Consider the following 60,948-nt stretch of genomic DNA (forward strand, 5'->3'; position numbering starts at 1 on the left):
TGTAAAGATAAAAGCTGTTTCACCCAGGACTGTATCTCAGAGAGGGCATGAGATACTACGTAGGGCCACTCACTACTCAGGGATCTTCAGGGGAATGAAGGAAACCTTCTCGTTCCCTTTGTTTTTGTGGCCAGCTACAGCTCGGCTGAACCCTCAGCTCCGGTTGCCTTGCTCTCCTCCCCAGGTACCTGGCCATCTGCTACCCGCTGCGCTCCCGGGAGCTGCGGACCCCCTGCAATGCCGTGGCTGCCATGTCCGTGATCTGGGGCCTCTCTGTGGTCTTTGCAGGCCCCTACCTAAGCTACTATGACCTGATCGAGTGGGAGGCCAGCTACATCTGCATGCCTGGCTGGGAGGAGTGGAGACGCAAGGTCATGGACACCAGCACGTTTGCCTTTGGCTATGTCATCCCAGTGCTGGTCATCAGCCTCTCCTACACCAGGACCATCAAGTACCTGTGGACAGCAGTGGAACCCTTGGAGGACATGTCAGAGTCCAAGAAGGCCAAACGGAAAGTAACCAAGATGATCATCATTGTAACCATCCTTTTCTGCCTGTGCTGGCTGCCCTACCACGTAGTCATCCTCCGATACCTCTATGGAGACTTCCCCTTCAACCAGGCCACCTATGCCTTCCGCCTGCTTTCCCACTGCATGGCCTATGCCAACTCCTGCCTCAACCCCATCGTCTACGCCTTGGTCTCCAAGCACTTCCGTAAGGGCTTCAAAAAAGTCTTCAGCTGCCTCCTGAGGAAAAAGCACCACAACAAGGTGCACGTGCTGCACGCTGCTCACGCTGTGCCTCACTTCGAGGCAGTATCGATGGAAGTGTCCCAGATGCATGGGGACAATAACCGCTGTGAGCTGAACCCAGGCTCCCCAGCAGCCCCCTCCCGTCCCCCCAAGCACTTTCACATTTGTTAGTGGCCAAGCTTTGCACCATCTGGACCACTAGCTGTGTCGCCAGCCTCAGGCCACCCTCTCCCACCTGATGAATGAGGATGCTGGGAAAGGCAAGCCAGAAACCCCGATGTATCCTGCTTCTGGCTTTGCCATTCCTTTTCTTTCTGTGTGTCAACTGTTCTCCTAAGCAACGTACTACATGCAAGGGAAGGAATGGACCCAGATTTGCTCCAGATCCTCAGCCCACCTGAAGTTCAAGGACTAAATCTCCAGCTCCTCTGTTGGCTCTCATCCTTCCAAGTTGTCTACTCAGTGCTCCCACTACTCTGGACACATCGGCTTGTTGTCACACAGTCTCTTCTGCCTCCCACAGGCCCATCTGGCCAGAGTGGTCCCCATGGAGTGACCGGGGAGACAAGCAGTGTGAGCAGGGCCAGGTGAGCAAAGGTAGTAGGGAAAGCAACTGCCATAGCCCATGGATGGTTGCAATGATGGCTTTTGCACTGGATGTTCTGCTCTCCCAGTGACCAGGACCTTCCCTGGGGCACGGGGTGGGCCACAGGCTCTCTGTGTGGGGGGGATGTTGCTGCTGTACATACTAGGGAGACGTCTTTCTAACCCAAAGCAAATAAATGCACTTTCTTAATCCAGGCAATAGCAGGAGCTGTGATGGTCACCTGGGGTGGGGATGGGCTACCCATACCTTAGTGGGGCCTTTCTCCTAACTGGTGTAAGTCAGTGTACCACGAACATCATCACTGAGCAATGTCTGCAGCCCCAAACCCTGCCTGGCATAGACTCATAGACCAGCTTGGGTTGGAAGGGACCTTAAAGACCATCCAGTTCCAACCCCCTGCCATGGCCAGGGATGCCACCCACTAGATCAGGTTGCCCAGGACCACTTCCAACCTGGTTTTGAACTCCTCCATGGATGGGGCATCCACAGCTTCTCTGGGCAGCCTGTGCCAGTGCCTCACCATCCTCTGAGTGAAGAATTTTCTCCTAACATCTAATCTAAATCTCCCCTCTTTCAGTTTAAAACCATCTCCCCTTGTCCTGTCGTAATCTGCCTGAGCAAAAAGTTGCTCTCCATCTTTTTAATAAGCTCCCTTTAAGTCTTGAAAAGTTGCAATAGGGTCTCCCCAGACCTTTCTCTTCTCCAGGCTGAACAGCCCCAGCTCTCCCAGCCTTTCTCCAGCCCCCTGGAGACAAGCTACCTACAACACAGGCACACAGTCCATTCAGGAGGAGTAGTTGGGAGAGACAGGGCCAGACACGAGCACAAGCACAGTACAGCTCAGCCCAGGTCTGACTGCCCAGATAAATACAGCCCCTGGCACGAGGCAGAGGTGGGGAGAGGCCTCAGATGGAATTGCCCAGGATAGTCATAGCCTGTTCACACCCAGCACCCCGCAGCTGGTCCTGAGAGCCCCCTCCAGGCCTCAGGAACGAGGACATGTTCCAACACCCAGCTCAGGTGTGTCGAGCTCTCTCGGGGTAGCACAGGGTCTGGCCAGCCTATTTTCTACAGGCATCAGGAAACTGATGGAAAAATGGAAATAAGATTCATTAATTACCATGTCACACTACGGGAGAACAGAGGTTTTACAGATGTCTTTCTTCTTACATAAAATATCCAGTTCTATTGAAAAAAATCAAGTGACTTTGATAAGAACTATTTTCTATAACCCACTTTGATTGGCACTGTCTACCAGACCATCCCTGAATGCTCGATTAACATACGAGAACAATACAAAACCAGAATAATGCACACTAAGTGGGTTAAAACCCCATTAAGATGACTGTGCCACAAATCACTGCTAGAAAGGGAGAATCAGTGCTGAGTGATTATTGCTAGTGACGTGGGATCCTTCATCAGAGCCAGCTCACTTGGCAGGCTGGGAGAAGGCAGGCATTTGGCATTTCAGTCCAGCTGGATACTGCCTGCTTGTGCCAGGAAGAAGCGAGAAGCCTGATTTGTAGGCTAGGATCTCAGACCTGGCCGGAAACAGGACTTGTACATGCTCAGAATGGAGTCAAGGTGTGCGTTTCTTTTACGAGGCAAGGTGACAGTCATTAAGAATTGGTAGCAAGACCTCCACCCTGCCAATGGAAGTGGCTCATGTCAAAGGCTTTCTCAAATGAAAGCTCAAGGACAGCCCCAGAGATGGAGCCTGCAGAAGCTTGTGTAGTCCTAGTTTTGCAGGGGAGCAGGGCCCACTGTCTGAGCACCCAGGTTCTCTGGAGTGAGATGAGGTCTAGAAATACTGTCTGGTGGGCAGCTAACCTGAGCAGAAAGTCATTGAGTAGCTCCTTGGCCCCTTTCACGTATTGGTAAGAGTGTTTGCATTGTCTTCCCATCTCCTTCACATGTGGCCTGACTCCCTATGCAGGATTTGACCCCCAAATCTCTGTCACTATTGGGGGCTGACCGTACTGATAACCCGAGCAACATTGCCCATACCACTATAAAGTATACAGAACCCAGGGATCTAATTAAAAAAAAGATAAATTGCTCTCGCATCTCTCTTGCACTTCTTAACACTCGACAATCACAGCTGCTGAAAGCACTCCATACTCTCCTGGGGATGCCCAGCAAGAGGGAGTCCCAGTCCCAACATGTTATGGGGAAGAGGGAAAGTCTGGGACAGTGAGAAAAGTTGGACCAGCAGCAGGAATGCAAGAAGGAGAGAGCAGAATGAGGAGATCCGGCAAGATGCCGAGTGGTTTTGGAGCTAAAGTGGCAAGCATCTCCTATGCTGGCTCCAGCATTTTGGAGTCGGCTTCCTCTTGGACCACAAGTCATTTTTGCCCCCGGGGGTATGTAAGACACAACACCTCCACTTTCACCAGCTGCTTAACCAAGTTCTTGCTCATATCTGTTTGTACCTACCTAGGCCATCAGCAAATAAATGCATTCTTCTGTCTCTTGCCCATTTAAGCTTTCAACCTCCACAACTAACTTTCTGTCTGTAATCCATTCCGTCCTCTGACAAGCCACATGGACAAATTTATCTGTCTCCTCTACTGCCACTGCCCCTATCCCAGCTTTCACAATCAGCAGCCCAACAATGAAAAGTCCCTAGGGCCCAACCTGCACCCTCCCCTGTATCCCGAAGCTCATTACAGAGCCCTGCCACAACGCCTCCCCCCCACTGCCTGCACTACAAGAAGCAGGCAGGGATGGTCTTCTGGAAATGAAGAACAAACCAAGGTTTTGGAACAAACCAAGGAGGTTCTGAAGGGCAAAGGAGTCCAGGAAGGCTGGGCACTCTTCAAGAAGGAAATCTTAATGGCTCAGGAGCGGTCTGTCCCCACGTGCCCAAAGACGAGCCGACACGGAACTAGACCGGCCTGGCTGAGCAGTGAGTTGTGGCTCGAGCTTAGGAGAAAAAGGAGGGTTTATAATCTTTGGAAAAGAGGGCGGGCTACTCAGGAGGACTATAAGGATGTTGCGAGGCTGTGCAGGGACAAAATTAGAAAGGCCAAAGCTCATCTGGAGCTCAGTCTGGCTACTGCTGTTAAAGATAACAAAAAACGTTTTTACAAATACATCAACACAAAAAGGAGGACTAAGGAGAATCTCCATCCTTTACTGGATGCGGGGGGAAACTTAGTTACAAAAGATGAGGAAAAGGCTGAGGTGCTCAGTGCTTTCTTTGCCTCAGTCTTTAGCGGCAACCAGTTGTTCTCTGGATACCTGGTACCCTGAGCCGGTGGAAGGGGATGGGGAGCAGGATGTGGCCCTCACTATCCATGATGAAATGGTTGGTGACCTGCTACAGCACTTGGATGTACGCAAGTCGTTGGGGCCGGATGGGATCCACCCGAGGGTGCTGAGAGAACTGGCGGAGGAGCTGGCCAAGCCGCTTTCCATCATTTATTGGCAGTCCTGGCTATCAGGGGAGGTCCCAGTCGACTGGCGGCTAGCAAACGTGATGTTCATCTACAAGAAGGGCCGGAGGGTAGACCCAGGGAACTACAGGCCCGTTAGTTTGACCTCAGTGCCAGGGAAGCTCATGGAGCAGATTATCTTGAGGGTCATCACGCGGCACTTGCAGGGCAACCAGGCAATCAGGCCCAGTCAGCATGGGTTTATGAAAGGCAGGTCCTGCTTGACGAACCTGATCTTCTATGACCAAGTGACGAGCTTGGTGGATGAGGGGAAGGCTGTGGATGTGGTCTACCTTGACTTCAGTAAGGCTTTTGACACCGTTTCCCACAGCATTCTCCTCAAGAAACTGGCTGCTCGTGGCTTGGACTGGCGTACGCTTCGCTGGGTTAAAAGCTGGCTGGATAGCCAGGCCCAAAGAGTAGTGGTGAATGGAGCCAAATCCAGTTGGAGGCCGGTCACTAGTGGTGTCCCCCAGGGCTCAGTGCTGGGGCCAGTCCTCTTTAATATCTTTATCGATGATCTGGGTGAGGGGATCGAGTGCACCCTCAGTAAGTTTGCAGATGACACCAAGTTAGGTGCGTGTGTCGATCTGCTCGAGGGAAGGAAGGCTCTGCAGGAGGATCTGGATAGGCTGGAGCGATGGGCTGAGGCCAACTGTATGAGGTTCAACAAGGCCAAGTGCCGGGTCCTGCATCTGGGGTGTAACAACCCCAAGCAGCACTACAGGCTGGGAGATGAGTGGCTGGAAAGCTGCCTGGCAGAGAAGGACCTGGGAGTATTGGTTGATAGTCGGCTGAATATGAGCCAGCAGTGTGCCCAGGTGGCCAAGAAGGCCAACAGCATCCTGGCTTGTATAAGAAGCAGTGTGGCCAGCAGGGCTAGGGAAGTGATTGTCCCCCTGTACTCGGCTCTGGTGAGGCCGCACCTCGAGTACTGTGTTCAGTTTTGGGCCCCTCGCTACAAGAAAGACATGGAGGTGCTCGAGCGAGTCCAGAGAAGGGCAACGAAGCTGGTGAGGGGTCTGGAGAACAAGTCTTACGAGGAGCGGCTGAGGGAGCTGGGGTTGTTCAGCCTGGAGAAGAGGAGGCTCAGGGGCGACCTTATCGCTCTCTATAGGTACCTTAAAGGAGGCTGTAGCGAGGTGGGGGTTGGTCTGTTCTCCCACGTGCCTGGTGACAGGATGAGGGGGAATGGGCTAAAGTTGCGCCAGGGGAGGTTTAGGTTGGATGTTAGGAAGAACTTCTTTACTGAAAGGGTTGTTAGGCATTGGAATGGACTGCCCAGGGAGGTGGTTGAGTCGCCATCCCTGGAGGTCCTTAAAAGACGTTTAGATGTAGCCCTTAGTGATATGGTTTAGTGGAGGACTTGTTAGTGTTAGGACAGAGGTTGGACTAGATGATCTTGGAGGTCTCTTCCAACCTGGACGATTCTGTGATTCTGTTTCCGTCCCCCACGCCCCAGCCCAGGAAAGAGAGAGGCTATGAAAACAGGGGACACTAGGAGGTACAGCAGTTCTGCTAGAGCAAACACCCTGAAGACTGGGCATTGGCTCTGCCAATGCAAGTCAGCTTCAGAAGCAGGAGTCTCGCCATGACCCAGCATCAGCCTCTGCATCACCTCCTCTGCTGAACAACATCAAGGAGATGGGACCAGACAAGCATGAAACATCACTTGTCTGTGACTCCACGGAGCAAAAACCTGACTGCCAGATCAGCTTGCCAGCTGTCATTTCAGATAACACAAGTGCTGTCAAGCCTGGGGCACACATCAGCAAAATCCCTGTCTCAGCAATTAGAGAACAGGGCTTTTCACGGGGAGGCACGAAGCCTGTCCCAGGTGACACTGCAGACAGTGGCCAGGCAGCATGGCTTTGTGACGTGCGGGCAGAGCTGCTGGGTGCCTCTCCCCTTCAGCACCAGACCCGTGCACACTGCTGGGAAGCATCATGCTGCTCGTATTTCCACAACGCTGTGCGCAGAACTGTTCTAAACACAGCTTCTGAACCGAGGCTCGGCCTGTGGCCCCACACCGCCTTCCTGAGTACAAGTGCACCATGCATCACCGGCTCTCTGGGCCATGCCTCTGAAGAATCAAGCCAAAACTGTTTTCAACACCATTAACTAAGGCTGTGACAGTTACCACCAGCTAAACATCTAGCCCTTATAAAGTGGAGTCAAATCTTGATCTAAATTCACACAACTGCAAGACCACTCATCTTGGTCAGCGTGGCTGCAACCTGCATCTTTGCCTCATGCTAATTGTCCGGCCATGCCCTTGCACCACCAGGATGGTTTGTTCTAGCAAATTAATTTTGTGATTTTTTTTTGGACGCAAAAACGAAAAGCACCTCTCAATATTAGATTTTCTGTATGAGCAGCATTCATAGAATGGCTTGGGTTGGAAGAGACCTGGAAGATCACCTAGTTCCAACCCCCCCCACCATGGGCAGGGATGCCACCCACTAGATCAGGTTGCCCAAAGTCCCATCCAACCTGGCCTTGAACGCTGCCAGGGATGTGGCATCCACAACTTCTCTGGGCAAACTGTACCTCACCACCCTCATAGCAAGGAATTTCTTCCTAGTATCTGATCTCAATCTCCCCTTTTAGTTTAAAACCATTACCCCTTGTCCCATCACTACACTTCCTGATGAAGAATCCCTCCCTGTCTTTCCTACAGGCCCCCTTTAGGTACTTCAAGGCTGCTCTAAGTTCTCCCTGGAGCCTTCTCTTCTCCAGGCTGAACATCCCAGCTCTCTCAGCCCATCTTCATAGGAGAGGTGCTCCAGCCCTCCTATGATCAACTCCGTGGCCCTCCTACAAACATGCTCCAACAGGTCCATGTCCTTCTTGTGCTGGGAGCCCCAGCCCTGGATGCAGCACTCCATGTGGGACCTCACAAGGGCAGAGCAGGGGGGACAATCACCTCCTTCTACCTGTTGGCCATTCCTCTGTTGATGCAGCTCAGGACGCAGTTGACCTTCCCTGCACTGGTACAGCGTTGGAATGGCAGAGCATTCCCTCAGGACTACAGCACATCTCAGTAATATGTTCAAGGTTCTGCTAAGGAATTGATTTTTTTATGGCCTCGGTGAACTCAAGCACCGTGGTCTGAATTTCAAAACTAGTTTGGCACCTCTCAAAACTAAACAACATGGAGCAGAAGTAAAAGCAGAAAACATTGTCAAGAAAGGAGAAAATAAATTAAAGCAAGCCCTGTGGGTGCTGCTCTCTGACCCTGCAAGAGAATGGACATGGGGGTACAGGAGCCCACCAGCTGGATCGGGGCCTCCAGCCTAGCCCCGTACTTTATGCTACCGATAATCCAAACACGTACTAGAAAAAGTGCCTCCATGGAACCTGCATCAAAAACAGTTTCAAAGGCAGAGAGCCAAGGCCTGGAGAAGATATTTGCCAGGTACCGCAAACCCCCTACAACAGGGACCACAAAAATGGAAATCAGGTCAGCACCGTGGCAGGGGGGCATCACCACTGCACAGTGGGATGCGAACCTCACATTGTACATTGGGTGGAGGCAAGCAGGGAAAGCTGTAGAGAGGTGCCCTGGCGTCCATGAGCCTTCAGGATGGCTGGTCTGCTCCGATCGACCAAGGTGCCTCCAGCCAGACCCTGGCAACACCAGCCCACAGGGATTTCCCCGTGGGCTTTGTGAACCACTGGTACTGCCTGGCTGCTCCCCAGCAGCCTCCCCTGCCTGCTCCCAGCCGGGCAGTAGGACCAGGAGGTCTGGAGCCACTGAAAAAGGGCAGGAAAGCCCAGTGGGCTGATCTCTGAGCACAGACAAGCTCTGCAAACCCTGCTCCAGCAGAATGGGGCTGTGGCAGAAGAGTGAGTTAGCAGCAGGGTTTGCTGGGGATGGAATTTCTTCCTGACAAAGTAGGAAGAAGCAGCAGCACAAGTCTATGCAGGCAAATGCAGAGCTCTCCCCACACCCCCACCCCAGACCCAGACTCCTTTATTTCCTCTTACGATACAGTTAATTGCAATCCAGTCTCGTGTTGCTGGACACGAGTCCAATCCCTGCCACTCTGGGCTTTAGGGTTAGGTTGATGAAGCGTGGCCTCAACTGCTCTCACAGCACAGCTGCTGTGCATCAAAGCTGGAATCAGGACAGCCATTCCTCTTTGCCCACTCCTGCCCTTCAGATCTAAAGGAGACCATTTTCATCAGAAGAAAACAACGCGATGGGTTTCACATTACGTCCCTGGCAGCAGGAAGCTAAGCAGGAAAGGATGTGGCAACATTGATTGGACTTCATACACCAGGATGAATTAAAAGAGGGGCCTCCACCCACGTACAGGGAGGGTTAAAGAGAAGCTCAGACAGCTCCAGAGAGGTGATTAACTATAAAAATACTCTAATGCAAGAACCTGTTAATGGTGAGCAGTTCCCCACATGTATAAATCATTTTCTAAGCAAAAATAGTCTGGAACAGAGCAAGGACTGGTAACTGCATACCCAGGGTCATCACCACAGTTAGTTACAAGGATAATGGACTGGAGTCAGTAATGCACTTGCTATTAAATTAGCTGATCCAGGCCTCTCTACTTTACACCTTTAATTACTAACATACACATTCATTGGTCATAGCCTGATACTCATTTACAGGAACTGTGTCTGCAACCTGCAGCATTAACACATCAGACAAGCACAGTACCAGGTGTCAAGTCCTCAGACAAGGGAGGCAGCAGCAGTAACAAGGAAGCACCAACCCACTCAGATTCCCATGAACCTCAAAAAAGGAACAGAAAGGGAAGTCATAGACAAAGTAGGCCACACATGCCCGGAGCAAATATCTATAAAGGAAAAACAAAAAAGTGACATACCTATTACTAGTCTCCATCCTTGGAGCTATTCAAAAGACATCTGGACCTGGCTCTGGGCAAGTGGCTCTGCTTGAGCAGGAATGTTGGACCAGATTACTTCCAGAGGTCCCTTCCGACCACAGCCATTCTGTGATCTCTCTCTCTCTCCCTTCTGAGCAGGGCGCTCTGGATAGCGCTTGGAAAGCAACAGGATCCTGCATGCTGTCAGGACAGCCCCCAATGGCCCTGATTTCTTGTAGAGACCACCATGAGCCTGCAGTCTTCTCCTCAGTACAAACGTAGGCTCCTGGGTAAGGTCCTCCAGCAATGAAGGCCATCAGAAACACAGGCCGGATAGGTCAAACTGGATCCAGGCAGGAGACAGGCAATGCTTCCTCATCACTAGACAATCAGCTCCATGTGCCGATCCAGTCCAGCCACAGTAGCTACAGCCTCTGCCAGACATGACCATCAAGAGATTTTTGGAGAAATGCTTCAGGTAGTACTCAGGTGTCAGACAGCACTGGCCTAAGAGCTACAGGCTGAAGTTACACAAACCAACCCTGGCCTTTGAAGGGCTGCACAGCTCCACCCTGAGAGACCGCTACTGTCCTCCCTTCTCCAAGCAATAAAACAGCAAGCAAAACTAAAGCATTCACTTGTAAAATAGCACAGAATTTTTGGCAATCTTCATTCTCAGCACTGACACCCCACAGAAGTATGGCAGGAATGAGGTTCTTTATTTCACAATTATCAATAGCAAGAGGGATGATTTACATATTGTAGCATTCATAGGTAGGCAGCAAATCATTGTAACTTGGTACTCACTTGGAGTTTAATGACAGAATGTGAGACTGTTCAACTGTGCTGAAGGTACGAGGGCAGCTCCAAAGGCTGGCAATGAAAATTATACACTACATCAGGAAAAAAACAAAACCAAAAAAACAAAACCAAAAAACAAGTGGCTCAACTAAGGCTTAGGAAAAATAAATAACACAAATGATCACATTGATGCCAGGGGAAAAAAAAATAGTTCAGATAGTAGCACATAAGAATTTCCTCAAAGGGGAAACAATAACGTGGGCATGGCCAGAACACATTGGAGAGAAGAGCTCTGAGCTAGTCATAACGGCAACTGGATGAGGCCACAGCAACATACTTTACTACATGGAGCAACATGCCCAGCACTTTTTTGTGGTATGTTATATTAGTCTAACTTCATCCCTTCCCAACCAGCTCACAGTCCAGCAGTTAGTTACAGCACTGTGTGCAATACACTTATTGAGAGTGTTCCACAGCTCCCTGTCCCTTGTAAGGTATTGGTGTAAGTCAGAGGCTTGCAAAGTGTAAACCACAAAGAACACATGAGAAAGAAGATAGGTGGGAGCTCCCACCATCCACACAGCATTGCTTGGTGCCCTGATCATGTACTGGTCCCAGACAAAACCATTAGATGTGTGTTTCCAGATGCATCGACCCTACCCTACAAAGGGCCACAGGGTAAACAAACCACACAGCACTTCTCACGTTGACCTGGACTCAACAGGCACATGGAAAACAAACAGGGAGATGCTCGAAGTGCTTTAAGTGTTTGGACAATCCACAGAGAATTAATATGGCTTGTAGTTCCAGTAACTGGAGAAAACAGAGATCTGGAAAACAAGAAGATAATCAGTTAAGTTCCTTGATCCCCTCAGCCATAGAAGAAAGAACATGTAACGGGTGTGTAAAGATTAAGCTTTACAGCATTATCCAGCACTGCACTGCAAAAGGGCAGACTTGCTGTTGTCACTGAAGATGCTCAGAGCACATTGATACTTGCTCAAGGTGGCAGCCAGGTCAGCTGCAGAGCTGGAATTGAACTTTGTTCTCTGGAATCTAGTTCGCCGAACCTCTCCATGCCTCCTCTTCAGTACCCTGGCATTTCCTAACATCCAGCTCATGGCTGAGAACACAAAAGCTTCTACCTGCTCCTTTCAGCCTTGTTCAGCAAACATCTGCCATGCTGCATTTATCCCAGATGACTGCCTGCTGGGCACTGCCAGCCAGCTCCAAGGCTCCGGAGCACTGACTCATTGCTTGTTTACAGTTCATGTACCAGTCACACAAATTAACATCACATCAGATTTTTAAACCTGAGATCCTCTCAAAATCCAGATTTAAAAAACAAAGACCCTTCTCTAAGGATGTTACCTTGTCCTTCAGTTGCTGGCAAAGCTGCAGTGAAACTGTGAAGAAGACGAGGGCATCGTTTAACCATGGGACAACACATTCCACTTTATGGACATGGCTGACTTCATACCGCTGGTTGCCAAACTCACTGGAGAGGAAAAAAAGCAGTTTCACACAAAACAGCACAAAATATAGAACTCATGTGTCCTCCATTCTCACACAAGGGATCGGAACAACTTCTACGTTTAAAAACAGCATCTGGCAAAGTTACAGAATGCAAACTCTCAGTTTATCTCTGACTGGATTCAGAGTTAAAAAAAAAAAAAATGTAACAAGCTTCAAGTAGAAACATTGCCACTTTCCAGAGAGGCATAACACAGGAAATGCAGATGGCAATACCAACAGCCTGATGTTCATTTTGGCTGACAGCTCTAATCTCTTGCAAAACTCAAGGCACTCTATAAGCGACTGGAATCCTGAAAAGCCACCCCTCCGTGGTGGGATGGCTTGCATGACCGGAGTGCTGCAATGGATGGCTACAAATTCTTCAAAAGGGATAGGCCATGAAGAAGTGGCAGGGTAGCCTTTTATGTCAGGGAGTGTGTGGATTGTCTTGAGATCTCATTTGGATCTCATCCTCAGTATCCTCCTATCCCTTTTACACAGCCTTGTAGTAATTTTTTTTACACAGCCTTGTAAGCACAGCCTGTGCCCCTGTACTCGGCTCTGGTGAGGCCGCACCTCGAGTACTGTGTTCAGTTTTGGGCCCCTCGCTACAGGAAGGACATGGACGTGCTCGAGAGAGTCCAGAGAAGGGCAACCAAGCTGGTGAGGGGTCTGGAGAACAAGTCTTACGAGGAGCGGCTGAGGGAGCTGGGGTTGTTCAGCCTGGAGAAGAGGAGGCTCAGGGGCGACCTTATCGCTCTCTACAGTTACCTTAAAGGAGGCTGTAGCGAGGTGGGGGTTGGTCTGTTCTCCTACGTGCCTGGTGACAGGACGAGGGGGAATGGGCGAAAGTTGCGACAGGGCAGTTTTAGGTTGGATGTTAGGAAGTACTTCTTTACCGAAAGGGTTATTAAGCATTGGAATGGGCTGCCCAGGGAGGTGGTGGAGTCACCATCCCTGGAGGTCTTTAAAAGACGTTTAGATGTAGAGCTTAGTGATATGGTTTAGTGGAGTACTTAGTGTTAGGTCGGAGGTTGGACTTGATGATCTTGAGGTCTCTTCCAACCTAGAAATCTGTGATACTGTGATACTGTAATTGTACTTACAACATGGCTCCAGGGTTGTGTAGAATGGATCCTCCAGCAGGCTTGAAGTTCTACAGGAGAAGAAAAGGGTCATTAGGATTTTAAGTTAGTAAATTAATCATTTAGAAGACCTTTACTATTTGCACTCACAGTAGCCTGACAAGAAACACCTGATACATATGCCTGAATACTCCATTCATATTGAATACAAGCCAGTTGATCCCATCTTGCTCCTTCAGAAAAAGCACATTCTACACAGTAGCTGAGTGCAATTTAGATCCAGATTTTAGAACAAGAAAAGTAAGTTCCCACTGACCAGAAGAAAAATAGGAAATTGATTTTAGGAAAAATATCCATATGGAAGGACTGCATCTCATAAACCTTAAGGGTTTAATTCTGTTTTTAGGGGACATCAAGTTGACTCAAATGCAACATGCAAAGCAGAAAAGTAACCATCAAAACTCCATTCATAAAACCCCCGATGCTACTTCGATGTAAGCTGGATTACTACAATTACACCCTTCCAAAAGCATGTAAAGTTATCAAACTACATTGTAAGATAAAACATTACTTGGCAAAAAAAAGTTTCTGACTTTCTTCAGAGTACTGCTATTTTCTTCTTGGCTAAGTGGCCATGACCTGAACTACATTTAGAGCCAGTGCTCTGACTGGAGCAGATCTAAACACAGACACTTAGTGTCAGTCACAGTCACTTTTGCATTATCTTATGCTTATAACAGTGCACCAAACAACAGTGTGATCTCCTCATAGTGACAAGTAAGAAGGGGTAAATAAACAAGGCTGAAGAGATAGCAAGCATCACCTTAGTTGTGCTGGGCTGCAGCACATGGAGTTGGTAGATGGTCAGGCACAGCTTATTGAGGTTAATGTAGAAATTCACAAGGATGTCTGGAGGCAGAGCAGGAGCGAACATTCTCTGGTGAGAAAATAAGTTGTTTCTTTAACAGTGAACTGACCATTATTTCTAATGCTAGGCAATCACTAGCTTTTTATAAGCTATACTGCAATTATCCCATAGTGAGAGACACATTAAGAAAGAAACAGATTGAAAAGCACACATGCAATGGTTGTTCCTCTTGCTGCACTTCATCAGACTGTGTTGGTATGAGTGCTGGTGACAAAATAAGATGAAGCAGTATTCATACAGGGAAATCATCCCTGTACAACCTTCCTGGGAAGGGAACAGAACTTCTCTGAGAATCAGCGTCCTCATGCCCAAGTCATCTGCTCTCCCACAGGAAGATACAGGAACAGTCAAAAACATTGAGCTCAGGGCTTGCGCTTACTTCACCTCTCTCTCTGCTTTAGGAGGGGTTTCAGAAATCCACTTTCATCAAGATGCAGCACAACATCCTGACACAGAGTGTATGAATCCTAGACTACCACGCACTTACTGTGAGACCACTGGAGGCAATTTCTGGTAGAGTCAGAGTGGCTGGAGTGGTAAGACGATTCCGTGCTCTTGAGAGCTGTAACATCACAGCATCCATAAGCTGTAAGATAACGTACAGTACACTGCTGAGTGACGACCCCTGGATAGCTCTTGATAGCAAGGCTGTAGGATTTTGCAACAACCACTACCCCTTCCACTCAGGATCTGGGGACTTGGGAAGGGACTTGCTAGTACCACAAGGACTAGCAGACAAAAAAACATCAACAAGACACAGACAGGACCCTGGAAAAGGAGGTGTCAACCTGTTGCCATGAGTTATAAGAGACCATGACAATCATTTCTGCAAAAATACCAACCAGCAACAAATATGAAGCTTTGGCAGCAGATGAAATCAGAGAGCAAGACTCACACAGTGAAACAGCACCAGCTATGCCTGCCAGAAGTTGCAGAAGAAGATGGCAAGTGCTAGTAGTAACTCCCAACTGAGAGGCACTGAGACACTCATCTGCCAGCCTGTTACGCAGTCAAGGGAAGTCTGCTACTTGCCAGGAGCTAAGGTCCGGGATGCTGCAGAGATTGCCAAAATTGGTAGAAGGCACACACAACCTCCTACTTCTTTTCCACATGGGTACCAACCATATGGTACAGCACAGCCTGAGCAAGATCAAGCAAGACTTCAGGGTCCTGGGGTCACACGTGAAAGGGACAGAGGACCAGATGGTCTCCTCTATCTTGCCAGTCAGAGACAGGGGCATGGGCAGAAGTCAACGCATCATGCAGGTTAACATCCAACTACATGCTCATGAGCAACAGAGAGGAAAAGCACACCTCTCAGAGTAGCGAGGAACACCCCAACCCAACCCTCCAAAAAGGTTCGACAGTTTAAGACCCAAACGAAATGCTTCTACACAAACACACATGGTATGAATAACAAACAGGAAGAACTGACAGCCACTGCCCAGCTGGAAAACTACAACCTGACTGCTATCACAGAAACTTGGTGGGATGAACCACACGACTGGAGCGTTCCAATTGATGGCTATAAACTGTTCAGAAGAGACAGACAAGAAAGGAAAGGGGAAGAATTGTCCTGCATGCAAAAAAAAAGGATCGATTGCACAGAGCCATCTTTAAAGAACAACAAAACACAGGTCTTCTGGGTGAAAACTAGAGACAAAGGGAACTGTGGCTGACATCTATTACAGCCCACACAATCAACGAGAGGATGTTGATGAAAAGTTCTTTCTTCAGCTCCAGGAAGCAGCACACTTGCAAGGCCTTAATCCTGCTAGGTAACTTGAACCACACAGCCACCTGCTGGAAAAGCAGCAAAACAAACTGCAAGCCAACCAGGAAACTACTGGCACGCACTGAGGATAACTTCCTAATACAGGTGGTAGAGAGCCCAACTAGAGGACAGGCGTTGTTGGACCTCTTGCACTCAGGTCCAGTTAATTTCAAACATGAATACAGGCTTGGCAATGAGTAGACTGAGAGCAGCCCTCTGGAGAAGAACTTGGGACTATAGGTGGATGAAAAACTGAGTATGAGCTGGCAATGCACACTTGCAACCCAGAAAGCCAATTGTATTCTTGACTGCATCAAAAGAAGTAGAGCTAGCAGGACAAGGGAGGTGAATCCCTCTATTCCACTCTCATTCACCTGGAATACCACATCCAGATCTGCAGCTCCCAGCACAAGAAGGACATGGACCTGTTGGAGAAGGTCCATAGGAGGGCCACAAAGATGACCAGAGGGCTGGAGCACCTCTTCTATGAAGATGGGCTGAGAGAGCTGGGATGTTCAGCCTGGAGAAAAGAAGGCTCCAGGGAGAACTTAGAGCAGCCTTGAAGTACCTAAAGGGGGCCTGTAGGAAAGATAGGGAGGGATTCTTCATCAGGAAGTGTAGTGATAGGATGTGGGGTAATGGTTTTATGCAAAAGAGGAGAGATTTAGATCAGATATTAGGAAGAAATTCCTCACTATGAGCGTGGTGAGGCACTGGAACAGTTGGCCCAGAGAAGCTGTGGATGCCACATCCCTGGCAGTGTTCAAGGCCAGGCTGGATGGGGCTTTGGGCAACCTGATCTAGTGGGAGGTGTCCCTGCCTAGGGCAGAGGGGTTGGAACCAGATGGTCCTTAAGGTCTCTTCCAACCCAAAGCATCCTGTGATTCTACAATTCTATGACAAACGTAGTTTAGCTGTTACCAGGAACTGGAGAGAGAACATCTACTCATTACAAGAAAAAGCAGAGAAGATGAGATGAATTACTGATGCCACAAAAGCATTGACAAACTTATCGTAAGCGCTTCCAAATAGCAGGTATTCAAGGAAAACAACCTATGTCCTAGTTCTCCCCACTACCACATCATAGATACAACTACTGAATGCCCCCCTGCCCCATCCATAACCACATATGAACTAGGGCACTAAAGAACCAGCTCATCGTTGGTCCAATCCTGCCAGAGACACCACAGTTCAAATGCTCTATTCAGGAAGACTTCCTTTTCCAGACGTGGGAATCAACATATGTCTGTTATAAAGCTCATGACTGCTAAGATAAAGGCATTAGAAATGATGTCTAATTACCCCCCCTCCTTTCACCCAAAATTAAAAAGGAGATTGGTAGTAAAAATTTGGCAGCCCTTGTGCATACAGAGATTTAAAAGATGTGGCTTTTTCATGTTTGATATCGTGGCAGGTTCTGAGTAAATCCCAACTCTGGTCCAGAGAGCATGACCAAGCAGAGGGCTGGGCTTTATGCCACACAACAGCTGGCCTGTATCAGACAGCATCAACAAGTCATTTTCAAATCATCAGTAAATTGTAAGTACTAAATGTCATTTTTTCATGGCTGATGACTGCTTCATTTCTTCTCTCAAGAGCACTGACTGACAGGGAAGAGCATGATCTACATAACTGCACCATCCAGGAAAGATTAAGGGAGGTTCTCTCAAAACACCACCGCTGTACAACAGGGCACTCACTGCTCAGTTTACCATTACTGTGATTTGCAACGCTGTTACTGATGCTAGATTGGTAATAGATTCATGTCAAATGTGAAGTCGCATGGATACTCCTTGACACACGTATATACAGGTACAACTGAGGAATCCGTTTCCAGTCAAGACAGTAATGTGCATTAAGTGTCAAAAACCAAATGAAGGAAAGAAACATGTATGTTCCAACTCAACTAGAGAGTGCTTTCTCCTCACCTTGAGGACCTCTGAGCCTGTTTTGAAGTGGTAGCTTACATCTCTCTTCATAAGCAGGTAAATTGCTTGGTTAACGTGGTTTCTAGCATCCTGTATCTGCAAAGGTACAAATGCAGCACCGTTATAGAAGCACTGTCTCTAACACATGCAAGAAAGCAGAGGTTACCCTACCTCATTGGCCCTAAGAAAATGGTGACTTCTCAGACATTAAGGACATTTTTCTATGAGTACCAGACATTTGCTGACACAAATCTACCAGTGCTGTCCAGATCCATTACCAGGTTCTTCACCCAAGGACTGGGGATTCTAAACGGTCCGAAAGCTACAACACGAATTGTCAGCAAAAATACTGCTGCTGCCCCAAAGGAACAGTGACATCAGGCATTCTCATCCTGTGAGAACTCCAATCATGACTATTCAGGTAGGAATTCTCACTGCTGATGGCATATGGTGGTCAGGTCTAGCAACACATATGATGATTTATTCCTTAGAGATAAAAACAAATGACAAATCATATCAATAGAAGAAATGAGCAGCAAACATTGATCTCTCCCACAGACTCTATGGCATCATGCCAGAGTCCTGTACTTGTTGGGGTTGAGTGTTATCACCATCCTCAAGAAGCTGCCACTGCATTTCTTGTGTGGAACATGACCAGACTCAGGACACAGCTAGCCAAGTTCCTCTTAAGCAAAACTGCTTGCAGCCAAGAGACAACTACGAAAGCAAGCTTGATAGGTGCATCCCAGTGCTTTCATGCAAAGGCAAACCAGACGAGGAGGAAAACCCTGAGAGAAATTGACTTGTATTCAGTTCCAGGAAGCAACAAAAGAAAGGAAAAAAAACAACGAGGTAAGATATAGGGAGAAATAGATGAAAAGGCAAGTCTGTATGAAAGGTGGCTGCTGGGAGATGGTTAACACAGCTTAGGATATTTGTAGTTCAATTCATCTACACTGCTCCTCAGCAACACCAGATCTGAGCTCAAATTTGCAGTGGCCTCCCTTGCACAGATCTAGTCACTGGTTCCTTCTCACCATGGGCTCACGGATCACAGAAGAGTCCTGCTGAACTGGAAGTTACAGGAAGGAAAGATGATAAAATCCACTGACAGCTTGCACAGATTCTGCAGGTACTGGGGCTATGACATCTCTAAACACCATCACCTCCAGCCCGTACATCTTTCAGATGCTTTTGGGAAAACTATGCGGTTCCTGGCAGTGCTGGCAAACTTGCTCGTTCTGCTATTATAAGGACATGCTATTTCCCCTTGAATTTGCTATCTTTTCTAATCAAGTTACTAAGAACGTCTGTGCCTGCACCTGTGTTCCTCAAAAGTGTGCCTATACTACAGTTTCTTACTTACGACTTTAACCTATTTTGCACAAAGAAAAAGAACAATCCAACTGGCACCATGCACTATGGAAAGATGCAATGAAGGATTCGAGGTGGTCCTTTTCAATTCAGACAGGACAAAGATCTCCACATAATCACAGTAAATGCTTCTACACAGAGTCCTTTAGGTACTCACATTCCACATCTGAACAACATTGCAACCATTTTTCCAAGTAAATAAAGGTGTTTTGCATAAAAGCTGGCAGAAGCCCATCAACTGAGCAGTGGGACACAACAGCCAAAAAACTGTGTGGGCTGTGCAGTCTTAGCACAAAAGTTCCCTTGCCTTGTTGTAAGGCACAAACTCCCTTCATCTACACTTTGACTGTTTGCAACTCAAAGACAAGGCACACCTCAATTTGGCATTAAGAACTCAAGCACACAATTTTCTAGATTTCTACAAAGTTACCCAGTAGAGTTTTCATTCCACTGCCAAAACAGCCATTGCAAACTGCACTCGAGGACCAAATGCACTGATCACCTAGAAAAATCCAGGCTACTGCAGAGGAAAATACATAGAATACACCTTTCTTCAACTCACTCAGCTATGACAAAGTAACTGTGGGAAACTGTCTTCAAGATCATCCACTAGATCAGGTCCTGGAAACAGATCTCTCTCAGCAAAACGAGGGGAAGAGATTCGGTATTCAACATCCCTTTGACTCCTTAAGGAAGAAATTCAGCTATGCCACAAGAGCACAATGCAGTGAGATCTGTTCTCATCATAAAGAAATGCTTCTGTAAGACAATGAAAGCAAGCTACTGAACCAGCTCCAAGCCTCTGAAGTTGCTCTTTGTCCTGCTAGCCTGGAGTTTACAACTAGTCACGTACTGCACACACACCTTAGGCACTCCTTTTAAAGGATCATGACTGCGATGTCGACAGCCTTCAGCTTGCTGGTCTTTCAGAAACAAGCAGAACCCACTTCTCTCTCCTAACACCATAACTCAATTTAAATGCACATTTCCTCCCTTAGCTTTTACCACCGGAACTAGGTAACGCAGGACGGATATAGCCTTCACTGAAAGCGAGGAGGGCACACATTCTGCAAAGGGGTAGACATCTGAAGTTAACAGTACCTGCTGCAGTTTCCACTGCTTGTCTTCCCGAAACGCAAAGTGCAGAAGCTGATTACTTCTGGGCATTTTCAGATTAACGTCCTTGAAGAAAGAAACAAAACATGAGAGCAAGCAATCCCCACATGCCAAACACAGAGACTGCCAGTCCCATCCCATTCTGCCTCCCACACCACCTTGACAAGCTGCTGAAAGAAGTTCTGGCACGACCAGAACCTCAGCCCTCTTCAAAGAGGATGTTAATACAAAGGATAAGCTGAAAGGCATTTGGTGTATCAAGAGGCAGGCAGGCCGTACCATCTCAACTCAGAAGGTCCCCAATGAAGTTTGAAATTACAACAATACAGGCAATAAAGGTGAGGAATCCCCAGAAAAGTCAATTTCACCACTCATCATAGGAATTTTAGTATCAGTTGGTATTATTACCAACACATACCCCTGACAATTACACTTCTTTCTTGTGGACAAGCTAGTAAAATTTTTGCAAAACATGCAAGTCCAAAGGTTTACATAGTTATGACTACAGACTGCCTCATCTAGCAGCTCTTCCTCCCTGACTGAAGACAATACCACAGCAGAGCAGCACATGCAGGCAAAGTCAGATGTCAGCTCTGCAATGAAGTTTTTAACAGAATTCAACCGTTGGAATCCTAAATCTAGGCAGCATGGCAGTGGCTCAGAGGCTGCTATCATACAAATAACTCAAATTAAAGGCATCTCATATCCATTGCCTAGTTCAACTGGCACCAAAGCTGTGGTAAAACTGCCTTGGCACTGCAGTGGTACGTCAATACCATTAAGGAAGAGGGCTCAAGATGCTGGATCTTGACAAATTTCAACAGTTGCTGAAACATTAAGGATTTAAGGCCTGTTAAGAAAGACAAAGAATACTTGTTGATCACTTGTTAAACGTAAGGATGACTTATGGTACAAAGCAGGAAGCATGGAAGTACTCACAGCTTGACACAGGGCATCTCCCTGCAGTGTCAACACACCTTTTACCTGGTCTGTGCTGAAATGAGAAGAAAGATCTGGGCAACGCAGGTCACGAGAAGCAATAGACACCTACAAAAACTGCCAGCAGCACTCTGTCCCTCCCCATCACATGCAGCCAGTCAAGGTCCCCTCCCTCCAGGGGTCAGCTGGAGGATGCAGGTGTACTCTACACACACTTCCAGATCCCCAGTCCACCACACCCTACCCGCCCTGCCTAAAACATTACGTTCTGTTCTGAAACAGGCTTATTTCATGTATTAAATATTAAGAATTTGGTCGCTGTTACAAACAGCTCTAAAAGGCACAATCACAAGGTACTAGATGGATTACTGACACTGAAGTACTAGATGGATCACATGGGAGTTGAAAGCTACAAAAAAAAATAAATCCAGAAGTCCTGTAACATGGCTCATATCACAGCAAACAGTGGTGGAAGACTGGGCTGCCAAGAACTCAGTTTAGCCATACCTGACATTTCAATATATTAGACTCTTCAGATAAGCACTTTAAGATCTACCTTGGAACAACAGTGAATAAAAACTGGACTCGGTTTTAATGCTTTAAGATTTGAAGAATACAACTTTCAAAAGCAATACAGTAACAGTGCACCCTTCTTAAGCGCTCACCATGCTGTTGCTAAGAACTACGGTGTGCTACTTTGCGGCAAGCTTGAAAGCTCCATCAGGGCACAGATATTCAGACAGAGGACTATGCTGAAGATGAAAAAATGGACAGCTATTTCAGAAGGACTGCATTTCTATAGCAGCTTATGCACAGATCTCACTTTGTTCTGTGCCAAAGAGATTTATGATTCCTGTCTTAGGGGGATAAAGGCAAAAATCAAGATTTGTCCAACGTCAAAGTCAGAAACTGAGTCAAGTGCAGAACTCAGCTCTTGTAACTCCAATTCCCAAAGCCCAGAATCCAACAAACACACCTTGGCAAGAACTGCTGACAGCAGTGCAATGGTGCAACACGTCAGCATGTGGTCAGGAATAAATGGCTGTATTACAGAGTTCAGCAGGAAACTGCAAACGTCTGGCTATGGCAGCCCCTGGAACACAGCTACGGACTTTTAGGGAACCTGCCACAAGAGTTTGTTTTCCCTTAAGGCAAGCTCTCATGCCGAAGGAAGCCCCTTCGCTCTGGCAGCACCACAGGGCCCTTTACTGAAGACGCTCGGTAACAGCGTCCCTCACCAGCAGCGGGAAATGCCGGGACGGACGCTGGCACGGCGCAGGCAAAGCACGCAGTGCGCACAGCCGGCGGCCTGGCAGAGCAGCTGTGACCCAGCAGCGACAGCCACTTACCCCGCCGTGCTCAGCACGAAGCTTTCCTGCTTGGCCGCACCTTCTGCGCCGCCGGCGGGCAGGGCGAACCTGTGCGAGGCCTCCTGCTCGGGAGAGAGCGGAGCGGTCAGTGCTGGAGCTCCCGCCAGGCCTGGCCCAACCGCAGCCCGGGAAGAAAGGCGAGCCAGGAGCAGAGGGGAGATGCCGGTGGGGGTCTGGCACAGCGCAGCCACTTCTGTGACTCCAGCACCCTGCCCAGCACGGACAGGAGCACAGAGACCTCGGCCAGTGCGGATGTGCCCGGGGGCTGCCCACGACCTCTCTCACACCAGCCCCTGAAGATCAGCCCTCCTGACTGGTTATACTGGCTGCTGACTATCTTTTAATCGCATTTCACCTTTAGAACTAAGAAATTCTTCAAAACAGGTACTTTCTATACAGATAATGCAGGTTATCATCACCTGCTATGAAGCCATATGCTGAGTCAGAACTACTGCACTCTTTCCTCATTTGGCAACCTCCCCTCACCTCCACATTTTTGCCCCTGCTCTTACATCACACACCACCCCCACCAGAAGGGTGTTAACGGGCTGGGCCTGTTGAACACCAATCAAGCAGAAGAGCGGTGCTCTTGTGAGCATTCCCTCCTTTAAGCAGATCACCTTCTGGCTGCCCACACACAGCTGAGCACAGCCCATACTCAGGCTGGCTGGAAGTGCCCCAGGCTGAGCTCAGCTGCGCACTTCGCTCCTCTGGAAGGGGCAGGAACGTGCAGAGAAGGTGGCGTACTGAGGGAAGGATGGGTTCAGGTGAGGAAGGCATGTGCTGCAAGTTGCTGCACAGGTAGAAGCTTGATAGTTAAGATTAACATACTCCTTTCCACCCTCACATAACAAATTTCTATGAAGATCCAGATTCTCTGTTCCAGGAACTATTCATGTTTAAGGCAAACACTTGTCACACGTGCCTGGCTGCCTCCACATGGCTTTCCTAAGCAGCTCTCTCAGCAAAGAGTGTCAAAGACAGAGCAATCTGGGAGAAAACAGCTTCACTGTGAATCCTCAAAACCAGAGGACAGGCAAACACTGGACATGCCTGATGGCCCTTTTTGTGTACTCTCAACTTAGAATTTTTTTTTCCTCTGAGATAAATCTACCACCACTCCTCACATTGATGAGCAAACAAACAAACCCACAGCACAAAAACAGATTAAGCAGATTACCCTTACCTTCAAAATATCCTGCAGCTGTTTCAGAACAGCATGGACCTCTTCTTGTAAAAGCCATTTAAACTCTTCCTCCTACATTGCGTAAAGATAGCAGTGGAATCATTAGAAATATTCGCCAAGTACTGGAAATAAATCTCAGACATATGAAATTATTTAAGTTGTAAGTATACTGTTATGTGTGATGTTTACATCACATGCTAGTAGAAGAAAGATGTGTCAGTTGTATTCAGAGGCCTTATTCCCTGCTTTTCCACCCCAGCCAAGTGAATTGTCCTCCTTTTTGTTTTGACTTTAACAAAACAGTGTTTGTACAAGTCACTGCATCAATAATCACAGCATTAGGAGATAACAGACAGCACAGTATGTGGGTTTCAGATGGAAGTTCAGATTCCGCTGCTTCACACCCTGAGGCTTTTTAAGCTGCTGTGTTGGGCTGACACCATATCTCCTGCTCCTTCTCAACAGGATGCAGGGAGAAAACAAGATGAAAAGCTTGTGGGTTGAGACAAAGACATGGAGATCTCTTATCAGTTACCATCAGAGACAACTAAGGTACAACTTGGGTAAAGTTAACTTATTGCCAAGTAGATGTTGAGAAACAAAGACAAAAACTAAAACACCCCCACCCTAATCCCACCTTGAACAACATTTTTACCAAGCAACAGCAGCCTAAAAACAAAACAAGCTAAATTAAAAACTGTCCAGGGGAGAGGAAGACTGAAGATTCCCAATCATTTGGGCAAAATTCAGTAACAAACAAGTTTGTATCTGTTGATGTAACACCTCAGGCATCAGTCAGCTGTCTGCCACAAAAAAGCCTGTATAAAACAGATCCCCAGAACACAGCTAAGCATTTCTGCTAAAGCCCAAGAGCCCACTCAGAAAATCATTGGAAAAAGTGGGGAAAGAAGCAAGCAAGGGATAGAGAAGAAATTTATGCTTGCTACCTTGTAAGACATGGGAAATTTTTCACGTGGAAAGTACTGGAAGGGAATGAAGTGAGCACATTGCCCCCAGAAAAAGTCAGAAAGCTGTGGTCAACCCAGAATTTTAAGCCAAGTTATCCAAGCCCCAGGCCTAAGGTTTCTCTGCTAGATAGTTCCTGTTTACCATACGAAACATGAAATGACTACTGATGGATTTACTTGTATCTACTTACGCAACAGTTGTATGAACAAGGACCACTCTGAACATACGTTCACCCAGAAGAACTAGGTACACACAGCAACACTAGATAGGGTTCTGGCTGTCCTACCAGCGTGAGCGCAGCACCACTGCCCTTCCTTCCCCTGGTAGTCCTGGTTTGGGTTTCTGGGCATTGCACTGAAATAGCAGATCCCTTGCCCTTCCATTCTCCGTAACGCTCTCCTTCAGGTTCCCGAAGGAAGGGAAGTAACTTGGGTAAAGCACAGGCATTGACTGTCTCTACCACCCCGCTGCCACCACGCGGATGTTTTAGGTCACATTATTCCACTTCAAATTGTTACTGGCATCTTCCATTCCCCCTAGTGAGAGGGGAAGAACCCCCAAGGTACACGTTTCTGATTTGAGGTCATTCACTACATCTACGCGTTTGTATTCTTGAGGAATGCCAGACACCCTACAAATCGCATTAATTTTAGACAGATCTTATTTTCTGCGCTTTTGTTTTGGACCCCGTGACTTCCCACCTGCCCTGGATAAATCTCAAACTCTCACCCTCCGCAGGGAGCCTTCGCTGCTTCTTGCAGCTCCCACCCGCGGGTACACGGGCAGCGCCAGCCTGTCCGCGCCTCCTGCACCTTTTGTCACGCGAACGGGGCCGCCCTGCCGCGCCTACCAGCTCCTAGGCCTCGTCTCCCCCCGCCGTGCTGACCAAGGTCAGGCCAACACGCACGGTTATTTACCCATAAGCACGGCGGCCTCCGGCGCCGAGTCTCAGACCCACAGCCACCGCCGCCCCCCTCGCCTCCCGGGGACCCCTCGGCCCGGCCGGCCCCGCCACAGCGCCTCAGAGGGGCGGCGGGAGGGGAGCGAGGCCTCCGGGCGGGCCCGGGCCTCGGGGAGGCGCGGCGGCAGGGGGCTCGCACCCACCCGGCCGCGGCCCCGCGGCTCACGGAGCAGCCGCACGCAGCGCCCCGGCCCGGGCGCAGGCAGGGCCTGGCCCCGAGCCGCAGGGGGGCCCCCGCCGGGCCGCCGACGCCCGGCTGCTGCCGGTCACGAGCGGCCGCGTCAGCGCCGAGCCCCGGCCGGACGCGGCGCGGAGCCCCCGGCGCTGCGCGCACTCACCAGCACGGCGCGCTCCGCTGCGCTCGCCATGGCCACCGCCATCGCGCCGCCGGCCCGCCCCGCCCCGCCCCCTGGTGGCTGCAGGCGCCGCGCTCAGCCCGGCCCCCGCCCCGCAGCACCGCCCCCGGTGCCGGGCCGAGCCGCGGGGCCGGCCCGGGGAGCGCCGGGCGGGGCGGGGCGGGGCGGGGCGCGGGGCTCCCCCAGCGCTCACCTCACGCTGCCCCACAGCCCTCGGCCCCGGCAGAGCGGGCCGGCCGCGCTCGCCTGGCATTCAGGGTCGGAGAAAGGGACTTGAGTAAACAACACAGCTCCAGAGAGCTCCCAAAGAACAACAACAACAACAAAAAAAAACCACAACCCTTAATTTTAGCAGTAATTGAAGCACACCGTTAGTCAGCAGCAAACAGTACGAGCCCAAGTTACCTTGCGCCATGGCCTGGATCATCACAAAGCAACATTCCTGCACCTGCAAAAGCCTCGGCTCAGGGATCTTGTCTTCAGCAGCCTGGAAAGGCCGACTTGCTGCTGAGGCACTGAGGTAGCGCTCCAAAAGCCCCGGATGCTAGAAGGAAGAATGCTCCTGACAGAGCAAGCCAAGATCCTTCCACTTAGACGCCAGAAGTCCCAGTTATAATCACTAGAAAGCCCATGAACCAACACACCTCAGCTTTTCGTTAAAACAGAGCCTTCACCCTCCTCCTCAGGCAGATGTACGCAGCCCTCCGTGCAAGCAGAACCAGAATTTAGCCCTATTCGTCCATTTTAGTGCCTCTCTGAGGAGACCACAGCGACCAAAACGCTCCCAGGTACACTGTTGTTCTACAGCAACTCCGGATTTTGGGTTGTTTGAGGAGCGCATGTGGTTTTTTTTTTTTTTTAATGCTAGAATACCAGTTTGAAAGGTTCAGAAACTGCCACAAGAACACTGTGTTACCAAGAAAGGTTTTATTCTTTTTGCCAGTAGCTTTGTTAATTGCACAAAAAAATCTTTTTGTTTTGCCATTTAAACATTTTCACACATCCTATTCTGAATGACAAATGTTAATTAAAAACAAGGCAAAAATTAAAAATTCACAACCTTAATTAACTATAGGTTCTATCATTGAGGAAAAGAAACGGCTTTTCTTACAAGCTTTTCACAAGTGTCACATTTTCTCTTTAAAAAGGAGGGAGTCAGAAAAGCAAATGGCTAAAACAGAAATATTCATAAAAATGAACTTTACAGAATTGTCAACAATATTAAGACAACATTGACTAACCAGTTTTATTAGAGCATCTCTCAATCCACACCTTTCCCCCCCTCTGCCCCTTCCCTCCCCCAAATATCAGGCCTAGGAACAGAGTAAGATCCATGTTCAGAGGCTACAGATATAAATAGAAGAATCCAAGTGAGACTATCACAAGTCAACCTCAGACAGCATCTGAAACAGTCCAGTTTCCACCATTTCCACCCTTCCTCCTTCACTTCACATCCACTTCAGCTCTGTCTCTGGCCTTCCTGTGACCACAGAGCTGGCTGGGCAGCACTGCACCCTCCACCCATGTACCTATCCAGGCAGAAAGCTGCAGTCAGGTTTTTCCAGGAAAAGTTACAGTGTTCAACCAGTCTGCACCTGCAACTCCCACAGAAAGAGTGATAATTTTGAGAAATGCAATATTTCTGGAAAACAAGACCTGCAGCACTGAGATGCCTAGGGACCCTTTTGTAAGTATGGTTCTTTGAATTCACTATGAAATATATGTCATGAGACTTGAGAGCTCCTTTTGCATTCCCACAGCTTCCAGAGGCACCGCAAAGTAAAAAGAGGGAGATCCTTGATTACACTAGCTCAGACCCATTCACCTTCAATCAAGTCCAAGAGACTTTGCTGCACTGACCTGGAACCGTTCCACTCTCAGTAGAATCTGGGACAGTACTTCCCTTCCCCTCTTCCTTCCAAAACACATCTTACAAGACCTCTGGTCTTATCTCCTGTCCCCAAAATACAACTTCTCCCAGATGCCCTCAATATGTAATTCATAATGTGATTTCTTAACTGCAGCATGTTTAATCAAGGACTTCTGGTGCTAATTGCTAAGTTTTTCTGGATGAGGGAAAGCAAAAGCAGGCTAATGGCTGGTTATCCTGGGTAGTTATATGTGCCTTTAATATGAGTATCTACATGTGGGATGACAGTTGTATTGACAAAGAAATACGTATGTGTAACTAATACTGCTCACATATACTGCTGACAAATGGGCAAAGTGATGTCTAACAGATCTATTACTAGGAGATGTTTGCCACAGGACATAAAGCATAACACAATATTAGCCCACAAATAACAGTGATAGCAGGAGGTGAAATATTCACTAAAATAACATTTACAACATTAGGAGTTAGATGTCATGTTTCATAATGAGCATCTGATGCTTTCTCTGTTTCTTAATAAGGTGCCCCTGAACCATATACACGTTGCACAAAGCAGGATTGGTAAGAAATCCTAAGCCACAGGAAAATTTCCTTAAACAGCCATTAAGTTCCTAGAAAAATAAGATGGTGGGAGGGGCAGACCTCAGGATTTAAAAGAACATGATCTAATTTGAATGTGCTTTCTTTCCTTACAGAATCCCAACCCAAGGGAGGAGATTGTGCCACTGAGAAGCCATTTTGACCAATGTTTCTTACTGGCATTTTACTAACTCTCAAATCTAAAATGCAAAAGTCCTCCTAAAAGGCTAATACTGAGAATAAAAAAAAAACAACCACCATGCCCTGTGTATTTTCAGAGACAGGCATCCTTTGGACTCTGGGCTGCTCTGCTACCAACACTGAGATCATCTCTGCTTTTTAGCTTTGGCCTCTGCAGTTCAAGTCCCGCTTTTTTAAAGTAAAGCTCAGCCTCCCCATTTTATTTACCAGTCTTCCTTGAAGTTATCTGGCCACAAGCAGAGTCACAAGTACAGGGAAAATTCTCATGCTGTGCTAATGTTGTACTCAGAGTAGTAACACTAAGAACATGTATGGAAAATCTGACATGTATAAAGATCACTAATCAGTACACAAAATATCCCTGTGAGGTAGGTAATTATCACCCACCCTGAAAGATGGGCAATCAGGCTTATAGATAAAATGACCATGTGAAGGCCAGAGAGAGAGCATGAAAAGGAACTCAAGATCCTCCATCTCTTGGCTCTATGATCATTCCTCTCACCCCTTTCAGACTCTCCTTGTGACACTGCTACAATCCAAGATGCCTTTGTAATTACTGACTACTAGGGTATAAAAAAGTAAAGCAAATAGTGAAGCAACATAAACTAAGGCCAGAAGCAACTCCAAGGTTTGTTCCTTCACCAAATAAAATACCTCTGGCCTAGTTTTAAGCTAAATATTTCTCTTGCAGCTTTCCGTGAAAATCTGTGTTAAGCTCCCATGCTGTTTGTGGGATAGGCAGTTGTGATTAGCCTTTTAGGAGGCCACATTTACACTGGTGTTCTCATTTTCAGTAAAGTTTGTGTTCCCTAAGCTAGAGAGTTATCTGTGCAGGGGAAGACATGGATGCAATCTGTTCTTCTCAACAGTATGAAGAATTCCTCCATCAGGGTACTGGGGAGGTGGAAGTTTAAAAAGAAACAGAATCTAGACAGTGTTGCATGCAACCCCATTACCTTCTGGAACTGCCATTCTCCTCCACAGGAGGTGCTTTGTTCTCAAACAGTGGGTGATAAACAGAAATGCTCCTCACCTTACTTGGGACCAAGGACTTTACAGATACTCACAGGTAGATGGGATGTATGTCACCTGTCCCCTTGATGCAAAAAGTCCAGCACACACGTTATTTCACAGCAAAGGAGAAAAGGGATCATTAGAAACAGCATCTTGGACAAGCGTACAAAGAGGAAAATAAAATCAGCCAAGCAGCAGATTTCTGGCAGAGTTGCCTCAGAGCTTCTGAACAAGCCGCCACTGTTCTGTTCCACGACTGTCAGTGCATGGCATGGATTTTCTAATTAGACTGCAACAATCCGAGCCCCCTCCTCCCCCCCCCCCCCTTCTGCCACCAGGGGAAGGCTGACCGCAGCAGCTGCCTCCGTGGCAGATCTCAAAGTCTGTGTATAAAAGGAAATGGAGAGACAGAGATGGACTGGTCCAGAGTTAAAACCCAGTATCATAATAATATTAATCAATAATCATAGTATTTAACAGTAAGAATGGTGCAGCCTAGTGGATGTAGGCCCTGTACACTGCAGACATGTCGTTGTCTGATTGGTCCAATGCTTTTGCTCGTTTATAGACCTAGAGAAGAGAAATTAGAAAAGGATCAGTGTCTGCTTTAGTAAGAAACCTTTCCCTAGAAGAAAAATTACTTGCTGACCACTACAAACCAGAAGACTGCATGTAACTTCAAATAATTACAGCAGCGCAGGTCAGAACAAACCAGATTTTGTTTAGGCCATCTGTTTTTACTGATGTGATACTGTAAGGGCTTCTACCACTGAATCAAATTCAATTCCATTATTCCATCCTACTCCAAATATATTTCACTTGCTGTTCCCTCGTCCTAGAGGCCACCACATTCTTAGATTTTTGTCCCTGTTGACAAATGGCTCCAACTCTACCTATTGAAGAAACACTGAGTAACACACATCTGAACAACTCTCACCTCATTGGCAGCAGCTGCCATAGGAGTTGGGTGGTTGACAGAATCGCCCAGTGCAATAGCTAATCTAAGATCCTTCTGTATGTATTTCAGGTAAAAATCAGGTTTAAAGTTTCCTTGCAAGATATCTGTTGAGAGGAATGCATGCAAAATATAAGCACGACAGAAGTAAATCAAGCCTAACGCGAAACTTTCCTTTCCCACGCTGATGACCAAGAACACTGCTTTTAGATGTTCTGTTTCTCTGCTCTCTATCTTCATTAAGCAAATTATGTCACTATCACCCACTGACAAAGTTAGTTAAGATTCCTAAGCAGTTGCTCTCCATGTCACTTATTACCCTGCCCCAATGAAATCCTCACTGTCAAGTCAAGTCCTAAGCAGGCTGTAAACAATGCAGAGCTTGTTCTCAGAATCCCTGGCTATAAAGGATAAGGAACAGAACTCAGGTCTTCGTTCCTAGAATGCTTAAAATACCTAGAATCCCAGGCTGATGAAGATGGGATGGTTTTCTCCCTTCTGCCATTAACTGAAATGCTAGTAGGTTGTGGGAAATGTTCTATAATAAAACAATGTAAGAGAACTTTACTTTGGCACTTCTGGTCCAGGAAGATGCTGGCAAGTTGTCCCTGATTGAGGATATCCAGAAGGGTCTGTTGGGACTGACCAGTCACTTGAGCCAAAGTCAGTCCTTCTGCTATCGTAGCCATGAAGCTGCCTTGGACCATGTTCACAATCAGCATCATCTTGGCAGCATTGCCTACTTCACCTGGGAGTGAGACACACCATTGGGCATTCCTCCACAAGAGATGCAGCAGCCTTTCTCCCCAACCCCATGCAGTATAAACACTGCTAGACTCTTCATTTTGATCCCAAACACACAACAGCTTCCTCTTCCCCTTAAAGACTTTGGAAAACTTAGCCATTTCCCAAGCACTCAAAGGAAGGGGGGGAAAATCATAAATGTATGACTTAAAAATAAAAAGCAACAAAGTCTCCAAAATGAACCAGTATTCCAAACAAAAAAAAAAAGGAAAAGAAAAAGAAAAATTGGGCTGGGGGCTCTGGAATTGGCCAAATTCCAGAAGAACAGGCCAGTTTCCCATACTGCCCATGGAGACAGGAAACAACCAAACCCTCTCACCAATGGCGTACAAAGATAACATATATGCCTCTCAGACTCCTTGCTGTAAATCCCAGTCCTTGCACTAAGAAACCATGATCAGGCCCTTGGTGGTTCAGTTACCTAGAAAAAAAGAGGTCTTCCCCATTGCTTGGAAACAGCTACTGCAGTCCTCATATAAACCCCTGTCACCAGCTGCCAGGATCACAAGCATCCCATCATTTGATAGCTGCTGATTTCCCGAGACCGGTGCTTCCAAAAAGCGACCACCCCGGGACACTATCACCTGGAAAAAGAATATCTCTGGTTAGCAGTGCATAGACAGTACGCAAGGATCCTGAGTATACAGAACAGCAAACAAGAACATTGTTTAGGGTTTTCCTGTCCTTAAGGAGAGGGTTTTAAAGCACAAATAGCTTAGACACGAACAGGACAGGGAAGCACTGTAATGCACCTAACACAGTGCACTGCACCCTGCAAAGGGTGCCTAAGCACAAAAGTTGCCCTCATACTCAGCAACACTTCCTGCACCCATCATTACTGTGCATATTTTCAGCAGCTGAGCTTGCATGCTTTTACCATGTCAACCTCTAATGGCCAAGAAACAGTGCTAAAGGCACTGTATGAGGCATAGGAATCTCCGGTTATTACTTCATATTTTCCCCCTCTTCCCCAAAGAAGAAAGGCCTCTGACAGATTGCTTTGTATTCTTCACACTCTTGTGTTACACACTACTGCATCACCAATGACTCTGCTTAAAACTTCACAATTATCTTCCCTTCCCACAATAATTCACACTGATTTAAGGGCTGAGGATAACGATCAAGATGTCAAAGAACAAATCAAAGATGCCATGCCAGAAGTAAAACTCTTCTACATAAACCCTCTCTCAGAACATTTCTAGAGTGAAACATGAATGCATTATTTTCCCCACAACCAGAACACTTACAATAAGCAGATTATGCATTTTGAGTAAGTTATACGCACACTTATACAACCAGCCAGTATTTCCTTCTCCAGTTTGCTACAGAATACTAAATCTCTACCAAATCTATACCAGACAGGGATCCTAGGGGAACAAAATTCAGTTGGTAGTTTGCATTGGTGCCACCTGACAGCCTTGCCCTATATACAGGCATTGCTGCTATCACCAGGGTACATCTCATCCAACTTGTTCACAGGTCAAGATGTGACAATTTATTCTGTCTCACTTGCTTGGGACTTGAGTCTCCCCTAACAGTCGTCCCAAAATCTTCAGAAACATCTGTATAATCGACAGTTTACAGCCTGGAACAACAAGAACTGCCACACTGCTGCTGAGTCACAAGTGTTAGAAGTTCAGTTGATAGGATTACCTGGGCCAACTCTGTGACTGTATCTGCATCCACGGTAGACATATCCACGTAACACTTCCCTGGTCGAATTCCCTGCAACACTCCACTCGGACCAAGTACCAGCTGTGAGGAACAGAAGAGCGGTAAAGCAATAGGGTGTCTGCAAAGAAACTCCAATCCTAAAAGCCCAAGCTAGTCTGGCATCGCAATGGTAGTCCACTAGAGGGATATCAATATCTAACCCCCATGGATTATTTGGGGGTGGAAGAAGCATGTTTTTGTTGGTAGACTTATTTTTATGTAGCTGCCCTACCCAGCATCTACGAATACCCAGGCTACTGTTGTCAGTAGGAGTCAGAACTAGCATTCAGTGACTGTATGTTCCAGTCTAGCTGGTGGAGGAAAAACAAGAGCTAATCCTTACATCCTTTGCTGCTTTTGGATCTGATACACAGGCAAAGGTGATGTCACAGGTGGAGACAACTTCAGCAGGGGTTCTTCCCAGTCGTGCCCCCTCCTGGATGAACAAATCACACTGCAAAAGTCACAAATCCAAACGTAAGAAAAAATAAGTACAGAGCAAATGAGGTCTCTAGCATTTTGCTGAAAAAAACTCTACTGCTGGACCCAACCAAAAAAGAGTCAGGCATATTAACTATTTACAACTGGGTCATTTGGGCTGTGTTTTGTTAGTTCATCTCCCAACACACAAGGGACTCTGCAGCTTTTCTGAAACCCCAAGTGAAAAACTTCAAAAGAAAGGCACAAGAAAAGAGAAGTCTTCGGTGAAATCATAAGAGGTTGAGTACTGCGGGTTTTAGGAGAGATAAGAGCAAAAGAATTGGTAAGTGGACATCGCAAAAGGTGTTGCTGGACTGTAAACAGGAATATGCACAGCCGAGACTGATATGGGTTTTAGTGGGCTGCTGTTTCAAAATCTTAGCTCCTTCCCACTACATCCCCTTATACCGACCACGTTTTGTTGTTAGAAAAATCTTTTAGTCCCTTTCAACAAAGTAGCCAGAGCACCCTTACCGCCTTTGATATTTTACAATATAATCTGTGTACCAACAGATCTCTCTCCCAGCTACCCACATTTTCACCTCCGCTACACAGAACAAGTGGCTAGAATGTGCGTAGCCATTCAGCTCCATTTCCACTTTGAAGTCAACCCTTCCCATCCTCATCTTATATTGTGACACAGAATGGCTGCAATAGAACCTTTTGCCACTGCAACACGAACAGCACAACGGATGTGTAGATGAAGCTGCAGTCAAGCAGAGCATCTCACCACACCACTCCTAGGATCAACTCCCCAGCACCTGGTCTTTTGGTCAATCTCTGAAACATAAGGACTCAGCTATTTAGATCAGCAATATTCCCAGAACTTTGTAGTCCTCAACAAGGATACAAGCGGCCCCATAATTTAATACAAAATAGCAACGTGGTGGGTGACTGTTCACAGCTTCTAGTCCAGAGAGGCCATCCACAAGCACTTAGGAAGGAATAACAGAGTAAGGTGCCAAGCATGTACCCGTGTTTCCTTGGCATCCTCTCCCAAGCACCAGTGACTGGTGACCACAGCCAGTAACTACATGTTTAAAAGAGGTAAGTACTAATGCCTACCTAAAGTACATGCCTACCTACCTTCTCAGCAGTCCGGTTCCACACAGTAACAGTGTGACCCATCTTCAGTAAATTGGAGACAATGCCGCTTCCCATCAGACCAAGTCCCAGAAATCCTATCCTGAGGGGAAGACAAACATTAATGAAGAAAAGGGATTATGTAACAGAAAACAGTTGTTGTGAGCCTCTTGTGGTCTTGGAAGTGATGAAGAGCAAACCCTGGAGCATCACCAGCAAAAAAATATCACACTGCAGCCACAGGCAGAACAACAGGATTTTTAAGCCGCACGTTTCAAATGGGCAAATACTGTGCTTTAACAGCGAGCTGGTATTTGTTTTGCTTACTAAGCAACCCTGACAATTTCCGGCAGAAAGTCTTAAGCCCGCTTCAGAAGAGTAGGAAAATAGTAAAAGATTAGGAGGCTGGGTTCTTTGGTTTTTAGTTATTACATTTCGTTGCTTGTGCTTTCTGTAGCTAGCTATTGCTACGCTGAAGAGAGAGGATGTGTGAATTAGCAGGTGCTTCTCTAATTTGTTTTTTTTTTGAACAAGTTCATGCGTACAATGGCTGGCTTATGCTACTGAATGATACATTACTATTTTTATTTCAGTAAAATCCAGCAAGAACTACTGCGCTATGCACCACACAAAGACATACCAGAGATCTAGTCCCTGCTCCACAGCTGCGATTTGATGGACAAAGAAAGGAACTAATAGCCCACTACAGGTCAACATGAGTGAGACAATCCCTGACATCAGCTGCCTTTCCTCCCCTAAGCTGGCAAAAGTTCTGCTCCCCCCACTTCAAGAAAAAGACAATGCACTAAGTTCTATCCCTGCAATTACCCCGCAATTTGAATTGTTTTGCAGTCATTGCTGCAAGGATCCTTTTATACATCATGCAGCTAGCTTCACACCAAAACCACAATTCTAGCAGGAAATTCTGAAGCGTTCAGTTACATGGCTGATGTAACTTCAAAATGAAGTCTGCCTCGCAGCTCCCAACACTTAGTTCTTCACAGTTAGCCACACTACAGTCGCACTGTGGCTTTCGCAAGCCTCCCGTGCTCTCCCATCTAGTCATGCTATTTTCTGTTAGAGCAAACTAATTTAGACAGGGCAGAGCAAGACACTACAGGCTCCTTAAACAGATCGACCAAGGTCCACCTGTTTTCAAGGCTCTGGAACAGTCATCTTCTTTCTTTCCCAACCCACATCTGAGCCACACTTTCCTGAGAGACTGTTTTACCTGAACAGCTTCATTATTATTTTGGTTCCCTGTGAGTACAGTTGAGAAATGATATCCCATTAAGAACGACCCCAACGGCAAGGAGCAAGCTGTGGCCTGAACTCAATTTGAACAGAGCGGAAGTTACAGAATGACACAGGAAGCTCAAGTGAAGCTGCTCTCACTCTAGAAAGGAGAAGGGGGGGGGCGTTAGAAGAAACCAGAAGTCTCATATGCTACGTAGCAAAGCTCCTGGGCTGGGAGAACACACCTCCCTCTTCCGCTTGCCTTCTATATACGCAGGATAGCAATTAAACAACCCCAGTCAACTGCCACACACTACCAGAAAAACTAGCTTTTATCCTTCTGCATCATACAGCACTCAGAAATACTGCTTCTTCATGTTCTGCAATATACCCTAAAGAAATAGGGCAACTGCACGAAAGCACTGAACTGCAAATATACCCAGGCCAGACCTTGTTTAGAATTTTTCTACAGTACAGCTCCTGTTTTCTTTCTAGCTGCCTCCCTCCCACCTCCCCCCAAATTAGAGTTTCACGCACGGACAGAAGAGATCTCTAGTTACAGAGAAACGTTAGGTTTATTGATTCTCACAAGCTGGATATGGCTGCATGTATAAAGTGGGAAGGAGAAAAAGGAAGGGAAATGGCTGAAGTGCGTTGGAGATCTTACTTTTTGTCTGTGGGCGTGATACTGCCATTGACTGCTGTGCTGTCTGCTGCCTGGATGGAGGTGGATCCCGTTTCCTGAAAACAATAAAAAGCACACAGCTCTGGAGGAACTGTAAATCCTTATGACAATAAGGAAAATCCATCAAAGCCAAGAGCTGCCTCACCTCTTCACAAACCTTCAGCTTCTTTGTGATGGCTTGATAGCACACAGCTGGCTGTATGAAGAAGACAAAGCATTCAGAGGAATGACAGGGCTGATTTGCTCTGCTGAGTAAACAGACTATATCCTTGCTACAAAGAAAACAGGCAGCTCACCCACACACCATCTGCAACACAGGAAAACTCTCGGGCTTCCCTCAATGGGTGAAAACAAAAACAAAAACCTACTGTAACATACCAAGTTATTCCCTTCCTACCCTACTCCAACAATTCAGACTGTTTTCTGATGCAGGGACTACAAACTCCTCTCCGCAGTTCATACAACAGGCTCCCCTAGAGGCAAGGATTCAGGGCATCCCTACTCTCACATTTGAGCCAAAGAAAATAGAACTCCAGAGCCTGACACAGAGCACCTCGCCTCATACCTGTGCTCATTATGTCAATGCAGCTGTGGAAGCCTTTTCATTAAGCTAAGAAGGCACACGGCTTACAACAAATCGCATGCTGAAGGCTGCCCCTGCCTTGGCTGCTTATTTTCAGCTACTCTTAATCTGTCTCTGCCCAGATCCTCAGCCAGATATAAATGTTTTTTCCATTTCATTTTATCTTCTCTTTTCCTCCAGATTTTCACTGGCTGAAGATAAAATCCTGCAAGACTTCTGACTCTTATGAGATAAATTGACTGTTTTACATGGAGCTTTTCTGGCCACAGGAAATTCTCCTCCCATATTAAGCTAATTAACAAGTTCATCCAAATGAAGAAATTGGAAGGACAACTGTCAAAGAATCAAAAAACAGTGTTTTAAAACAGAAGAACAGCTTTACCTAGCCCTCACGTTCAATCTGCAGAATTTAATAGAACAAGTCTGCCAAATCCTGGTGCTAGGAAATCTTTAATGACTTAAACTATTTGTTGTCCTCACTGCTAAATCATTCTAAACCTAAATGTTAGGAAGTAATCGAACTACAAGACTGCATGTGAGAATCTCATTTCTACTAGGCCCCAAAGAACAGAATTTCAGAGCTGGTTACGTCTACTCCTTGTACTTAGCCCTTCATCCCAGCAAAGGGCAGGATGCCAAGCTAGACAGATTAGCAGAATGATCCTGTCTGCCAAATCCTCACCTTCTCTGTCTGGCTCAGCAGGAAGTGATGAAAGTGCGGATCACTGTCCTTCACAGGCTACAAAGAAAAAAAAACATACTCAGAAACCTCCCAGAGAGTCACTGAGCAACCACAGCACTATTACCTTGTTCTCCCAAGCTGCATGACAATAACAACTTAAGGTGTAAAATATTCAATATGTAGCAGCTGTATCAAGCAGCCTGTTTCGATTAAGCAGTTTACACTGTTTCATTCTCAAAAGCAAAGCCTCCCCTATCACAGATTGACTCCAATCCCTCGGGTCCTACCACTGGTCACCAGAGAGAAGAGATCGGTGCCTGCCCCTCCACTCCCCCTCACGAGGAAGCTGTAGGCCACGATGAGGTCTCCCCTCAGCCTCCTCTTTTCCAGGCTGAACAGGCCCAGTGACCTCAGCTGCTCCTCATACGTCTTCCCCTCTAGGCCCTTCACCATCTTTGTAGCCCTCCTCTGGACACTCTCCAACAGTTTTACATCCTTTTTGTACTGTGGTGCCCACAACTGCACACAGTGCTCAAGGTGAGGCTGCACCAGTGCAGAGCAGAGCGGGACAATCCCTTCCCTCGACTGACTAGCGATGCCATGCTTGATGCACCCCAGGATACGGTTGGCCCTCCTGGCTGCCAGGACACTGCTGGCTCATATTCAGCTTGCTGTCAACCACAACCCCCAGATCCCTCTCTGCAGGGCTGCTCTCCAGTGTCTCGTCACCCAGTCTGTACGAATAGCCAGGGTTGCCCTGTCCCAGGTGCAGGACCCGGCACTTGCTTTTGTTAAACTTCACGTGGTTGGTGATTACCCAGCTCTCCAATCTGTCCAGATCTCTCTGCAAGGCCTTTCCATGCTTGACAGAAGCAACAGCTCCTCCCAAAAACAATTATTTTCCAGCTTCCAAGAAATTTCTTAAAACAGTATTCTGGGAGTTGGCTGGACATTAATCCTAGCAGTCATATGGTAGGCAAACCCATATTAACAGCAACAAGAACTGGAGCCCATGTATTTTACCTGCCCAGTGAGCATCCTAAGCACTATTGTAGAATCATGCTCTTCTTACTCTGCCTTATCATTTAATTATTTGTGTACAAAATGGAAGGTTTCCAAAAGCTATTTAAGAGTGAAATTGAAGTAAACTACCCTATACCCACAGTATCCATACAGGGAGAGACTATCCACGTCTTCTCTTCCAGTTTTGGGAAGCCAGTCACAGAAATATTTTTGAAACCAGAAGTACAAAAAACATGTGCAGTAGGTGAGGCGTGAATTTGCAGATGATTCCACAATGACTGAAATATCACTTTTCAACATACTTACTAGTTGCCCAGGAGACTGTCAAGCTTTGTTACAATACAGAATGACATAAAGAAAGCATCTTTTTGGTCCTACAGGAGGAAGGGAAAATCTCTATTCCACAGCCGAGATAAAAGGCTCTAGATCATCTTCTACAAGCTCAGTTCCTAGATCGATTATGCTGTAAAGAAAACCTAGAGCTTCTCACCTCACTGACGCTTGGTGGCCATTTAAATCCAGCCACTGTTCCAGTCATCACTCTCTTCACTGTACTTGACTCTGGAATTGTGAGGTCCTGAGAAGATATGAGGAAGATCAGAAAGAGTTTACAACCTGGCTCAGTAGCTGATAACAGCATGTTGATCATAAGATCATGTTGATCATAAGATCATACACAGTTTTGAAAAGCACTACACACGCTCTTCCATGAAGAGGTAATATTGAAAGCACACAGCATTATCAATGCAGGTGACGTTAAGAAAACAACAACATGAACTGCCAAGAAGGGAATTCAACCAGTTACATATGAAGAATGGATTGTCCAGAAGCCGCAACAGTAATCATTGCACTTGTGTAATCATGCAGTGAGCTGAGAAACAAACACACTTGATCCAGCATTTCCCTCTGGTGGATGCAAAAAGCTAAAAAATGGGTAAAGAACATCACCACAGTCAAGCAGAGCTTTGAACTGTTCTAATCTTCTACTGCCATCAAAACCAAAGAAAGTGGCCTACCTGTTAGCAGAAGCTTCTAAGTGTGTATCTGATACAGTCACATCTGCTCAAGTTTGCAGAATGCATGAGACAGGAACTGGTATGTGGACTGCTCCCATTCATTAACATACCCCAATTTGTCATGTCATGATGATATTAATGCATCATTATTGTACTGTAAGTTTTAATATACGCATCCTTATTTCCAAAGATAACGGTTAAAACATGCGTCTTCATGCTATATGAAGAGACTGTGCAAGACTTCTATGTACTGGGTGTTATCTTCCTGAAATGAGGGTTCAGAAATGAAACACCCTTCAGGAAAATGCACGGTGTATCTTGGTGTCCACACAGAACCACGAGAGAAGAGCACTTTGCAAAACAGGTAAGAGCAAGACAGCTGTAGGTAACTCATATTGATACAACTGTTTCAGCTGATAGCAGGGACAATTTAGACTTCAGCCTCCAATCTCGAAGCGCCATTTCAGTCTAAGGAACACCTTGCACACTAAAATTCTCTCTTTAGAGACCACACTGCTGCTTCAACTGGCAAAGCATGGGTGGAGACTACTCTGATAACATATGGTTGTGCTGGTCCTTTGAAAATATCCATATACACTTGAAAATGAGAGTATGCGAATGATCACGTATGCCTAAAGAACATTTCTAGATAGAGCACACCTCAGCAACAATTGGATCCTTGAATTTTCTGCACGCTAAGTGCTTGGAAAACTAGAATTTGGACTGTGAACAAAAAACCCAGATCCCAACATTGCAGTAATTCAGAACAATAACAAACATTTTCTCCTTTTAGGACTAATATTTTGGGGAAGTTATGAGAACAAGGCAAGCAGAATACAAGACTTTAAAGTTATTTCACAGGCTGAAAAATAGTGTTATGACATAATAATTTTATAGTGATTTCTCTAATTGTCAGTACATTACTTTTCTGAACTTGTAAAAGTTACTTCCTAGAGAAACTCACTCACTTTCATGGTCTGTGGCCAAACATTTATCACCTAGCTGGCCACCACTTTGTGACAAGCTGTTTAAACCCACCACACTTGTAATTCCTCAGTAAAAATTCTGGTGCCACAATTAAGTCACTCAGCACTCTCTCCGATACCCCAAAGCAGCTAATACAGTAAAAACTAAGCATGTAGCATGTCAGCACTATTGGAATTCTCACAGCCATCAGTTTTGATCAATTTTGGAATGAGCTTAGCTCAAAGACAAAAGCATTTTGCATCAGAAAAATAGGGCTTATTGTAATTTGAACATATAATGTGCCTATAGCAACACTTCGGAAGGAGAAAGTAAGTTCTAATAAAGTGTATTCCTGCATGAGTCACTCTAATTATTAGTAAGAATTCACAAGTATGCATTCATTCCTCCCCTCTTCCAACTCCCCCCAAAAGGAGAAACTGATGGTCTCTTCTGCATGGTCTGATTTAACAGAAGTTGGCTCAAGAAAAAAAAAGCCAGTATTTCTTTCATCAGCTTCATTTTACTACCAAGGCATCAAGACAGAGTTTGCTGTTCAACCTGTTATGGCCAATCCAGTAATAATTTTGGAGATCAAAGACTACCATCTTGAGTTGCATCCTGAGGTATACTGAAAGCAAAGATTGTGAAGCACAGGAAAACATGATCCCTTTGAAGTACTGGTGAGAAAGCAGGCTAATGCAGGGTGTTATCAGCTGAAGTCTCCCAACAGTCTTCATCTGAAGTCTCCGATGGAACATATGCATTGTAAAAATCCACTGCAATACTTATCCTTTTGGAAAAGGAAGATCTGGACCTCAGCACGGAGTTCCACAATAAATAAAAAGGCTGGAACTCTAGATGACTGCTGGCTCCTGTTGCTGTCACGACATCCAGATGTAAAAGGGAAGTAACAAGGATAAAATAACGCTCTTATGCTGGACTTTTGTAATGGAGGAAGGAAACAGATCCTATAGTACAGAAGTTGAAACAAATAAAAAGAATTCTTCTGGTGTATTCTCTCCATGCTACAAGAATTTCTTCTTTAAGCCTTTGCCCTTAAGAACACCTTCATCCTCAGCACTTACTAAGGGTGTGTTAAGTGACTATAAATCACTTGATCACACAAAGCAGATGAAATGGGACAAGTCAGGAATCAGATGAAGACCCACATCTCCTCACTAATCCTTCCCACATAAACTGAATTTGAGGGATGGCAAGATGGAAGGTGGAATCTCAGGAGACAGCTCTCAAAGCCCTCTCCAAGATTTGAACAGAGCCATTTAATAACTGCAATAAATTCACAGAAAGAATCAACAATATGCTCGCCAAAGGTATCTGACAACCAATCAGTCTAGAAGAAGCAACATGGAACAGCTTAAACCACCTGATACTGAATTGACTCGTCCTGCTGGCCTGTTATTTAAGGTGCCAGTCATTCCTAGAATCCACCTGCAAAGTCCACAGGGCACTGGCGGACATGCACAACACAAACCTTCTCATCCTTGGGTGGACGCCCCCGCTTTCGGGGGCTCTGATCCTGGGCTCTTTTCAAAGGTGACTTTGATCCTCTCTCTGACGATACAGAAGAAACCCTCTTTTTTCCTTCCCCTGTGCCCTTCTTCAACTTCCCTTCAGACAAGCTGGCTTTGCGTTTCTCTTCACCAGCAGATTGCTTGCCTCTTTCTTCACTGGAATTACGTCGATTCTTCTCTTCACTGGAGTTATGGGAAGATGCCTGAGAGATTACAGAATAGAAGATGGTAAGGAAAGAAGAGAAGAGCTTGAATGACTTTTATGTAAAACCAAGGATGTGAAGAACCCTGTGCTGATTATTATCAGGCAAACCAACAGCACAGTAACACGAAAACTAGGTATTTGTTAGCCCCTTGAAGTCAGTGAGTGAAGTTGCCGGTCAGTTCACCTGCAAAAACACATCAGTTTAAGTAACTGAGTAATAGAACAGGCCATGAAGATTCGCTGGGAGTGCGTGCACATATATGCACTTCTACTATACTTAAGACGAGATCAGTAGATATTAAATTCTAGGCCAAGACTTAAGACTGATTTATAAATTCATCATAAGCAGATCAATTAGCCTCTTCAGTTTCTCCATCAGTATTAGAATACTTTTTCCCCCTCCTCCTCAAACAAGACTGAGTGGGGAAGAAGAGAGGATGGGGGGAAAAAAAGACACAGGAATGAAAACCATGCCCCCCTCCCCCCCAAACTTGACAGAAGCAATGAACTCCTTTCAGATAAAAGATACATTTCACCATCGTTCATACCAAGTCTTGTTTTGATGCACACAGTAAAGAACCATCCACTCACCTGATCCTTGCCTTTGGTTTTTCTAAGGAACTCCTCTACAGCATCCACGGCTTGCTGGAAGCGCTTACCCTTGTTAATCTTTATCATTTCCTCTTTGTGAAGGTGATACGGCTTCAGCTGCTCCACTTTGATCCAAGCACTAGAAATCAGAAAAAATAAGTTATTCTCCAAACAGCAAATTCCTCAACCACTATACTTCTAGAAATAGAGATACACTTTCTTCCCCAGAGCAATTGATGATAGCAACCCAAATTCACTCGTTTTCTACAGCTTGAAGGACTGTAATGTCTGCATTCACTGAGAATTTACTTCTGGCACTTTTACTTGGTTTCTCTCTCAGGTTTCTCATCCTCTTGTGCTAGCACTGCTCCCCTCTAAGCGCTATTCATATACTCTATCAGCAGACCAGCTTTTGGATATGATCATAGGCACTTGTTCAGTACAAAGGCAGTCTAGTGGCTGTTCTTATATCACCAGTAGAAACACCCGCAATCACATGCCTCCGTATTAGGTAGCCCCCAACACGAATCTGTTCATAAGGCTGTTAAAAGTGGAGGCCACATAACAATTCAAAGTAATCAATCCCTTGCTCAAACACATTGTGTACAAGCGTCTACAAAAACTGGAGAAAGAACAAAATTAGATACCTCACAAATGAAGGAAGTGCAAACACCACAGCTCATTGCCAGGTGTATTTCGAACGTACTTTGACATTCTGCACAATAACAGCGTTTTCACTTTTGAGGAAAAAGAACAGTTTTCTTCATTGTTACTGTTTGACTTAAGGTAAACTGGTACAGTAGCAGAGTATTCACTTGACTGCAGTTGAAGAGGAAACTCAAAAGACTTCACCATTTCCACTGCTGCTGAATAGGACCTCTTGACATTTATCAAATGGGTAAGTGTTCAACTACAGGATGACAACTTCACTTCCCTTCTGATTGGCAAGCTCTTCTACAACTCATTCACTGCAGCTTAAGGGAATACCTTTGCTTTCATTATTCCTTGTGGCTTTCACAGGGATTAGACTACTTTCCTCTCTCCTCAGACTCAAGCCTAGACTTATTAGCCACACTGTTAAAAAGCTACTTCCACCTTACTGAAAAGATACCTAAGTTTTAGAAAATCTTTTTGAGCCAGGATGTTTTTTTTTTTTTAGCATATAGCAGCCCAGCACAGAGTATGAGCCAGCTGAATTGATTTTCTCTGGTCCCCAAACATCCCTGTGTTAGAAACACTGAATAGCCTTGATTATACATTTTAAACATTCTCCAGTACTGTCTAGCTCCTGTAAGCAGGTGAAATGGTTTAACAGATGCCTCTTTAGAAATCATGCATGTCATGCAATTAAGCTTAACATAAAGGTGAAAAAAATGATAAAAACTACTAATTAAAGATTATTAAAAAAATAATAAGTCAATTGCTTTGCTGGATCCTGCTTGCCCTCTCTTCATGAGTAAAGCCAGCAAACCCTTTAAAACTTCACAGAGAGCTTCACTGGCATTAACCGCTTTTTGTAGTTAGAAAACAGCTTCCTGAATGTAGACAAACTTTTTTGTATCCCGTATAGGGAGAGATAAGGTCTCCTGCTAAAACTGACTGCAGAAGCACCAGCATCCTTTCCATACTGCCAGTCGTAGCCTGGAAGCAGAACCCAGTACTCTCCTGCACACGAAGCTGAGTCTTTTTGCTTAGTTTATATCATCTTCAGAACAACTGACTTAACATACCAGAACAAGTCAAATCATTACTTTCAGCCTAGAGCCTGCAGTTTAGCAGCTGTTCAAAGAACCCCTCCACAGCTGCCCAGACATTAGTAAAACATCCAAACATTCACTTCGATGCAAAGCCTTTCTGTGGGACACTCAGGGACAAAGCATGACTAGGTACTACGAAGCATCAGCTTTAAGTCTTTCCATTGTGCATACAAAGGAAACAAACTTTGGGGGTACATTACAATAAAGCACATTAAGCACCGTTCCCAGATTTAAATTTAAAGTAAGAACAGTTTTTTCTTCCATGGTGTTCTCTTAGGTTTCTTTCAGCCTGCACATACTATCCCTCTTTGCTATACATGCTCATTAGTTTACTTTCCCACTACTTCTCCTTTCGGATAGAGAAAGTCTGAAGTACAAAGCTTTCCTCTTCCAGGCACTGAAGGTAAATTTTGGCACTCGTGCTCACATGGGACAAAGAGCTAGAGATCTCAGAGACAAACTAACAAGTGAAAAACAGTCTTAAGTGCTGCCTCAGGGTGAAATAACTGAGGAGGGTCTTTTCCTTTCCAGTTTACCCTTTGTGTGTCACCTACTTGGATAACCTTCTGTAAGATACGGACATGGCTTTTGACACTGGATGTCCAGAAAGCATTTGTGTGTTTCAGACACCTGAAAACTAATGAATAAATGTGTTTACTGGGAAGCTGTTTATATACCAGATCTCTATTAAGCAATAACCTCACGGCCAATACTAAGATAGGAGGTCTCTAGGTGTGCTGGCTCTGGCTGGGATGGAGTTCGCTTTCCCTGCAGCAGCCCATACAGCACTGGGCTCTGCACTTGTAGCTAGAGCAGCACTGCTATCACACCAGCAGTGTGTCCATTACTGAGCAGCGCTGACAAAGCATCAGGACTCTACAGACCCTGCCAAAACCAGTAGGCCAGGGGTGGGCAAGGAGTGGGAACAGGATATCATCAGGGCAGCTGACCTGAACAGACCAAAGGGATATTCCATACTATATGGTGTCACATTCAGCACTAAGAGGTGGGGAAGGGGAAGGAGAGGAGGGGCTCTCAGTATGAAGATGTTTGTCCTCCCAAACAACTGATACAAGTATTGAGGCCCTGCTTCCCAGGACATGGTCGAACATTATTCTCTACTTCCCATCAACAAGCAATTTTTTTTCCTCTCTCTGTGCTTCCGCATAGCCTTTGCTTGTTTTTCCCTCTTCCTTTTTCCTTTAAGGAAATTATCTCAACCTGTGTGCTTTTTTTTTTTTTTTCTTCCCCCTGCTCTGCCATGGGACCCATGGGCTGCAGGGGGACAGCCTGTTCTACCTCCTGCACTGCCCTGGCTGTCTGCAGGGCTGGTGGTCATTCTTCTCTCCTCCAACTCTTGTTGCACAGCAGTTCCATGCCCCCCTCCAGCCCCTTTCTTAAATCTGCTCTCCCAGAGGTGCAACCAGCATCACTCGCTGGCTCAGCTCTGGCCAGCAGCAGGTCTCTTTTGGAGCTGACTGAATTTGGCTCTCGTCTACTTCTGGGCTCTGCTCACAAAGACCACCCCTGCAGGCCCCATGCAAACAAGCCCTTGCCAGGTAAACCCAGTGCACTAGGATGCAACGTACAAGGAACTATTTTTCTCCTCACTTGGCAATGCATTAACGCCCCCAGAAAAGGAATTAGTGACATTACATTACTGAAGCTATCATATTTAAAATGAGATTGCATTTATATTGCCACACAGAGTCATCCAATATCTATAAAGAATGGATTAAATAGAAAGTGAAAAGACGTTAAAAAGATCATAGAATATCCAAGTTGGAAGGGACCCACAAGGATCATCAAGTCCAACACCTGGGTCCCCAAAGGACCACCCCCCAAAAAAAGTCAGATCGTGTGTCTGAGAGCATTAATACATTTTTATGTATGAGATACATTTTAGTAATGGGCTTCTCTGCTAATTTCTTCATACCCTTCCTCATCTCCTTCAATATGCCATTCTTACAAAGCCCCTGCTCATTGTAAAAATCCGCATTCTATTCACAAACAATCAAAACTTTAAAAGCTCGTGAAGCAGAGGCAAGTATGAATGTGACCTAGAGCTGCATGGAAAACAGTGCCATAGAAGAGAGACAACCAGAGACAGCATTTTCAAATCTGTGACAGGAGTTTAGGACAGGTAAGATGACCTTAAAATGCACTATTTTCTAGCCACTCTTCCAGTCTAAAGATACCAGTTCCTAATGATACCTTGAAAAACCCTAGAAAGATTGGAGAAAGGGGAGTAGCAGAAACTTCACAAATACTTTTTGCAAGCCTTACAAGTTAGGTCTGCAGAATGGTGGCACTGTATCTCCAAGGTTCTTTTACTTAGTAAAGCCTGGGAACGTTCAAGTTTACAGAGCACCAGTTTAAAGGCCCACACTAAATGTTAACACAATCAGTCTGAAGTCGAAAACAGCTTAGCTATTTGCAAGATCTGTGCTGGTGAGCACACAACCAAGAAATGAAATGCAGAAATAAGGACAGGGGTTCCTGACATCAAAAGGCTAAGCCCCAATTTTCATCAGTATGACAACTCAAACAGCAGAACTCTCTAATTTGGTATTTAAAGCTTTTTATGGCAAACAGCACAAAAATGATCACAACAAGTTAAACCAAACATCCATGCAACTGAAAGGAAGGGATATTTTGCAGAAGAACAAGCAGAAGTTCAATGTTGATAGAAGTTGTAAGTGGTAAATTTTTCAAATTTATGCAATTGTAGTGTATTTTACTACAGTAGAGGAAATGTGTAATTTATGCAATAACAGAAACTTTACAGAATACTTAAACTTTCAGAAATATCAGCAAGAAAAGAACAAGTTTTGACTATAGTAATTTTCATCTATGGCACTCTGCCTACAGAGATGTCTAACAACATCCCAGCAGGCTCTGGCATACAGCAGCTCAACTACAGCCGAGCTCTGCATGGGATACGCCCATCTGAAAAACAGCAGCAATGTAAGCTAACCTTGCGTCAGCTCAGCCTACAGCCTCTGAGTCTATGAGGATTCCCAAAAAGTATCACATTCAACACCTGGCAAGCTTCAACCACGTGTTTTCTGACGTCGGGATCTCATATAATATTTTACAAAGACTACTTCCGTAAACTTCTCTCTCCCTGAAAACCAGGGAGGACAGTGGCAGAAGAAGAGGGTACATGCTGGCATCACAACAGTATATGAGAAATGGGAAGACACCAAATGCTGTGCCAAGATTGTCAGGCCTAATGCAAATACGTTGCAGATCATTAGTTATCTTAGATTACAAGCTTCTTTCATTTTTCCTTACACACTTGCCATTTTTCCTTAGTATATCAAGTCAGGAAGTGACCCCCTGACCCCATGGCATTTACTAAGACTATTTAGTTTTCTACCGATGCTTCAAAAAGGTGCTGTGTGTTAAGAATGAGCTGCTCCAGTTTCCTATTATGACTGATGCACATGACTTGCAAGACCACGACTATGACAGTATAGCTACAGCGTATGTACATGCACACACATCCACAGCCCTGATGACTGCAGAACTCTCCCTGATACTTCCATGAAGAAAAGTGTGCTGAAGAGTGACAGCTTCATAATAAAAAGCATTGATTTTCATTTTTTTTCCAGTTTTGAAAATGTCATAATGAATTTCCTAACAGGCCATGAAACGTCAGAACATTCTGAACTGGAAGGAGTACTCTAAGCATTTCTGTAAGACTGGTAGGCTATGGGCCTGCCAGCCTAGTAACTGCTAACTGCCATAAATAAATACACACAGCAATTCTTACAGCTGCTGCCCTTGATTACTAGAATGATGTACAAATATTTCCTAAGACGTGCCTGTAGCTTGTCATAGGAAATGGAAAATAAAAGGCAATCTGAAAAGCTATTTAAGAAGCACAGCTGAAAACAAAGGCAAGAGGTCAATCTTCCATCGCTATTTAGAAAGACTAAAAGAAAGTTGTAGTTTATAATCCATCAACTGTATGCCGTTACATGCTTGTCAGTTCTATGGGCAGGAAACATCAACTCTTCTTGATTTTGGATGAAGAATCATTTTGATGTGACTTACTCTGAGGACAAATACTCAGAAAAAAAGTCCTGGGCAGACTAGGAATTCTCACTACTAGAGAAGAATTTAGAGAACAAGTCAGTAAGAGGCATTACATGAGCACGTGCATCACGATTAAGGAAATCACTTAGAACAGGACATGGATGTTATATCACCACTACGAACATCAAGGTGCCTCTCACTATGCTAGAGCACAGGCGTACACCACAGTTTAAATTAATCAGCAAATTCCTCTTCCACGTTAAAACAACAAAATGACTGCAAACCCATTCTTACCTTTAAGCAGCTTTCTCCTTAACCTTTGGTATGAGAAACTGGAGCCACAAAGGTCAGAAGGAAATAGCTTTTCACTAGCATTTTGGAATTCCTCAGAAGAAAATAGTCTATCCATATTCTGAGATTGCCTAACCACTGACAAACTGGCTGGCAACCACCCTGAGAAGTGTCCAAGAAGGACTCTACCCATTAACTAGCACTTGCCTTTGCCTTACACAAACTGCCCAATAACCAAAAGGTCTGTGTCCAAATATTAAATCTTGACAGAATAAAGCAGTAACAGAAGAGCTGTAAAATTGGATCAATGGTAATGTCACCTTGCAACCTTGAAAGGTATGGAAAAAGCAAAGCACAAGAAAACAGGAGCAACGTGCACTAGAATACCAGTATGAGCCAGTGTGTATTTATCATACCGTGAACTACAGTCAGCGATAGGAGTTCTGCATGCTCCCACTTGTAATTCTGTTCATTAGATAGAGATTCTCTTAATTTGTTATTTCCACTGTTTATATATGTCTTACAAAAAGTTATTTGTAAAATGCATTAGTTTACTTACAAAAAATAAAACAATTTCCCCTTGATGCTCATACGTTAAGTGAAATCAGTTAAAATTTTCATGACTTGGTTCTTTGACTACGCTCAAAGACAAGCATTTCTCACAGTTCTAACACCACCATAACTCAGGAGAGAACAGGCACACAAGATTCTCTCTCCTGTCTATCAATATTACTTTATAAGAGCAGCAAAGAGGACAGTATTTATTTCTATTTAATTTTCAGATAAGGTATGCAAGTCAAAACGAGCAAGCTTCTGAACTGTGATCATCTAGCAGGAAATGATTAAATTTCACAAGCAGCAGGGAGAGCGGGAGGAATGCAGGCAGGTGTGTGTGCAAGCACTACCTTCCTGTGTCACGTGGTCGGATTTTCCCTAGAAAGAATACAGAATCATGTAGTAGATCCTAATTATTTTGTAGATCTGAACTCTACACTTGCAATAATGTCGCTAACCTCAGCTACAGTACCATAAACATACAACCACTTCTTCCAAACTTGTCTTAATACAAAACACCTCTGTATTTGATCCAAAAACATGAAATTGAAGAAACAAGAGCAAATGATTAGGCTAGAAAGAGACAGATCTCAGCTTTTAGAGCCTGATTAGTTCGAATATCCATTGGCTAACAAGAAGAAAAAATCCTTTGCCCTCAAATCAACATTCACCTACTGTATATTACTAGAGATCCTACAAACCTTCCTATTAGTGTGCAGCATTCATTTCTACCCCATCAAGTTTAGATATCAGTTCTTAATGGATTTTTTTTTTAATAAGCAAGAATATCGTTGAAAACAGTTCTCTTAAGCAACATCCATTTCTTGGTTCTTGTTACTCCTGTCCCTACCAGAAGTAACATGTTTGCTAATCTCCTGCAGGTTTCTCACTTATTGCATGACTGAACACCAAATAGCAGCAAAGAAAAACAGGAAAACCGGCAACATAATTTTTGGCTTCAAGAAATAAGTTTCATTTTTCTCTCCAGATTGTAAACATCTAAGTCCAAGACAACTATGATCTTGTATGTCTATTTGGAACCAGTAACTTCTGCTTTGCAAAAAGAGTCTACTAGTTTTTGTTGCCCTATGCTACAAAGTCTCCCAAAGGTGCAGCGAGAACGTTTTCAGTCTTCAGGCATGAAACTATGTTCTTATTATGAGTGGCAAGCATAAAGCCATGTTATTCTTCCAGCACAAAAATAAATGAATGCTCTTCACTGTACCTGTCTCGAACAGTTACATGCTAAAACCTAACCCAGGACCATCACACCTACTCCCTTACAAATGGCAAGCTACCAAGAAGTTTCCTTCACAGCAGCAACTAAAATCCTGGTGTAACTGAGTACAGAAGTCTTCCAAGTCTTCATACACCCACTTGCATGTCTATAGCATGCAATAATAGATGGATTTTTATTGCATATAAACTAAAAACTTCTACAAATTCACACTTTGCCGTGTTAGCAAAAGTTTCTTCCATGAAAAAAAGCACGTTATATGGAACAGCACTTTCACCAGATGAAAACAAGCAGTACGTACTGATCTTCTGTTCCAAAAAACTTCACAAAGAAGCACTTTTTTCCACGAGGTTTCTTCAGATCTTTAGGCGGATTAACGATCTAAAGGTAATTAAAAGCGAAAGTTAAAAAGCACATAAAGAAAGGTTATACTCTGTGACTTTATTATCCAGCATTAGAACTCTTGTAGATTTTTATTTTTAAACCTAACAAGGAAGAGGACTTAAAACTATTACATGTCTTTTAATTAAAGATGTAACCCGTATATTTCTTTAGATACGCTTATGCAGCAGCAGATTGAAAAAATACCCAAACTCCACTGATACATCACTATGTTCTTAGTGAGGTTCCCTGTCCCCAGTAAGACAGGGATCTTTTTAAAACTTATAAAGCCAAATGGCATTCATAAACATTTGTTCCACTTAGTTAAGTCTAAAATTCATATCCAAAACATTGTCTTTGCTCCCAAAATAGCTTACTTATGAAGTTTAAAGTATTAGAGAAGAGAAAATCAGTCCTTCTCTTACACAGATGACACCTGAAAGACTGCAGGCGAGCCTGGTTTTAACCTGATTCAACAACCAGAGTGAAACCAAGTATTTATGGCTGTCAGCCACGTTAACAACACTTTTCCCCCCTGTGGCATGCTTTTATCTCAGCATTTCCAGTCCTCATACCTACACGGAAAATAAAAACAAAGTTCACAGAATCACAGCATATCCTGAGCTGGAAGGGACCCACAAGGATCATTGAGTTCAACTCCTGGGGCCCCAAAGGACCACCCAAAAAAAAAAAATCAGACCGTGCACCTGAGAGCACTGTCCAAACACTTCTTGCTCTCCGGCAGGCTCGGTGCCATGACCGCTGCTGCCCTGGGAAGCCTGTTCCAGCGCCCAACCACCCTCTTGGTGAAGAACCTTTTCCTGATATCCAGCCTGAACTGCCCCTGACTTTTTCATGGAAACTGATGGCATGTAGAATTTAATTTCCTAAAATCTTTTTGGCCTTTCATCAGCAAAAAACAACTGAACCAGAAGTTCAACACCCAGCATTCCTCGAAAAACATATCTCTAAAAAATATCTTGAGAAGGCAGACTCTTTATTTCTATTATTTAAACCAGTGGATTTAACTAAGTCACCAGAGGAGGAAAGAAACCTGAGTTGCAGAAAGCGATAGTGATTAAATAGCTAAATCTGAGGAACACAATCAGTTCTAGAGCTGGATGAATGGCTTTTCATCCCATCTGAGCTAACAGCTGTTAGTGACAGGCTGAACTTCCAGTTTAATTAAAACCCTGAAACTGGTTCACAGCTTAGACTCAAGGGTTTGGTACATTTAAAAAAAAAAAAAAGGAAAAAAGAAAAACAATACTAATCTTTAACTGGAAAGCTTTCAGGTAAAGCTTTCCCTGTACAGAAGGAAAAAAAAAAAACACCAAGTAAATAAGGAAAAACCTAACTCACCTTTCCTGGCCATGGTGGATACCGGCCCAGCTTCCCCCTAGGGACAAATTAAAGCATTAGGCACTAGAGATGGGGGGGGGGGGGGAAACAACAAACCAGAATAAACCACACACGCCACCACCAACTATTCCATTTCTATCTCATCTCATTACATCATATTATCATATTAAGAGAATTACAATTTACAGACAAAACCTACCGTGATGGTCAAGGCACAAGCACTTGACACATACGCATCATTATTGGTAGATACCTGTTCCTAGACTAAGTCCCTATAAAGTCTCCACGAACTTGCTGCACTATCAGAATTTAAGTCAAAAGAACAACAGCAGAGCTACTGCCTGGAAGAAGGAATGACATAGCCTTTATTCTTCTTGTAAGACTGGATATTCCATGCAAGAAACTTAAGTGCTGATTCAGGCAATCAAACCAAAGATCAGGTCGGTAACTTATTTCCATCAGGACAAAACAGTCCAGTAAGATAAGCGTATCACCTGCAGATTTCCAGCTCAGACAGCTGAGACTGTTAGAAGTTCTGATAGAAAAGCTCTAATGGCAGGACAGTGATGTCAGGACACCCACAATAGGTGTTCCACTATCACCTTCTTCAGATGCTCGCCACTGCACGTGGTGGTGTGCTGAATATATAAAAGAGCCAAAAGAAATGCAGAAAAGTTTATTTCCTATACTTGCAAATGTGTCCAACTACACAAAACTATTTTTTCCACAGAGGAGAAAAGACATTAGCCTTAGCCCACAGCACGCCAGCTTTATTATCATCTTACCCTTGCCACTTACGGAGGCTGCAGTACTCTCACAAAAGCTGATCAGTCATTGTCTTGACAGAGAGCAGCAGAGAATCTGCAAAGCCTGCCAGCTCCTGAACAAAAAATTCTCAACAAGAGGCATTCCAGCCCCTCCCGAGATGGTAATTCCACGGAGAAGATTCAGTAGTGATGGTCAGGCAGGAAAACTGCCAAGAGCTTTAACCATGACCATGTCTCATATCTGATGCTTGCATCCTTGTGCTGAACAGTATGTTCATCAAAGCCTTTCATATGGTACTGTTTTACTGTTAGAGTTCTTCCACAACCACTCGAGGGACAGTAGCTGTCTAGGCTGTCACGTACAAAACTAAAGCAGGATAATCTGCATTCCAACACCAAGAGCACTGCACGGCCAAATGCTTATTTGAAAGAAATTTTACTGAAAGGAACCTTTACTTACTTCGCTATACATATTAGACAACTTCACAGCACTGTCAATTTTTCGGATGAGAAACTGCAGTTGTCACAGCCTGGAGCGCACACTTCTTTTTATCTGAGATATAAATGCATACACCTGCGTGTTGGGGATTAGCTATTTCTTGCAAGTCCTAGCGAGAAGCCCTAGCCTGTCAAGTGAAGCAGAGCCTATGCACTTAAAAATCAGTGCTTACAGGCCTTGATGGAATCCCCTCAGTTCTCCTGATCAGGAAATACAAAACCACAGCTCTCCAACTATTTGAAGGTAACACTGGAGTGACAAAGGGAAGTAGCTTCTGTGAGCTTCAAAGGAAACATCCTAACCTGCAAAAACAAAAAAAAAGGGTGCTTTCCCACATTACTGTGTTGCTTTATTGAAGCACTCCCAAGGAGCAGTATCTTCACTCTCACTGACCGCCTTACTCGCTTATTCATTTTCCTTCTCGCCTCCCTTGAGAGGAGCCCGTATTTCCAAGCGAGCCCCGCACCGACCGCCCTCAGCCCCGCTCCCCACACCCCCCTCCATCTTACCCACGCTCTCCCACCCGCCGCCTCCCGCTGCCTTCCCGTGGCAGCCCCCCGAGGAGCCGAGCCTGCCTCCCCTCGGCCCGCTCCGGCCGCGGCCGGCGGCCCCCGCTCGCCCGCCGCCGCCCCCGGCCCCTCCTGGCGCCGCCCCCGGGGAGCACGGCCCGGGCCGCCCCGCCGAGCCCCTCCTTGCCCGCGGCCGCCGGGTGACGACGCTCGGCCCGGCCCGGCCTCAGCGCCGGCCGCGGCCCCGCCGCCGCCCCGCTGCCACGGGCGGAGCCCCAGCCCCAGCTCCCTTCCTCGGGCGCCTCACGGGGCGCCTCACGGGGCGCCTTCCCCGCCGGGCCGGGCCGGGCCGCGCGCGAGCCGTGCCGGGCCGCGTCCCCCCGCCCGCCCGGCGCCCGCCGCCACTCACCACACCAGGTCTCCGAGCCTCAGGCTCACGGCCGCCATCTTACCGACACAGCCACCAGCCGCACCGCGCGGGGGCTGCCGGGACACGACGGCACCCGCCGGGGGGCGGGCGGGGCGGGGCGGGGAGGGGAGGGGCCGGGCCGCTCCTCCGAGGCGGGGCTGCGGCTGCGGCGCCGACCGGGCGCGGGGCGGGGCGGGGCGGGGCGGGGGCCGCGGGCACACCCCGGGCACCCCCACAGCGGCTCCGCCGGCCTCGGGGGGCGCCGTGCCGACCGGGCTGAGCCTGGGCCTGAGCCCCCGCTGGTGCCCCCGTGGGAGCAAAGGGAGGTCTCCGTGCTCCGGAGGCCTCGCACAGGTTCGCCCTGCCCGCCGGCGGCGCAGAAGGTGCGGCCAAGCAGGAAAGCTTCGTGCTGAGCACGGCGGGGTAAGTGGCTGTCGCTGCTGGGTCACAGCTGCTCTGCCAGGCCGCCGGCTGTGCGCACTGCGTGCCTTGCCTGCGCCGTGCCAGCGTCCGTCCCGGCATTTCCCGCTGCTGGTGAGGGACGCTGTTACCGAGCGTCTTCAGTAAAGGGCCCTGTGGTGCTGCCAGAGCGAAGGGGCTTCCTTCGGCGTGAGAGCTTGCCTTAAGGGAAAACAATCAAGCGTGTCACTGCTACCCGAGAAAACTTGCTGTCAGGATGTGCAGACCGAAGTGTGCCTGGATGCCAGAAGATACTCATGCACTGCGCTTGTATCCCTGGTGAACTGCATGGCCGACTGGCCAATGCATATTTTAAGAATATTAACATCATTTGAAATGGAGTTTTATTTTGTAACCTCCACACACATCCCATTCCTGTGCACATCTCTCATCTGCTTGCTGACAAAAACTGCTGTCTGTATGTCTGAATGCCTTCAATAAAGGACTCTACAGAATTATCAGGATGGATGCATTTCCTTCAATATAAGATATGATTTTTAAAAAAAAGAAAACAAAACCAAAAAGAAACACCTCTGTCAGGTTTAATTTGCCAGTCTGTAGCCACAATCCATGGGCTAATGTGGCTTGAGCTAAGCAGTGTTCTGCTTCCCCCGGTGCAGACGGTGGTTCCTGGCCCTGTTACAATCGCTGCTGTCGGAGCAGTTGTTGCTGTGGGGGACTTGGTCTGGTCTCGGGGAATCCGGTTACAACTTGGCTTCATCTTGCTAAAACCTAATTCAGTGATTACCCAAACCCATTCTGACAAACACGACGGGCTGATTGGAAGGGACTCTGGTACATTAACATGTGAGGGCACTGCCAGGCTGCCTTTGAAAGCCCGGGTGTTTCAGCCCTGACTACTGCCCACGACGAACAGCGAGCGAGAACTTGCAGGGCCCTTGGGCGGGTTTGACTTCCCCGTTCCCGGGCGTTGCACCCAGCACTGCCGTGCCCGTGCCCCATCCCTGCCGGGGGGGTTTGCCCGACAGGACCCGTGCTGAGCGCCCCCAGCCTGCTGCTGGGCCGCGGGTGCCCTAGGCCCAGACTCACTCCGGGCAGGGCGGCAGCCGGGAGGCCCGGGGCTCTGTGGAGAAGGCGAGCTCCGGGAGGGGGGGGGGGGGGCCGGCCGCCCTCTCTGGGCACTTCGCCTGCCGCACAGGCCCGGGGCGGCCGCTCGGCGGCGGCGGGGCCCAGCCGGGCGCCTGCCGGAGCCCCGCCCGCCGAGGGCGCAGCCCGAGCGTTCCGCCGCGGCGGCTTCCGGGGCGGCAGGAAGCGGCGGGCCGGGCCGGGCCGGGCCGGGGCCGCGGGGGGGGGCTCGGCTCGGGGCGGGCGGCGCCATGGCTCGCAAGAAGCTGCACCGGCCCATCGCCGCCATGGCCAAGAAGATCCGCGAGTACCGGGCGCTGAAGGAGCGGCCGCGGGACTCGCAGCGCTTCGCCCTGGACTACGAGAGCATGCGGCGGCCCCTGACGCAGAAGCGCCTGCCGGCGCTGGCCTGGCGGGACGCGCGCAGCGAGAGCCGCCTGCTGGCGCTGCTCTGCCGCCTGCCGCGGTTCGGCGTGGGCCGCACGGTCACCCGCAAGTCCTGGCTCTGGGCGCACGACGAGCCCTGCTACTGGGTCATCGCCAAGGTCCGGGCGGACTACACGGCCGAGGTAACGGCGCCGGCCCGGCCGCGGGCGGGGGGCTCCGAGCGGCAGCCGCCAGGCCCGGCCCGCCGTCCCCAGGGCCCTGCCCCGCTCCCGGGGCCGCTCTGAGCGCCCTCTCGCTTTCTTTGCAGAACATGGACCACGGCAGAGCCTGGGGGTACCTGACCTTCAGAGGTAAGAGCACCTCGTTTTTCTGCAGGGTTTGGGGAAAGCGTCTGTAAGCAGCACCAGAGAACGAGGTGTGTGGGGGTGGGGGAGCTGCAGGAGAACCGCAAAGTTTGTTGGTTTTTTTTTTAATTTTCTCAAATTTATTAGCGAGAAAAAAGCTGTCATTTTTTTAGTTTCAAATGTCGGGGTCTAGCCCTCACGTTGCCATTCTAAGGAATATTATGGGAAAGCCAGTACACCTTGGCCATGGGGAAAGATACTGCACTAACAAAGCACTACAGGAGGTGCCAGACTGCTTTCAGACCTCAACAGTGAGACACGGAATGAACACATGAGGGCATTCCAGGTAAAATCATCAGTGAAATGGGAGTGTTGGCAAGTAAACCTACATTACCAGGATTTTAAAATAATACATAGAGTTGTGTGAGTGAATTTCCCTATTTTTAAAGCTGCTTTAGAAATGTAACTTACTGGAGTTTCTGAAACACTTCTCATCCAAAGCTTTTGAACTTGTTGGTTATTTTTAACATTAAACTTCCCAGGGAACCTTCATCAGTGTAGAGATAAATTGCTCTCATTCTTACCCATGGTAAATAAAACAGAGAGAGGCAAAGAGATTTTTATATTACAAGTCATGACTTCTGGTCAGCACAGAACAACTTGCCTGATACCTTTTGTCTGTTCCTGTTCTGATTTCCAAGGACAGAAGTGGGATCCCGTAGTATAGGCTGAACATACTATGTGATCTTTCGAAAGTTTCCTTTACTCTTGCCTCTTGTAGCATCTGTGATACAGGAAAGTTGACGCTTGCTGTGTTTCCTGGAAGCAGTCTGTTGTTGAGAGCACTGATCACTGGCATTCATCATCTTTTCTCAGGCAAAACCGAAAAAGTAATGAAAGAGATCGACAAAGTCATGTACCATGACTGGCGTATGGTGCCCAAGCATGAGGAGGAGACCTTCAAGAAATGCACCCCAGTGCCAGAGGAGACCGTTCGGTACCTTCCATACCCGCCTCTGCTCCGAGCCATGATCCTTGCTCAGTGGCAGAAAGAGGGAAGAGCAATCACAGAGGAGCCACTGATCGATCTGAAGAAGGCCGTGGCCTCTCACCTTCAGGTAGCAAAGAAAAAAACTACAGGGACATCAGTGTAAAGTCTTGTTCTATCACCTGAGCTTCCCCCGTGCTTTTGCTGTGTGTGAACAGCACATCACCTTAACGAGGACCCACTTGCCCACTGTGGTATGGTGGATTCAGGTTTCTTATTTTTCTCCACAGGACTGTATGGTAACCTCATCTAAAAGGAAAGGTGCAGAAACACTCAGATTTTTTTTTTTTTGCATAACTTTGGTCTCAGCAGAGGAGCCTTCTTAGTTCCCTGTATATTCTCTGAATTTGTAGTGCCTGTCACCCAGCTACAATTCTTTGGAGTACAGTTTCCTTACAGCCTGAAAAAGGATTTTTTTTTTAAAGAACATTGTTCAGGTAGTTTAAGTACCTTCCTAAATCACAGAAAAATAACTAAGAATATTACATTGTTTCCCAGAGCTGTGTGTAAATGTATCTCTGAGATTAAATAAACAATTTCTTATTTCCACAGTACATTTCTAAGAAAACTTGATGTATTTCTTTCCAGTGCCTGGAGGTCGTCATGATCAGTTGAGATGCAAATGCAGAACCTTTAGTTTACCAAATACAGGCGGGGCATCAGACTCCTTTTACCCAGTGCAGAGTATCTGAGCTGCTCAAATATGATTGCAATGAACAACGTGGGAGGAACACAACTTGACTTTGGATACTGAGCTTTATTCCCAGAGCTGACTGTCCTGAGATGGGAGAATCAGTTCTGGAAGTACAAGGGCTCCAGCATTAGCTGCTACTATTTGAAGCCAATAACAAACTATCACGTATTCCAGTTGTGGTAAAAGTTGCAAAAATGCAACTCTTCAGTGCAGCGCTTAGGATTTCACTTTTTCTCACAGTGGTTGTGGCTTCTGCTGCAGTGTCAGGAGCTGTTAGGGTGCTGGGGAGTGGTTCTCGTCTGGGTGTGGTGAAGGTATCACAGAAGTTGTTCAGGTTAGTAACCTAGCTTCCTGCAGTAGTAGCTATTCGGCACTTTTGTCTGCTGCAGTAAATACTTGAGAGTTGCTGTTCTATTTGCAGCAGCATCCTAAAGTCACCAAGGAATTTACTGAAAGCAAGCAAAAACTGGACTCTGTGCCCTTTCCAGTGTGTATGGAAGGCCGGGATGGCACAGAGTAATGTGCCCACAGCTGCCAGAAGGGGGTTGTCGACAGCCAGAAGCAAATGGGTCAACATCAGCCACCTGCACTTGTATGGGGTTCCTCACCAAAGCCTCCTGAAAGTTTAAGCTGCCATGGGATGAGAGTTTTCTCATGGGTTAAAAGCTGGTCTTATGGCAAGGCACAAAAGCTGGGAAGAACTGAGCTCTCGTTCCTCTACTGTGAAAGCCCATGGCAGGAGCTGTGAAGGGTACACGCTAGTGCTGGTTCCCTGGCTTTAGAAGCAAGGGGAGCATCCAGTGGCGGAAAATCCGGTGTTGATAAATGCACAAATACTGTTACAGGCTGTGACACCTCCAGCTGCAGCTTGCTGTGGATGGAAAACAGCGTTGTTTTCTGTAGCCTCCTTAACCATGAATGCATTTGGATACAGCAAATGCAGCACAGCTCACCTATGGAGGAGGCTCCCCTCGGGCACTGCTGCTCAAGGCAGAGCTGGCTCCTGAGGTTAAAGACCTCCAGCACGACTCCTGCTGGGGCTCCTCTGCCTTTGGGAGGGCAGACCTTTCAGCCGGGATCATTGCAGGGGGTCCTCAGGTTCTCTGGGATTAACAGGTGTGTTCGGTGCTTTTGCCCCAGGGTCCCTCTGCCTGCTGCCCCTGCAGCTTTTCATGCCACTGACAGCTTCCAAAAGTTATGCTCAGCCTTGACAGCACTCCAGGACGGGGACAACAGCATGGAGACACGTCATGGAGTAAAACCAAGGGAACAAGCGTATGCTTAAAAACAGGCTCTCCCTCTCTTGCTCTCTCTAGAGAACAGCTGCTGCTCCATGGGGGAAGAAAGAATAAACTCAAAACATTTCCAGCTCCAGACTGGGCCGGAGCCACGGCAGGGCAGAGCAGGGAAATCCTGGGACATGCAGTATAGGGGACAGAGGAGCTGCCTCACCTACCTGCTTAAAGCACGCAGCACCTTGACAGCCCCTGTCAGCCAGGGCTCCTGCCCTCAGGGCCTTTTCCAAGAGCTTGTTTACTGCTTCCAAGATGCTACAGATTCACTTGGGTCCTGTAAAGCTTTGGACTCTTCCACTGGTCTTCATAGGGATTGCAGGTGGGAGGCCTCAATAGGCCACCATGGGCAGAGCAGTTAGTTACAAGGCAAGTGACTGATGTTACAAGGCAGAGCCAAACGCTCTGTTCTCAAGCTACTGCACCAAACTATTCATATGTCACTGATACTAGAGTGTACTACTGTTTACAATTTTACATGCATGCCCTAAGGATGCATAGGCAGTTAATGAGGAAGCAGACATAATTCATCATCTAATTGTTTGGGAAGCCAGCAGCAAGGATCCTACTTAATGCAGTTCACCCTGCAAACTGACAAGTGGTAATTGGCAGAGTCAGTATTCATAATCCTACTCTCAATAAT

The 60,948-nt window shown here is 46.5% G+C and overlaps 4 protein-coding genes across 14 annotated transcripts in view; 2 read left to right on the forward strand and 2 right to left on the reverse strand.

Moving 5' to 3' along the window:
- LOC106041180 (galanin receptor 2b-like) overlaps nucleotides 1-2,125 on the forward strand; it is a 7,027-nt gene extending 4,902 nt beyond the window's left edge. For both annotated transcript variants that reach the window (XM_066977772.1, XM_013189445.3), the window contains one exon: nucleotides 185-2,125. In XM_066977772.1, coding sequence (XP_066833873.1) covers nucleotides 185-923 — 739 coding nt within the window. In that variant the 3' untranslated portion in view covers nucleotides 924-2,125. The remainder of the gene's footprint in view (nucleotides 1-184) is intronic.
- An 8,218-nt stretch (nucleotides 2,126-10,343) lies between these two features.
- ROGDI (rogdi atypical leucine zipper) lies at nucleotides 10,344-26,079 on the reverse strand. 2 transcript variants are annotated; one of them, XM_066977374.1, is made up of 11 exons: nucleotides 25,928-26,077; nucleotides 23,660-23,731; nucleotides 22,453-22,535; nucleotides 21,104-21,158; nucleotides 20,150-20,230; nucleotides 17,675-17,770; nucleotides 14,460-14,558; nucleotides 13,868-13,981; nucleotides 13,066-13,115; nucleotides 11,816-11,942; nucleotides 10,344-11,274 (listed from the first exon to the last, which is right to left on the reverse strand). In XM_066977374.1, exons 1-11 carry the CDS (start codon nucleotides 25,967-25,969, stop codon nucleotides 11,233-11,235), a joined length of 861 nt encoding a protein of 286 aa, XP_066833475.1. In that variant the 5' UTR covers nucleotides 25,970-26,077; the 3' UTR covers nucleotides 10,344-11,232. The 2 variants fall into 2 exon arrangements, with proteins under 2 accessions (XP_066833475.1, XP_066833476.1); XM_066977375.1 differs by lacking the exon at nucleotides 14,460-14,558 and having other exon boundaries at nucleotides 25,928-26,079.
- Nucleotides 26,080-26,857: 778 nt separating this feature from the next.
- GLYR1 (glyoxylate reductase 1 homolog) lies at nucleotides 26,858-55,119 on the reverse strand. Of its 9 annotated transcripts, XM_066977371.1 has the most exons (17): nucleotides 54,996-55,116; nucleotides 54,250-54,379; nucleotides 52,812-52,848; nucleotides 51,370-51,449; nucleotides 43,185-43,323; nucleotides 42,349-42,591; nucleotides 39,365-39,451; nucleotides 37,852-37,908; nucleotides 36,732-36,782; nucleotides 36,569-36,642; nucleotides 34,669-34,768; nucleotides 33,446-33,556; nucleotides 33,043-33,144; nucleotides 31,811-31,973; nucleotides 31,154-31,333; nucleotides 30,568-30,692; nucleotides 26,858-30,200 (listed from the first exon to the last, which is right to left on the reverse strand). In XM_066977371.1, exons 5-17 carry the CDS (start codon nucleotides 43,269-43,271, stop codon nucleotides 30,126-30,128), a joined length of 1,455 nt encoding a protein of 484 aa, XP_066833472.1. In that variant the 5' UTR covers nucleotides 43,272-43,323; nucleotides 51,370-51,449; nucleotides 52,812-52,848; nucleotides 54,250-54,379; nucleotides 54,996-55,116; the 3' UTR covers nucleotides 26,858-30,125. The 9 variants fall into 9 exon arrangements, with proteins under 9 accessions (XP_066833472.1, XP_066833469.1, XP_066833470.1 ...); XM_066977368.1 differs by lacking the exon at nucleotides 54,250-54,379 and having other exon boundaries at nucleotides 33,446-33,538; nucleotides 54,996-55,119; XM_066977369.1 differs by lacking the exon at nucleotides 54,250-54,379 and having other exon boundaries at nucleotides 33,043-33,138; nucleotides 33,443-33,538; nucleotides 54,996-55,119.
- Nucleotides 55,120-56,713: 1,594 nt separating this feature from the next.
- On the forward strand, nucleotides 56,714-58,873 carry MRPS34 (mitochondrial ribosomal protein S34). Its single transcript, XM_048066878.2, has 3 exons — nucleotides 56,714-57,109; nucleotides 57,235-57,277; nucleotides 58,148-58,873. The coding sequence occupies exons 1-3, from the start codon at nucleotides 56,792-56,794 to the stop codon at nucleotides 58,423-58,425; spliced, it is 639 nt and encodes a 212-aa protein (XP_047922835.1). The 5' UTR covers nucleotides 56,714-56,791; the 3' UTR covers nucleotides 58,426-58,873.
- Nucleotides 58,874-60,948: the final 2,075 nt, after the last annotated feature.

The sequence above is a fragment of the Anser cygnoides genome, chromosome 15, assembly GCF_040182565.1.
Source record: "Anser cygnoides isolate HZ-2024a breed goose chromosome 15, Taihu_goose_T2T_genome, whole genome shotgun sequence".
Taxonomy (NCBI): Eukaryota; Metazoa; Chordata; class Aves; order Anseriformes; family Anatidae; genus Anser; species Anser cygnoides.

Bases quoted from the DNA above. Each gene is read 5' to 3' on its own strand.
- ROGDI (XM_066977374.1), bottom strand. From the start codon at position 25,969: ATGGCGGTGGCCATGGCGAGCGCAGCGGAGCGCGCCGTGCTG. The intron at 22,536-23,659 runs GTAAGGGTAATC...TCTCCCGAGCAG, and splicing joins AGCTGCAGGATATTTTGAAG to GAGGCCTCGCACAGGTTCGC. The intron at 11,943-13,065 runs GTAAGTACAATT...TTTCCTCTCCAG, and splicing joins CACAACCCTGGAGCCATGTT to TGAGTTTGGCAACCAGCGGT.
- GLYR1 (XM_066977366.1), bottom strand. From the start codon at position 55,033: ATGGCGGCCGTGAGCCTGAGGCTCGGAGACCTGGTGTG. The intron at 39,452-42,348 runs GTTTGTGTTGTG...ATATCTTCTCAG, and splicing joins GTCCACCCAAGGATGAGAAG to GACCTCACAATTCCAGAGTC. The intron at 36,783-37,851 runs GTGAGGATTTGG...TTCTTCATACAG, and splicing joins TGCTGAGCCAGACAGAGAAG to CCAGCTGTGTGCTATCAAGC.
- MRPS34 (XM_048066878.2), top strand. From the start codon at position 56,792: ATGGCTCGCAAGAAGCTGCACCGGCCCATCGCCGCCATGGCCAAGAAG. The intron at 57,110-57,234 runs GTAACGGCGCCG...CTTTCTTTGCAG, and splicing joins GGGCGGACTACACGGCCGAG to AACATGGACCACGGCAGAGC. The intron at 57,278-58,147 runs GTAAGAGCACCT...ATCTTTTCTCAG, and splicing joins GGGGTACCTGACCTTCAGAG to GCAAAACCGAAAAAGTAATG.